The sequence below is a fragment of the Vicia villosa genome, linkage group LG7 (assembly GCF_029867415.1).
Source record: "Vicia villosa cultivar HV-30 ecotype Madison, WI linkage group LG7, Vvil1.0, whole genome shotgun sequence".
Classification (NCBI taxonomy): domain Eukaryota; kingdom Viridiplantae; phylum Streptophyta; class Magnoliopsida; order Fabales; family Fabaceae; genus Vicia; species Vicia villosa.
The window spans coordinates 32,914,871-32,975,818 of record NC_081186.1 but is presented as its reverse complement, the minus strand read 5'-3'; the positions used below and the strand labels follow the sequence as shown (position 1 = coordinate 32,975,818).

The 60,948-nt window shown below is 35.9% G+C and overlaps 4 protein-coding genes across 5 annotated transcripts; 1 reads left to right on the top strand and 3 right to left on the bottom strand.

The window, feature by feature from the left end:
- Positions 1–12,201: 12,201 nt before the first annotated feature.
- LOC131617090 (large ribosomal subunit protein eL34-like) lies at positions 12,202–14,276 on the top strand. Its single transcript, XM_058888469.1, has 4 exons — positions 12,202–12,366; positions 12,463–12,542; positions 13,720–13,829; positions 13,958–14,276. The coding sequence occupies exons 1-4, from the start codon at positions 12,288–12,290 to the stop codon at positions 14,049–14,051; spliced, it is 363 nt and encodes a 120-aa protein (XP_058744452.1). The 5' UTR covers positions 12,202–12,287; the 3' UTR covers positions 14,052–14,276.
- Positions 14,277–17,512: 3,236 nt separating this feature from the next.
- On the bottom strand, positions 17,513–19,998 carry LOC131617089 (putative NAC domain-containing protein 94). The gene is made up of 3 exons (XM_058888468.1): positions 19,582–19,998; positions 18,944–19,254; positions 17,513–18,423 (listed from the first exon to the last, which is right to left on the bottom strand). The coding sequence occupies exons 1-3, from the start codon at positions 19,760–19,762 to the stop codon at positions 17,743–17,745; spliced, it is 1,173 nt and encodes a 390-aa protein (XP_058744451.1). The 5' UTR covers positions 19,763–19,998; the 3' UTR covers positions 17,513–17,742.
- Positions 19,999–22,416: 2,418 nt separating this feature from the next.
- LOC131620430 (uncharacterized) lies at positions 22,417–32,042 on the bottom strand. Its single transcript, XM_058891503.1, has 9 exons — positions 31,698–32,042; positions 31,189–31,280; positions 30,755–30,862; positions 30,519–30,601; positions 29,842–29,975; positions 23,647–23,696; positions 23,278–23,370; positions 22,993–23,191; positions 22,417–22,803 (listed from the first exon to the last, which is right to left on the bottom strand). The coding sequence occupies exons 1-9, from the start codon at positions 31,908–31,910 to the stop codon at positions 22,762–22,764; spliced, it is 1,014 nt and encodes a 337-aa protein (XP_058747486.1). The 5' UTR covers positions 31,911–32,042; the 3' UTR covers positions 22,417–22,761.
- A 5,059-nt stretch (positions 32,043–37,101) lies between these two features.
- On the bottom strand, positions 37,102–42,349 carry LOC131617088 (centromere protein C-like). Of its 2 annotated transcripts, XM_058888466.1 has the most exons (13): positions 42,142–42,349; positions 40,880–41,088; positions 40,690–40,778; positions 40,491–40,599; positions 40,228–40,388; positions 39,199–40,079; positions 39,033–39,111; positions 38,579–38,811; positions 38,295–38,462; positions 38,013–38,180; positions 37,788–37,896; positions 37,605–37,712; positions 37,104–37,447 (listed from the first exon to the last, which is right to left on the bottom strand). In XM_058888466.1, the coding sequence occupies exons 1-13, from the start codon at positions 42,283–42,285 to the stop codon at positions 37,323–37,325; spliced, it is 2,583 nt and encodes an 860-aa protein (XP_058744449.1). In that variant the 5' UTR covers positions 42,286–42,349; the 3' UTR covers positions 37,104–37,322. The 2 variants fall into 2 exon arrangements, with proteins under 2 accessions (XP_058744450.1, XP_058744449.1); XM_058888467.1 differs by lacking the exon at positions 38,295–38,462 and having other exon boundaries at positions 37,102–37,447.
- Between the last annotated feature and the right edge of the window lie 18,599 nt (positions 42,350–60,948).

Genomic DNA, 60,948 nt, shown 5'->3' with positions numbered 1-60,948 from the left:
TTACTCCACTCTACATGAACAAAAGCCTTGAAATCTTTATGAGTAAACCATGTGTTATTGAATTTAAAGGGCTTGGGACCCCAATCAACCGTGCCGCAAATAAGACGAATCGGAGCATGATCCGAAAATTCTCTAAGGCCTATTCTTTGATCCACCACACCCCACATATCAATCAAGCTTCTGGAAACAAGGAACCTATCGAGTCTGCTCATAGCTCTCCCATTATCCTTAAACCACGTAAATCTTCCTCCCACACACGGAACATCCACCACCCCCATACGAGCAATAAAGTCTCGGAATTCCTCCATTCCCTTCACGTTGATAACAGCACCTACTCCCATTCTTTCTTCTCTCCTCACGATCTCATTAAAATCGCCTCCAAGACACCACTCTCCACTCCCACCTTTATTCCTCCTCTCCACCAAACTCTTCCATAAAATACTTCTATTCAGCACATTGCAGGAAGCGTAGATATTCACAAGGTTGACACAACAACCTCTCCAAAAGACATTTATACCTACGTAGCCAGGACCCGAAAAGCTATAATTAAGATCTAGGTAACCTTTCTTCCAAAGAATAACCAATCCTCCCGATGCCCCTTCTGAATGTCTAGCGGTCCAATCCACATCTTGCCCTCCCCAAAAAGATCTCGCAATCTCATCGCTAAAACTAGATAATTTAGTTTCTTGGATAAAACAAACGTCCACCTTAGTAGAATTAAGCAGAAAACTAACTCTTTTCCTTTTGGATAAAATCCCTCCCCCCTGATGTTATAAGAGATAAAATTCATTATAACTTCTTGAACATCTCCTTCTCTCCCTTCATGCCCAATCTGTCTCTCTTCTCCAGAGCCTCCAAGGCCTTTATGTTCGAATCGTCATCCACCCCACTCGAAACTCCTAATCTCTTGATTGATTTCCATAAATTACCCCCGACATCAGAAATCGAATTCCTCCCCGCCCTATCATTGCAGCGAATAACTTCAGAGTCAGTAAGAGAGGGGCACGGAACGGTCATACCTTTCAAACCTTGAACTCCTGCATCTTCCGAAGGATTGTCGCTGACAGAGTTACCTTTGAAGCTATCTGTCCTCCTTGGAGCGATACAGTCGAAATAGGAAGGGACAGCTTCCACCTTGTCACCTAAATCAATAACACTTCTGTATTTTTTACCTTTAATTTTCGTTGCTCTCATTTTGGGCTTATTGTGTTTCAAGTTTCTACATACAGAATCAAAGGATATTGGTTTAAAGGAAAGGCCCACTTGCTTCTCTGGCCCATTAAGAGAATTAATAGACTCTGGTTCTATTTCACTTAACACGGTCCCACCCACAAAACTGCTTTTGGAATTCTCAGTAAAAACCTCTTTACCCAGCTTATTTTTCTCGATCCTCCCACTGCCAGCTGGAGAGTCATTTAATGCATACGTGAAATGCTCATTAAATGCATGAGAAATAGGAGAAGGGTCAGAGGGCACAGATGCTCCCTCAGCATTAATAGCCTCCATCTTTTTCTCACTTGGTGAAACTCTGCACTGTTCCTGATCCACTGAACCTACGACAACAGGCTCCCTTCCACTGTCTGCCGCCCCAACATCGTTGACAAAAATGTCAGCGCCGCCTGACACCTTCACATTGGACCCCACACATTCGTCTTCATCAAACTCCTCATCGGAGCTCCGTCCATCCTGGCAAGAAGAAGATACAGATTCTTCTTCCTCCTCCCTAGCCTTCCTCATCTTAGCTATCTCAACCTGAGCATGAGTGTCTTCTTTTAAGAACAAAGAGAAAGAGACTCCTCCCACTACAATCTTAACAGCTTCGTTGATCAACACACGTTGGCTGGTTTTAAGCAAGATCCTAGCTTCATCCATAGAGACCCTCGCCAAAGTCTTCTCATCGCATTTAACAAAACCACCAAAGGCGTCCGCTAAGACCTTGAAAAGCTTAAGCCCCCACACATGGCATGGGATACCAGAAACACGAATCCACGCAAGTCTTTCCTTATCAATGTCTGAGGGTTTCCAAGGCCTAATCTCACTGAACCATTATTCCCACCACCTCCTTCTTTCTTCAATAAGAATTTCGACCTCACCGTATACTAGATCTTCCAAGATACATAGGTTTGGGCCAAGAATCGTTACTCTTATGGTGAAAATACCCTCCTCCAGAAAAATCTTCTTCATCTCCGTCGCCAAACCCGCGTTTCTCAAAACTCCGATGAACGCCCTTCCATATCTGGTTAAGTCTTCATCCTCCGCTGCAAACTCAATTGTTTTGGTCACCGCATAGGTGTCTATCACTGGAGACACCGAAGCCTTTCTGTTCAGAATAGCCTCCGCATAAAAGCGATTGTCAACCCAACCGTAACGACCACAAGAAGACTCTGCCTTCATTTTTTGACCTGCGTTCGCAACTCTACTCCTTCCCTCACTACCGTCCATTCTCGAAAACCTCATCGCCGACCTTTGAAACCTAGGTAAATTTGCAAACAACTTTTTTCCTTCAAGCACCAAATTGTCAAGCTTGATAGCCATCAGTTTCTCATCCTCCACGTTGTAGAATCTAACAAACCCAAACCTTCTCCCTCTTTTATCCCTATTAGGAGACACTACCACTTCAACGATGTCCCCCATCTCCTTGAACTCAAAGAACAGGTCCTTCGCCTTCCAGTTATTGCCAAACTCGGTGATAAAGAAGGAAGACACCACCGCTGATTCCCCCTTCTTTCTGGACGCTGCCGCTACATCCCATTTACCTCCGTCATTCTTCCCTCCATTCCTTTTGACCACCCTCCGCCATCCGTTTGTAAGCGTTTGGTCCCTAGCCATAGCTAGGGGAAGCACACAAAAGGAAACCTAGAGAGAAGGGAGAGCTTCTCTCTCTTCAATTGAATTGGTAAAAATCTCTTTACTAATTATAATTTATGAGATTATAAATTTAAATAATATTTGTGTTGTTTATTTAATATTGAATATAAAGTATTGATTATAAATTTAAATAATATTTGGGTTAAATTTTTTCTATAGTTTATTTAATTTTCTTCTTCTTCGTATTATGTAAATATACATAAATAAAAATAATATTTGTATGCAAAAAAAAATTCTTTATTGATCTAAATATTTTTACGGGTATCAGATATGTTTGTATACATTCAATTATTATTTTCCACGGGTACCAGACATTTTTCTCTATATTAAATTATTATTTTTTTCACGGGTACTAGATATTTTTCTATATATTCAATTATTACTTTTTCACGGATACCATATATTTTTCTATTAAAAAATATAAATCTGAAACAAATACCAGATATTTTTCTATACATTCAATTATTATTTTTTCACAGGTACCAGACATTTCTCTATACATTCAATTATTATTTTTTCACGGATACCGGACATTTTTCTATATATTTAATTATTATTTTTTCACGGATACCATATATTTTTCTATTAAAAAATATAAATCTGAAACAAATATGGACATTTTTCTATATATTCAATTATTATTTTTTCACAGGTACCAGAAATTTTTTTATCCATTCAATTATTATTTTTTAACAGGTTCGAGACATTTTTCTATTAAGAAAAATACATCTAAAACAAATGCGCGTCTCATACCAGAACCCGTGCGAACGCACAGGTTTGTTACAAGCTCTATCGATCTATTTTGACACCAAGTGATGTTATTTTCATATTTTATTGCATACTAATAAAATAACATATAAACCTTATTTCTTAATTACTTTTTATTTTTAATATTCAATTTTTTTAATATTAGTAATTTTATAATTTTTTTATTTTAACCCAAATTTAATCTTTTATTAATATTTTTTATTTTTCCATCATAATTTTTTTTAGCTTTTATCTTTTATTATATTTTTTTATCTTCTATTATTCACATATTTTATATTAAAATTTTTTATTGATCTAAATGTTTTTACGGGTACTAGACATTTTTTTATACATTTAATTAATTTTTTTTACGGGTACCAGACATTTTTCTATACATTCAATTATTATTTTTTCACGGGTACCAGACACTTTTCTATACATTCAATTATTATTTTTTCACGGGTACCAGACATATTTCTATATATTCAATTATTATTTTTTAACGAGTACCAGACATTTTTCTATTAAAAAATATACATCTGAAACAAATGCGCGTCCCATACCAGAACCCGTGCACACGCACGGGTTAGTTACTAGTTCTAGGCAATATACAGTTCAAAAAATAATATACTCACATCTTTCTAACCATACATATAATACCTCCATATCTATGGATCTTTCTAACCCCATATATAATACATTAACAGTAGAGAAAAATGAAAAAAAAAAAAAAAAACTTAAATTAAAAACACAAATTACAACATACCTAGAGAGATTGGTAGAGAAAATGGAAACATGGACTAACTTAAACTTTTCCCATTGCTACTGTTTTCACGTTAAAACTTAAATGGAATATTAACAAAATGTTAACATCTCATCTCTCTCATGTGATATTGCCTAGCAGCCTTCCATCAACATAAACAAATCCTTCCTTATTCAAAGTTTTCGGAAACTTTCCTTGACAACAAACAGTCATGCAAAACACCATAATATATTCAAACAAAAAACAGCAAATGAAAATAATATATTTTGCAAGATTTCAAATGATTTTCATGAACACACAAACAAAAGTCTAACAACAATAACCTATACAATATGCACAAAACAAATGAAAAAGAAGAGGATACCGAAATGGAGCTTTCTATTTCCTTAAACTTTCTGGCGAGCTACAACGTTTCTCCAACGGACTCAAGGCGGTTCACGAGTTGGAGCTATTTCGACACAAGGAAGCTTGGATGTGTGCAGATCCGGTTTTAGTGATTTTCATGCTGTTCGATGGAAAGTGGTCATGATGATGGTCGTATGTTACGAAGCTTGGGGTGTTGGAAGTTTGTGTTGAAGTGAGGCAGTGTTTGAGAGTTGTTTAAAGTTGTTGTGGGTTGCCGATTTCCCCCCTGCTGTTGATGCTGTGTACCGATTTTATAGTGGATTGAGGAGAGTTTTTGGGGGGAAAGTTTGGTGGATTTTGAACTATTGTAGATGCTGATTTGTGGCCTTTCTTACGTCAGGTTTTGGTATGAACATTTTGGTGAAAGATTGGAGCAGCAAGCTCTGTTGTCTTGTGCAGGCAGTAGCAGGGTGGTGGCAGAGCAGCAGGTTTATGTGCAAATGCAGCAGCAATTTTCGGACTGTTTGGTAACACAAAGGAATGAGGAAGATGGAGAGGGTCGCGTGGGTCAAAGAAGTTGCTATATTATTATTGTTTTTTTATATGTAAATGGGCTTCATACAAAATGGGCCTAAACTAAAAAGAAAGACATCAAAAACTCTTTTTTTGTTATATATATTTTTTGACTAAATAAAGATTTAAATAAATAAACTAAATTATCTAAAACTAATATTTTTTATATTTTTATTTAAAATGATGATGATAAAAAAAACTAAAATCTATGGAGTCTAAAATAAAAATTCGAAAACATAGTAACTCGAATAAAAATATGCAAAGATGCGAAATATAAGCTATTTTTGTTGACTTTAATAAAAAGCCTTTTTTTTTTAAAATATGCAACGATGTGATGTTTAAATGATGAATACACATGAAATAAAATGGGACAAGTAATGAATGAAATGCGTGGGGCAAAAATTGGGGTGTGACAGATGCCCCTATTTAATTATCTTTAGTCATGGTATCAATGGCGGAAGGTAATTAAATACAAAATGACCCAAATTTTTGTCCTTCTTATGCGAATGAAATGTAATGCACTGACTCCTTTTTTTTTTTTTGAATGCGATAATATATGACAGATTCTGTGGGAATAATTCTTGAAACAAGAAATTACATCAACGACATTCAGGATATGAAATCGGAGAGGAAAGATAGTCAACAAAGGTAATCAGGGTAAAGCGTGATTTAACTTCGGGAGGAGGATTAAATCATGATCGAGAATGTATTAAATGACAATCAAGGTAAAACATGATTGGAGAATATCAAAGGACAATCAAGGTAAGACATGATTGGAGAATATCGAAGGACAATCAAGGTAAAACATGATTGGAGAACATCAAAAGGGTAATCAGGGTAAAACATGATTGAAGACATCAAAGGACAATCAAGGTAAAACATGATTAGACGACATCAAAGAGAATCAAGGTAAAACATGATTGAACGACATCAAAGACAATCAAGGTAAAACATGATTGGATGACATCAAAGAGAATCAAGGTAAAACATGATAGAACGACATCAAAGACAATCAAGGTAAAACATGATTGGATGACATCAAAGAGAATCAAGGTAAAACATGATAGAAGACAACCAAGATAAAGCGTGGATGAGACATCATCGAAGGACAATCAAGGTAAAACATGATTGAAGGACATCAAGATAAAACATGATTGAAGAATATCAAGATAAAACATGATTGAAGACAACCAAGATAAAACATGACTGACTCAAGTATTAGATGGGAATCAAGATAAAACATGATTGAAGACAACCAAGATAAAACATAAATGACTCAAGTATTAGATGGGAATCAAGATAAAACATGATCGAAGACAACCAAGATAAAACATGACTGACTCAAGTATTAGATGGGAATCAAGATAAAACATGATCGAAGAAAACCAAGATAAAACATGACTGAAGAACATCAAGATAAAACATGAATGAAGACAACCAAGATAAAACATGAATGACTCAAGTATTAGATGGGAATCAAGATAAAACATGATCGAAGACAACCAAGATAAAACATGACTGACTCAAGTATTAGATGGGAATCAAGATAAAACATGATCGAAGAAAACCAAGATAAAACATGACTAAAGAACATCAAGATAAAACATGAATGAAGACAACCAAGATAAAACATGACTGAAGAACATCAAGATAAAACATGACTGAAGACAACCAAGATAAAACATGACTGAAGACAACCAAGATAAAACATGACTAACTCAAGTATTAGATGGGAATCAAGATAAAACATGATCGAAGACAACCAAGATAAAACATGACTGGAGAACATCAAGATAAAACATGAATGAAGACAACCAAGATAAAACATGACTGAAGAACATCAAGATAGTAACACGATTGTGGAAAGAATCTCAAAATCTACACTGATAGTAACACGATTGTGGAAAGAATTGAGAAAAATAAATGGAACATGAAGAGAGTGTACGATGAAGACGACAAAGACATGTTGGTGGCTAGGGTTTACGAGGATAGATCTTACAATGGCCAACTGATCAACCGGGTTGGGACTATGTTTGATCATTTCACCAATTGGGCCATCTAACATTTTAGTAGAACTAACAATACTAAGGCCTAATAGTTTTAGCCAATAAGGCTATATATGATAAAAATATGATTGTATTGAATATTGGCAATATGCCAATAAGAGCTAAAACCTTTTGGTTTGTGTTTAAAAAAAAAGAGACGAGAATAACCCATATTCACATGAACCATTTAAACAAATCGGTTCATATAAAGTTAATAACCAATTTGCCAAACTTTTGTTTTGAAAAGAAGCAATTGTGTGATGATATGTGCAACTTTTTTTTTTAAATAAGCTTACTTGCAATTTTGGTCCTTATTTTTTTATCTCCTCGTTTTAAAATTCGGGATTTTAGTCCCTTTTAAAAGGTTTTTTTTTTGGATTTTAACCCCCTTTCCAAATTGAGACAAAATTTTAATGACATGACATTGATAGTGATGGTGTGTGCTTGCCACATTGATCAAATTTAATTCCTAGTCAATTTTAATTTTTAAAAAATAGATTCAATAATATTAATAAATTATTATTATTAAAATAACATATATTAATATTGCCTAATTAAATTACTTTGAATTATTATTTTTTATATAAACTTTAAATAATTATTTAATAATTAATTTTTGAGGAATTAATGATTAATGTGTATAAAACAATATTTTGTTTGTAATGGGATTTGAACTTTTCGAGGTTGTAGACAAACCAATTTGCCAACTAGGATGCACTTATGTTTGGTTATGTACTCCCAAATTGTTTATTTATTAACTGCATCTACTTTATTTTTAAAATTAGTTACATTCTCTTTTATTTTAAACTTCCACATGTAAAATGTAGGGGTCAAGCAATGTTGTTATCTTTCTGCAATTGCACCAACACTGTTAATAATTTACACTACAAGCATTTTTTTAAAAAAATTTGATGGAAGCTGTTATGTTTGTAGAAGGTCCTATAGTGAGTGGTTTAGTTGCACTTTCAACACTAGGTATCCTCAAAGGAAAAATGAACCTATTAAGTTATCCGATTCTATTAAGAACTCTCCCATTTCCGATGTATTTTTTTACCATCTTTTGTTTTTTCATTGTGTATGTATATTGTATAGCATTGTTGTAACTTGTCACCTAAAAACTTATCTTCTCTTGCATTTGTGTGAGTATGAAGTAGTTGCTGAAGAAATTTCAGAACCCTAGTCAAAAGCCACAAAGGGATTTATCATTACAAGAAATTTGACATTTAACAATGGCAAAATATCGTTGGTAAAGGTCCAAAAACCGTTGGTAAAGGTCCAAAAACCGTTGGTAAAGATAAAAAAACTATACCAACGGACGTTTGTTTTCGTCAACTATAATTTGCTATACCAACCACATTTTTCCGTCCCAAATTTTTAGTACCGAAAATTTCAAGTTTTTCGTCAAAAGATAGAAATTACCATAATTTTGGAATTTCCGGTAATTACCAAAAATTTCTGGAAATTTTGAAATTACTAGTACAATATTAGTAAGTTTTTCCCACTTTTTCCTTGATTTTTCTCAAATAATTGAATCGATAAAAATGCTACCCGACTAAATATATACATATAATAATTATCATACATACAAGAATACAAAACAAACTAGGGTGACTTCCTAACTTCGTCTTCCTAGTGACTAAAGTGACATGCATATGCTGATTCCCATGTTTTTGCATCATTAGTACAAATTTGTCTCTAACACTCAGTGACGAGAGGCAATGGGCAATCTGGTTTCAACTTTACCAAAACCCAATGATTGTTGTTGGCTAAACCAACAAGAATGATTTTATGCCTACTCGTATACTTAGGTGGAGCTAAGGCAAGAGGAAAATATGTGATGTTAAGTCGCGTGGAAAGAGAGACTAGTACGAGGGTGTGTATAGATGCAATAAGGTAACCCATATCAAGAATCTTCATCCATTAATCATACCTTAAACACTCAAGTGGTCTACTCGTAACACATTCCTAACTGTAGGGACAATGTCATAGCATAACTTGGAAAATAATTGAGAGTGTTAATGAACTTGAGAATCTAATTGTGTTTGTATCAAAGGCCATGACTATTCACCCCATCCAAGTGAATCTGGAATAGAACAAAAACAAAAATGTCCATCATCACCAACATCAATAATGCCATCAATGTATAGATGTAAGAAAGTAGGAAATTGTGATAAGTAAAGATATCTTGAAGATTTGGTGGACAGTTAGCTACCAATCGACATACTTGACGGTTAACTTGTTGGTTTTGTGCACGATCTCTTTGTAGTCTGACTCCCATGCGAGCCCTCAGCATACTCCCAATGGCTAGGATCACGATGCATGTCACTCTCTTGACTCTTTCTACTCTTCTTAATACCCCTCTTTGGCTTGTACTTCGCTGACGGTGGACACATAGAAGTTGTCGATGAATGTATTAGTTCCCAAACCTTTTTTCTTCAACACCTTCTGGCCTATAATATCAAATGTACTGAAATATGTCTTTAACTATTCACACTCCACTTTTAAATCCCACTTTGTACCACTCTCAACACGACTGACCTCATGCTCTACAATATGCAATTTCTTCCAAAATACATGAATTGAGTCTAAATGAACATGATTACCTAATACTTGGAAATCGACAAGCTGACACGCACACGGTAATTCGTGTGTTGTTCTAATGAAGCAACCACGTCTTTTTTACTAGAACCAACAAATTTTACCCTTTCAAGTTCCCTTCCAATGAGTTGTCTTGAGACAAAACTGTGTAACCTGGAACAGAAATGAGTGTTATACTGATGCTCAATATTGACAATACTTTTTTTTGAAACGACTCTCTAATTGAACCTAGCTGGAACTTCAACATGGTGTTCACAACATCCCAACCTCGACCTAAATCTCTCAGGCTTGTAGTCAACATGTTTTTTAGTCTCCAATTAGCAGACTCAACCCTAAAAACCATAAATAGAAATATATGTTAACTTATGATTAGTTATGTAATAACATCAAATTGTCATGTTTTGTGTACATGTTTGTTGTCGTGTACCCTAAATGAGTGACTCTGTTAGTCTAAAAAGCAACAAGCCTTTCTTTATACGGTGTCAAACATGATTCATTCACATATTTAACAAATAAAGGAATATAAGCACAAGCAGTCTCAAAGTGCTTGAATTGTTCGATAAACTCAACTTCTGTATATGAATACATGATGTTGTTCCATAGATCCATGGCATGTTCTTTTCTTTCTAATTTAACATACTCTTTATATTTCATATTAAAGTTTTTTTAAATATGGAACGAACACAACATATGAGTTGCATTTGGGAACATAGATACCATGACATTCATCAATGCAAGTTCTCGGTCCGTCACCATAACCTTCGGTAGCAATTTCTCAGTAGAGAACAACACTTTGAGCTTCTCCTGTTCCCATGTAAAATTCTCCTCCCTTTCATGTTATGAATAGGCAAAGGTAACTAAAACAATCTCAAGCACTGATATTCGATACATGCACGCTCACAATGCATAAAATCAAACTCAACTCAACATCTACAACAGACATCAAAATATGCAATAAAAAATTCTTACCTATTTTTCTTGTATGTGCGATAAAAAATCAACACCAAATGAAACATATTCAAAAACTTCACAGAATTAGGATGTGTCCAAAAGATATCAACTAGAACATCTGAGTTGTCCCTATTTCTAGTCCAACACATGTATTTCTCTTTAAGAATAAGGCTCAACAACATCTGCATTTCTGTCAGTGGACCTCTCTTGCATATTTTGTATGTAGATCTAGCTTTATACACCTGGGTAACACTCCTGAGGTTTTTTGGATCTTTGTTTTTCAAAGCAACAACTATGTGCCTTGGAGCCTTGTTGTACTTCATCATGTCATTCACAAACTTTCTTTCATGATCTTTTAGACGTTCCAATATGTCATGGCCTTCCAAATCCTCAAATATTTTATGATTGTGCATCCCACACCTAACCATCACCTTCCAACTAATACCACTTGGAACAGATCTCCTTCTAAAAGGACATTTAACTTTCATACTATAAATGCCTTTTGACGAATTATTGCTTTCAGATGCATTCCTTATTGTGTAATTTCCTCCTCTCTCATAACCCATATTCAATTTATCCTTCCTCCCGGGTATTCCATTAGGAGAGTTATAACGAACAGTGACAACAATAATATCATGTCATTTACCAATAGCATTTGGTCATGCTAAAACTTCAGATTGAGACTTAAATATTTGTCAATCATTTACAACTAAATTATTAGTTTGATAAAAACAGACAAACAATTAAAAATAGCATTTGTTGCATAGAAAACATACGACATCTGTGGTGAAGAACTCCGTAAAATCTGTACAGAAATTTATAGAAGAAACTGCCGATTCTAGACCACATAAATAAAATTTACGTTGTACTAGAAATTCTGAAATTTTTGGTATATTTTGCTACTACCCGGAAATTTCAAAAATTGTCGGTATCTTTGTTTTTCTAGCACAGTACCAAATTTTCCAAAATTTCCGGTAAATTGCCTTTGAAAATTACACACAGTTTCCGGTAAGAACGTGAAACGAATACCAAAATTTTCGATTTGGATACCAGAAATTTCGTTTTGACGACATGTCCATGATAATTTTTTTTTAACAAATATAATTTTTTTTAAGATAAATATTAACAACAACAATTTTGTCAATTTGAAAAAATGAGGAGTGTCAGATTTACTTTTAGGGGTGGCAGGTTGATTTTTCAAGCATATGGGCCAATTTATTTTGGGCCCTATCAAGAAAAACAACCCTACAGTTCCTTAATCGGGTTAGGCCCGTTTTAGTTTTCCTAATTTGCATCCCAAGATTTTCTAGGGTTTTCGCTACTTGTTCACGGCATCCACATTACACATTCATTCACCATTCTTGTCCGTGTAATCACGAAAATCAAGCACCGAGAAGATGGTTCAGAGGCTCACCTACCGCCGGCGCCATAGCTACGCCACCAAGTCCAACCAACATAGGGTTGTCAAAACCCCTGGTAACTTCTCTTCCCTGTGTTGTTTAGCACTGGTAGAGTAAATCATGCAAAAAAAATTGGGTCTTTCTGTTTATTAATCGGCGTTGTTTAATGCAGGAGGAAAACTTGTTTATCAGACTACCAAGAAGAGGGCTAGTGGACCAAAATGTCCTGTTACTGGAAAGAGGATTCAAGGGGTATGTTTCTTTTTTATTTCTTATTTCTGATCCGGGGAAGCTGATTAAGTGAATAATTGGTTTTTATTAGTGATTGCAAAGTGTTTTGAGTTTTGAATTTTTGAGATGTCGGTTGTTGATATTTGACATTGTTGAATCTGAATATGCGATGAAAAGAATTGGTTTTTTGTGTGGGAATATATGTTCTTATGGTAAATAATGTTATAGTAGAGAAGAAGTGAATTGTTTGGTAACCTAGTTTTACCCCTATTCAATGAGAAATTGGTATTTTTCAGTTACTTTTACGGCCTGTTTGGATAAACAGCTAATTCGCATACATTATTTTATAACAAAAGATAAGATAAGTTTAAATTGGTTTTATAGATGTGATAAGTTGTTTTCATTAGCTCTCTTGAAGAATTTATAAATATAAGTTTAAAAAAATTTATGAAAAATATCATAAGCTGTTTTAATTAAGTCTCCCAAACAGTGTATCAAAACCTATGGAAGTATTTAAGTTCATATAAGTTCATCCAAACAGGCCCTGTCTGTATAATTTTATTTTGTGGAGCTGGTACGGATTATATGATTGGTGTCCTATACCTTATTTTGAATTTAAGCTAGAATGTTTATTCGCGCCACACTCTTTCATGGTTAATCATTTGACTTGACTGAGTTAGGAAGTGTGATAACTATATAATTCAGTTTCATGCTTGTTCTTATTATTTTGTTATTGGGTTTTAAATTTTTTATTGTGTAGATTTACATTTTGGTTGATCCTCTCTTCATGATTTGCTGATGCACTTTTGCATATATTTGTTCATCTAGGTTGCTAGAAGTGTCTAACAACCATTCATCTTATTATAGACTGGTGTCATCAAGGTTGTTAGAAGTGTCTAACAAGCATTCATCTTATTAAAGAATTGTGTTATTAAGTTAACAATATTAAAAAAATAACAGCTAAATAGGTTTTTATTTTTGTATTGGTTTGCAATGGAAATTTACTAATGAACAATTACATTCATAATAAGACAAAGATGTATGATTAAGCGAGCTAGGATGAGTGACCTTTTGAAGAGTCCTTGATGTTCTTATTACACAGTCATATGCTGCTTGCTGCCAAGGGTCCTAAAGTTTGAGAAGTAATTAATTTTCAACTTTATGTAAATTAACGGTTATTAATCCATTATAATTGCAGATTCCACATTTAAGGCCCACGGAGTACAAGAGATCAAGGTTATCTAGAAACAGGAGGACTGTGAACCGTGCTTATGGTGGAGTTTTATCTGGAGGTGCTGTTAGAGAAAGGTTTGTTCTGCTCAACTTTGTGTGATACTTTGTATAATTTAAATTATCTACATTAATGTATTATGTTGTTTATTATATATATTAGAAAATATCATTGACATTGCTTGATTTTGTCTCTGGTTGTGTAGAATTATCCGAGCTTTCTTGGTTGAGGAGCAAAAGATTGTCAAAAAGGTCTTGAAGATCCAAAAGACAAAGGAGAAACAAGCTTCAAAGGCTTGAGTTTCATGAAATTGAGATAAAGATCTTTTTGGAGGAATTTTAGGTTTGAGAGATTATAGTACAAGCACAAAATTTATTAGAGCTGCTACGTTTGTTAATTTTGTGCTCATTTGTCTTGGTTGAACTCATTCTAGTGGGACTGTTAGCTTTGTCAACTAATCCGCTATGATACAGTTTTGTTTGTCTCAATTTTCTTTTGATGGTTTATTCATGTTTTACTCAGAATTTATGTTTGCATTTATAATATTATTGAAGTTAGGTTTACTTATTTTCTGATTGCGATTTTACTGCTGAAAGTACCTCTTGGTTCCTTTTATACCAATAATATTTCAGAAGCAGAAGGTTATGGGTCCGTTTGTTTTGGCTTTTTTTAAAAGTGATTTTTATAGTGTTACCAAATTTTGTGAAAAAACTTTTTACAAAGAAACTTTTTATAAAAGCTTTAAATGAAAATTTTGTTTGAATAATTATTTTTAAAATGTGATTTTAGATATTTCATTTATTTATGGAAAAAAATTTGGATATCAAAATTTCAAAAAATCACTTAATTTTGAAGCTATTTCAAATAGATTTTTATAAAAATCATTTTTGAAATACAACTTTTTGAAAAATTTATGATTTTGACTAAGTTTTGGTCTTCAATTATGTATGTTTATGTTATAGGATGTCAAATTAAGTGTTCCATTTTAGAAAAAACGAATATAAAAACACTTGTAATATTTTGAAAAACGGTTTTAGAAAATCTATTTTCAAAATTACAAAGAAAAAATCTATTTTTTTAAAGCTGAAACTAGGGGTGTGCATGGTTGGTTATTTTCAAAAACCAAACCATAACCATTTTAAAACCATTTACATGGTTTGGATTTATAACCATAACCACATTTTAATCAAAACCGGTTATAAAACCGGTTATAAATTTGGTTATGATTATATAACCGGTTTTTAAAAAAATCCAGTTTAAAAAATTATTTTTTTCAAAAATATTTTTTTTCAAAAAAAAAATTAATATTTTGAGAATTAAAATATTTGGATTTGGACAATAACCGGATTATAACCGAATCCAAAATAATTTAACCGGTTAATAACCATTTAATTATATCCGGATTATATGAATGGATAACCAAACCATTAATAACTAAACCGGTTAATAACCATTCAATTATATCCGGATATTTAAAAGTGGTTTAGGTTTGGTTATGGATTTGGACATCAAAACCGGATATTTTGCACACCCCTAGCTGAAACAAACTGGCCCTATATTCTTCTGAGATGCATTGCTAGTTTGGACTGTCCTATTAGAGAATAGTTCATGTGTGAATGAGGCATTGCACTTGCATATTTCAAATAATAATGGAGTTTGACGAAATTACGACACCTTTCTGATTTTGTTGAATTAGACTTAGTGTTAGTATCCACATCTCTTTGAATTAGGGTAGGGGTATGCCTCACAGGGAGGAGTTTCCAAGGCTTTTTAAGGTTCCGTAGTAGAATGTTTGCAGGTTGTGATAGCACGACTCTTAGAATCCTGCTAGCTTTGTGCATTCGGTGTTTGCAGAGTCTTCTCAAGTTGGTTGCAGACTTGTGTCGGAGGCCACTCTTATTTTGTAAAAAAATTGGGTGTGTCTCTAATCGCTGTTTGGAGATGCATTATTGGACAAAATTTTTAATAAAATGGGGTGGATCTTAAAATAACGCATACTATGTGATTTTGGTGCATTTTTGGATTTTTGAGGGTGTGAAATGCATAGATAAGGGTGGAAAGAGCAACTCCCTTATGTTTTTTTACTAGTGTTTGAAAGAGTTGTCCCCCAGGTATTGGCCAATGCTCGTCCCGCCAAAGTCCGCTGCATTTATTTGTTCAGCCTGTCCCTTCTTAAGCTCACCTCTTTTTTGTTAATTCTAGTTAGTTTAATTTTTTATGGTTTTATTTTATAATTTATCTGTGAGTATATGTAACATTTTAAAGTAAAATTTATTAAAAAGATGTTTTATAAAAAAGTGTTTAAAAAATAAGTGGAAATTTTAATTGAAAGGTAAAAAAAAAGTCTATTAATCTATTTAAAAATAATAAATAATAAATAAATAAATAAATAAATGAGCGAGCAACCCCGCCGTCCGCCATTTTGGCGGGGCGAATTTAATTTTTGTGTCCATTAATACTTGACGGACTTGCCCGCTCCACTCATTTTTCGGCGGACTTAAGCAGGGGCGAAGCGGGACGGACGGTCAATTTTGTCACTCATATTTTATTTTGTCCGCTACTTTATGATAAGATTCAAATATGACCGCCTTTGTAAGAGAATGGTACCAACACCTTTTGCTTGTTGTGTGCTATATACAATTGGAGTCAAACTCATCATTTGTTTGCAATTCATGATATTGATTTTAGTGTGGTACTCCCTCCGTTCCTAATTATAAGACGCTTTGGAGAAAAAATTTATCCCAAATTATAAGTCACTTTATAGTTTAAATGCAACATTAATATAATTTTTCCCAATATACCCTCTATCACTTATTACTCTTCCTTTTTTACACTCTTTTAATTTCACTTTCCAATATAATTATTGAAGGGCACTTTTGTAAAGTTATACATCATTTCACTTCTCATAAAATAATAAAATAATAATTGGATTTCTTAATTCGTGTGAAATACCAAAAACGTCTTATAATTTAGGATGAAGGTAGTATAATATGGAGTATTTAGGTAGTTAAGGTGAGAGATGGTCATGCCTTCGAGTATCTTTGTACTGATCGATGCGCTTTTTTTTTCTTTCAGTTTAGGTGGATAGATTTTTTTTGATTTGGTTTGACTTTGATTTGACATTTGGTTGCATGTCTCCTATGAAAAATTAGATAACAACCTTATCATACGCTAGAAGGGTGGCTCAACTAGTTTGAGTTAATTGAACTTAGGGTTAAGGGAATTTGAGTTTAGGGTTCAATCTTTGATAAAGATGCCTATGCATGGCCCAATAGTAGTTTCAAATGGTCAGTTTGTGCTTGGTTTGATCAAGGAGGGGTCTATTGTTCTCCTTTGGCGGGTTTGGCTTCTAGCTTTCTCTGCTCGGGTGGACTTTTTATAGTAGTAGTGGTTTTGGCAGGTTATGGGAGGCCTTGTGTTATTGGCATGTCTTCTTCGTTTGATCTTGTGTTGCTTAGCATGTGTTTTTGCCTTCTTTTCTCCATATCTAATTACAATTCAACATACTCCTAATATTACATGTAACTTTCTTTAGTTTTTTTATTTTCTTAAATTAATCATTTATAAATATCAACAACTTATTTATATTTATACTTAAATATGAATAAATACTTCTGATAAAATTTAAACTCTAAATCAACAATTTACACTCATTTAACTAACACATAGCATTTGAACTATCTCATTCACTTCCCGTTTGGTGATATTTTTCCATAAAAAACATTTCCTTTCGAGTTACACAAAGTTCTAAATGTTAAAACAAAAGCTACTACAAGCACATGAATAATACAAAGGTCTAAGTTGAAAAAAATGTTAGACTTACTACTCTAGTTCTAGCTCCAACCAAAAGTGACTCCCTAATTAACAACTCAATTGGTAAACTAAACTAAAGAACATTAAAGAACAGCTAAAATACCATCATTACTTCCTGATTTACTAACAACTAATCTAGCTCAAATATCAGTGATCACTTGTTAAATAAACTTCACACTAAGTGTAACACTTGGTAGTAGAATAGCTAGAGGGTTCATCCGAAGAACAAGAAGCAACGTCCCAAACAAGACTTGACTTCCATGCTTCACCAATATTGAAAGGCACACTAAATGGGAATCCAATGGATCTCACTCTCTCCAACTCTTGCTCATTCACATTAGGAATACTATTAGCCATCAATGGATATCCATTATTGTAATGGTCAACATAGTTTGAGGTCGTTCCTTCACATGACATACCCAATAGCAAGGAAGAAACATCCATTGAAGTTTTGTTACAAGATGTTTCAATAGGAGAAGAGAATACTAAGCCGGTGCTAAGGTTAAGGTCTTGATCGTTCGAAATCGGTAAACGGTATAAGGGTTTGTAAATCAATGGATCAATGATTGGATTATTGTTATGATAAGATGGAACATCTAAAGGACATAGTGTTGTGCCACTAGAAGAGGTCAAGTTTTGTGTTGTGTTGTTGTTGTTATTAGTAGTACAAAATTGGTTTGCATAGGTGGGTTTCTTTGTTAACATCATGTTTGATGAACAAAATTGGTTGTGGTTTCCATCATTTGTTAGAACATTGGAAGTTGATGTTTCAAGTAAAGGAGGGACCCATGAGTGAGAGAGTGCTCTTTGAGCTGTTGCATTGGTTTTCTTGAATATTCTGCAGATTGCCCAAGATTCCTACAAGTTCAAAAACATTTAATATTAATTAGTAAATCAAAGACTTCATAATGAAGTTATATTTAACCTACTCTCAATTATCAGTCAAATGTCATAATTATATAATTATACAGAACCTTCTCATAATTATATAATTATACAGAACCTTCTCAAATTTTTGGAGACTATGCGTAGATCACTCGCAGTTTAACCAATATAACAGAGGTTCTATTTAATTACAATTTAACTGTGACAAACATTTTATAAACTTTTATTTAACCACATTTTATATACAACGCTCATACACTACAACCTAACGAGACGTCTTTTCTAAAGGACAAAGCTGTGAGGATGCTCACACCTAAAGAAGACAGTAACTCGTAGCTGCAATAACGTGTATCTGAGGTCGACCAGAAGAATAATGAAGTTATATATTTATTGGTAAGAGATAAACACAACTAATATCCATTCTTACATGATTTTATCAACTATACCAACAAGTTCCAAGTAAAAAAAAATAGATTTAGCAAGCTATACTTACACTAGCAGGAATGGTTTTGTCTCCATACTTCTTTGGAGATGATGATGATGATGAGTCAATGAGAGAAGGTAGTCTAAACTCATGCATCATCCAATCAGTTTTGGCTCCTTTAGCAGCTCTACCTTTGTAGAAAACCAATGACTTCTTCAAACCAATACACTTAGAACCCTCTGAGGAATAAATAGGTCTATCTGTTCCAGTAGCTTTCCAAAACCCACCTCTTGTTACCCTATTAGGTCTTGCACTGTTCCTGTACTTTCTGTCTCTTGGACAGTAAAAATACCACTCTTTCTCTCCTGTACTTGCCAACTCTACACACATAATATAACAAGCATATAATTAACTTGGTAAGTAGTTTTCAAAAACCCTTACACAAAACATGATGATCAACATATGTAACTATGTAACTAACACAGCTAGCTACGTTTCAGAGCCGTCTTTGAGAGCATGCAAAACAGACTAAAAAGTGACTAAAAAGTAGGTTAAAGCATAACAAAATAGAGTTCTGGTTGGTTGTTTTTCTACCGTTAAACTATAGTAAACCTACATAGGGTCTCTGAAAACCTAAGACGGCCAAATTAGGGTTAATAATATATATAGTTTATATGAACCAAACAAAGCACTGTTATGAGTCTTACTTGGAAGATCCCAAGGATCAAATTTATAAATATCAAGCTGCTTGATGAGCTCAATAGCAAGAGGGCGTTGTTGAATCTTTCTCTTGAGGTAAAATCCAACAAGTTCTTCATCAGTTGGATGAAACCTAAACCCTGGAAGCATAACCTCATCAAGTTTCTCACAACCATTTCTCTCTTCCATTTCTTGAAACTTTTCTTCTAGAGTCAAAGAGATTATAAGGTTTAAAGGTTTGAATGAAAAGCCCTAGAAGAAATGAATATGTTTGAGTTGTTGTTTGTTGATGAGGAGAAAAAAATGAAAGAGAAAGTTGGTGAGAGTGAAGTTCAGTTAATGTGTGAAGTGATTATATGCTACCTTAGAAGGGATCTGAATCCGAAGGTTTAGCCGTCTTTGAAGGATTGTGTGTTTTGCGAGGATCACGTAGGTTTGGTTTTGCTCATATACAAGAAAATTAAGGACAAGGCTCTTAAAAAGAGAACATATACCAAGAAAGTCATTAAAGCTTTTAATTAAGTGAAGAGATTAATGGAGATTTATTTCTTTTCTCTTCCAATTTAATTAGAAGCATGGGTTTGAAGTTTAAACTCATTTGCACCGTGTCCATTGTGCTCCTCCCCGACCGAAGAGATTAATTTCTACAGTTGCAGCGTTTAATTATGAAACACAAAATTCATATAATGGGGCAGAACATGACACAGATACTACGATATTAATAATGTCAAAAGCATAGGACACGGACATTAGACACTATTACATATGAAATAATATTTGAATTTTATTTATCCATCTATTAGTAAAATCTATTAGTAAAAGAGTTAAAAATATTTTAATCATTTAATTCTATATTAATAACATTGATAACATGTTTAATCATTTTATATGCGTGTGTGAGATTTGTGAAAAAAATATATAAAAGTTTGTTGAAATAAAGAAAAAAAAATTATTTGAACACATGTCTCAAATGTCTAACATATATATGAGTGTTGGACACTAATTCAAAATATCGAAAAAAAAGAAGAAAAAAAAACATTTTAAGAGACCATGTCGGAATTTTCTTAACACTTACTTAGCTTTTTTAATACGAATACTATATAAGTGTCGGACACCGCGTCGACGCCTATTTTTAAGAGTGCTTCATATTCTAATAATCAAACAATTTTTTCAGTGACATGTGAATAACACAAAAGTAGAATCTCAATACAACAAAAAAGGAGCTTTCTAGGGATTAAGATCATATAACTCAATTACCATTTAACCATATTAATCTCATGAAAATCTTAGCCTAAATGCACTACAATCCAAGACAAAAGAAAGTTCCAAGAAAATAATACTATATTTATAAGCATTGTGTTTGAAACTCAGAAATATATTTGAAAACGTGTAGGTGGACCTGAACCGAATTCCAAAATATAGCTCAAATACATAATTTCAGCTGCAACTTTCTAGTTAAGCAATTATATTAAATTAATTGATTCTGTTCTCAGAATCCGAAAATCCCGTTTCTATTCCATTCCTCAAAGCTTCTATTCCACTGGTTTGTCAGAAAGAAAGAGTTTAATAATAAGAGTTACGTTAATGTCAATGTTTAGATAACAACAAACGGACGTGTGATGAAAGTCTAATACGGTTAAGGGAACCGTCTTTACTGTTTCAGAATTGATTATTTTGTGATTATTTAACAAAAACTAATTGTTTATTGTTAGTTGAATATATAATGTCAGAATTAGCTTCAAATTTGTGCAACAACATACACTTACTATGGGTGTTGACTAGTTCTTTGAACTTTCTTCTTTCTAAAGAGTACTAAACTGTGCCCACTTGTTAGCTACAAGAATATGATATTATGCATGTTGTAAACTATTTTTATTATAGTTTTTAAATAATATTATGCATGGTGCCTCATAGTATCTGATTTACTAGATTGCTTGATTTAGTTTGTAGTTAAGTTCTAACATAGTGGTTGTAGTTTTCTTTTAATCGCAGTTGTGAGGATGTAATCGTAGTCCTCTTCCTACTAAGTCTAGCATCAATTATCATTGGAGTGTAAATAATGCAATCATTACGTCGTAAAATAGCAAAATAAAATAAAAAAATGTTGCAAATTATTTCTTAGCTTACAAATGGTCTAAATCTTGTTATAGCATGCCAAATCAATTATCTCAACGATAATCTTAGTCTATGTTTGGTTTCATGTTTAAGGCATCCAAAATTGATTCTGGATACCTATAATTAATTTTGACGTGTTTAATTGATCTCAAACAGAATTGATTATGCTTTCAAGAATTGATTCTACTTAAAATTAGGATTTATAGTTTTTAATCAAACGTCATTTTTACACTGAAATTTATTGTTCAACTCAATTTTGCAAGAATTTCTTCAAACATAAATTACTTTACCTTTAACTCACTTTTATCAAAAATCAATTTTACATAATCAATTCACTCAAAATCAATTTTTTTTTACCACAGAACCAAACAGACGCTTAAATTTCTTCAATTAACTTCAACACATATTTAATCTCATCTTATGCTAATCTATGGATTATGATAACCCATACTCTTTAATTTAACGCCATTTTTAGTTTGCCATGTCATAGTTCTTGATTTGAAAATTTCTTTTTTAAAGGGTACTTCAGGATATTCCTATGACATTATAAACTCTAAACTCTAAAAAAATTACAAGATAGGATTCCATAAGTTATCACTTTTAGTGAAACCAAACAACAATAGATCTAAGTTTCTCTCTTGTATAAAACCACTTAAATAATCAACACACACACATTGAAGTTCTAACTTTCAAACTTTAATGTTAGTAATAAACATGAAGAAACTGCCTTTAAAAGCAAGCCTGGTCAATATCATTATAAATTATATTATTTGAATCACATGGATGCCAACTGCCACCCAAATTACTTCCCTGATATATTACACAATTTCTCAAAAAAATCACTTTTTTTTCTTAAAGTTATAAGCTCAAATTCTCACCACTGAATTACATCTATTTAGTATTTACTACCATGACCAAATAATCATTTTCTACTTCACTGTTTCAAACATCAATTTGTCCAAAATTTTACAACAGCGAAAGGGAGCATAGAAATACAAACAAAATAAAATGGATCTGTTTTCTATAGATACATGTCGATTCTCCGCATCATAACAAAGGAGAGAAATTTCCTTTCAAGTCATCTGTAATAATTCTTTGATATCATATCCTTGCAACTGTATATACAAGCAGGGGAACCGATCTTAGAATTAAGTAAAATCATTGATTTATCAGAAAGCACAGACTCACATATGAAGCACTAACACAAACACCATCCACGTGTCAGTGCCGTGTTGGACAGTTACACACTTTCAATCTAATGTGTCGGTGGTACCTAGGCACACGCATAATGTTAAACAATATACCTGGAGAAAAGTGAGAAATAATATAACTCCCGAATTCCAGAACGCGTGGATAGTGATGGGAGTGAGAAGGTTGCGAGTTTGAGCATAAGAAATCCCAAGAGCACTTCCTAGAACAAACAACTGAGGGAATTCACCAGGAGTGAGATGAGCAAGGGCAAACACTGCAGCACTAAGGATGATAGCAACTGGTGTAGGAACCCTGCAAGAGATTAATCGTAAATTAGAAAATTTGTACATGTAGGTAACATTTAATAATTCAGAAAACACGTCTCAAACATTCAATACCACTTAGTAAGGGAAGTCATGAAAAATCCTCGGAATACCGTCTCCTCAAGAAGTGGAGCAAAAACACCTGTGATGCCTACCAAACAAGCAGTGCTACGAAAAAACAATAAACACAATCAATCACTTAAGAATATGGGATATGGAACCTAGCTGGAAATTTGAGAACTCTTCTTTCTCCATTGATAGAAGAACCGTGATTTAAAATTTCAGTCTGTAACTATATAGTCACAATTATTATTTTTAAATGCTCGTGCAGCAATCACGTAAGCGATGTTTTATTGCAACTATCTGCAATTTCTTTAGTCAGAGTATAGCTGCAAATAAAGCCACACAATTTATACAATAAGGAACCTAGATACCTTAAAATACCTGACACTTGAAGATCCAATCAACGGAAGCAAGCGAACAAGAGCATCGGTCTGAAAAGCAGTTTATAGAAAGCTAGTAAGAGGTCTCTGATAGAGCAGAATTATAATGTTTAGTAGTATTGAAATATTTAATAGAAAGATAACACCAGAGCAAAGCTCCTCAGTGACAAATTCACTGCCAAACCCTAAAGGTGATCCAAAAAATAGTTGTGCCGTCAAATTCCCCTTACAATCCTATTTATTAGGGAATATGCTAACTAACTGCCAGCTAGGCAGTGATACCTATTTATTTCACGTTTTCTTTCTTTTTCTTTCTTACATAAACTCTCCATGCTTTGGGCCTAGCATTATTCACGCCCACTAACACCTCCCCTTCATTATCAATGGGCTCCGCCTCCTTCCTATCATCACCCCCTCCTTCAACACTAGCCTTGTCCTCAAGGCTAAGATCTGGAAATTGACTCTTCAACAGGAGCTCTTCTTCCCAAGTAGCGTCACCAACATCCATACCTTCCCACTGGATAAGCCATTCCCTCTTGTGTTGACCCTGCTCCCATCTATCCCTCCAAGACAGCACCCTAGCCGGAATGATGGCTCTCTTGTCTGTTTCTAAACTAGCTGGTAACTCTGGAATAGCAGTGTAATTACCGACTGCTTTCTTCAGCTGAGAGACATGGAAGATAGGATGAATCTTGGAAGATACCGGTAATTGCAGTTTGTATGCAACCTGTCCAATTTTCTGAATAATTTGGAACGGCCCGAAAAAACGAGGAGAAAGCTTTTGGTGGATTCTACGAACCACAGAATGCTGCCGGTGAGGACGCAACTTCAAAAATACCCAGTCCCCAATATCAAAATGAACTTCCCTCCTTTTTTTGTCAGCAAAATGCTTCATTTGTTCTTGAGCATTTTGTAAATTGAACTTCAGCTGACGTAATGCTTCGTCCCTGTCTCGCAACTCCTGTGCAACAGCTTCGACACGAGTCTCACCCTCCAAATAATGCACCAACACCGGAGGTTTCCGACCGTATACCACTTCAAAGGGTGTGAAACCTGTTGACACATGAAAAGTGGTATTGTACCACAGTTCTGCCCAAGGTATCCAGTGTGCCCAAGACTTGGGTTGGTCTGAAATAAAGCAACGTAAATACGCCTCTAGGCATCTATTTACCACTTCTGTCTGCCCATCTGTTTGAGGATGGTAAGCTGATGACATTTTCAGCACCGTACCCAACAACTTAAACAGTTCTTTCCAAAATATACTAACAAACAAGGGATCACGATCGCTAAGGATTGATTCAGGAATACCATGGAGTCGCACCACCTCTTTCACAAAAATTGCAGCAATCGAACGAGCCGTAAACGGATGTTTAAGAGGAATAAAATGACTATATTTTGATAGACGATCAACTACCACCAAAATAGCTTCGAAGCCATTACTCTTCGGTAAGTTCATAATAAAATCCATGGATATTTCACTCCATACTAACACTGGAATGGGCAAGGGTTGTAACAAGCCACTAGGCGTGGTTGCTGCATATTTCTGCCTTTGACACGTGTCACACGCCTTCACAAAATCCTGCACGCGTTTCATCATTCCTGGCCAATACAGGGTCCCTGCCATCCTTCTATAGGTGCGTAGATATCCGGAATGTCCCCCACTTGGGGAGGAATGAAAGTCTTTCAGCAAATCCTCAATGATTGGAGACTGTGCTGGAATCACAAGTCTGTTTTTGTAGAACAGAATTCCCCCTTTGAGAGTAAAACCTAGCTTAGCATTAGGATCTGATTGAATGGCCTCTACAATCCGCTTGAGCACTGGGTCATTCAGCACCTCTTGCTGCAACTGCCCTCCTTGTTTCCATATCGGATAAGACACGAGGTTGTTTACTTCTACATCTTCATGTTGTCTTGATAAGGCATCGGCAACCTTATTCTCCACCCCTACTTTATAAAAAACCTCAAAGTCGAAGCCTAATAATTTAGCAATCCATTCTTGCTGATTAACCGTAGTAATACGTTGCTGCAGCAAATGTCTTAGACTCTTCTGATCTGAATAAACAACAAACTTCCTACCCAATAGGTAATGTCTCCAATGTTGAATAGCTAAAACTAGTGCCATTAATTCTTTATCATAAGCTGACTTAGATAATTTAGAGGGAGTAAAAGCCTTGCTAAAATAAGCGATAGGGTGTTTCAACTGCATTAACACCGCACCAACCCCTTTTCCTGAGGCATCACATTCAATTTCGAAGGGCAAGTTGAAATTCGGTAGAGCCAAAACAGGAGCAGAGGTCACAGCATGTTTTAACTTCTCAAATGCTTCCTCGGCCCTTGCATTCCAATGAAATCCATCCTTTTTTGTCAACTCTGTTAAGGGTCTCGCAATGTTGCCATAGTTTGCAATGAATTTTCGATAGTAACCGGTCAACCCCAAAAAACCCCGCACTCCTTTCACAGTTGTTGGTACAGGCCAATTCAGCACACTAGTAACCTTGGTAGGATCCACAGTCACCCCTTCTTTAGAAATGACATGGCCTAGATATGCCACCTGTTGTTGACCAAAAGCACACTTGCTTTTATTAGCCACAAACTGATTTTGATGCAGCAGCTGTAATACCACCTCTAAATGCTTCAAATGTGTGCTCCAGCTATCACTATACACTAAGATATCGTCGAAGAACACAAGAACGAATTTTCTTAGATACGGTTTAAAAACTTCATTCATGACAGATTGAAATGTTGCAGGGGCATTGACAATAGCATGGCTAGTATTTCTAGTAGGAGGAAGGCCACTAATGTCACAAAAAACTCCAGGAAATTTGTCCAGTACCCCTTGTAGTTCACTATGTGGCACAGGAACATAACTTTGGGTCTGAACATCACTAATTGTTAAGTTTGACCAGCATCTTGTCTCACTTGCACTGGCAGAGTGTAGCACGCTTTGGAAGGTGGCCACTTGCTCTTCCCCTGATTGGCCAATCAGTTTCACTTGCTGTTCTTGATAAGTAAACACCATGGACATTTCCTTCCAATCCATCGTCACCTTGCCAAGAGTTTCGAGCCAAACTACACCCATGATTAAATCCACGCCCCCTAACTCCAATATATAAGCATCAAAAGTAGTCAGCATCTCTCCTAACTGAATAGAAATTCCATTACATCTTCCCATTGTCAAAATACGATGGCCGTCGCCCAATTTGACCCCTAAAGGGTTGGAAGGAACCAAAGGTAACCCCAAAGCTGCCCAATTTGACCCCTAAAGGGTTGGAAGGAACCAAAGGTAACCCCAAAGCTGCCACCACCTTAGGAGATATGAAATTGTGAGTTGCACCACTGTCGATTAGAACCAAAATCGTAGCACCCTGTAAACAACCCTCCAACTTCATAGTACGCACCTGTTTTTGAGATGCAGAGACGCCAAACACTCCCATGGGTTTGCATTCCAGAACCTCATCCTCTTTTTCATCTTCCAAATCAGCATCTAACACGACAATCTCCCCCTCCTCATTAACGCTTTCATCATCTCCCAAAATGATAACCCGGAGTTGTTTCGAAGCACATTGATGAAGAGGATCCCACCGTTCGTTGCAGCGAAAACACAACCCTTTTGCACGCCGTTCACTGACCTCCGCCGCTGGTAAATGACGGACACCACGAGGGTTACGGCGAGTACTATCCCCAGAAAGACTGCGAGATGCATTAGAGGACAGAGAGGGTTTGTTTGACCCGGTTGAGATAGTAGACCCAGAAACCGCACGAGATTGACTCGAATTAAGCCCAGATGGGTTAGAGTTAAGAGACCCGGTACCAACCCCTTCACGTGGGGTCCAAATTTGTTTAGAAGGACGGGCCCAAGGAGAATAGCCCGATTTAAAACGTGACCCCGAGCCATGACCCGACACCTCAGCAAATTCACGCTCGACGTCACGTGCCAGTTGCATTGCAAGATAACGATTTCGAGGTTGGAAGGTACGAACGCGAGAACGAATATCGTGGCGTAAACCACCGATAAAGTAGCCCAGAAATTGTTGTTCAGGCAACCGGCCACACTGAGAAGAGTACAATTCAAATTCGGCAACATAATCCTCAACAGATCCCGTTTGCTTCAACTCCTTGAGCTCTTCAAACGGATTTTCCAAACGACCACCTCCGAAACGAACCATCATTGCCGCCGTTAAATTCTCCCACGACAGATCCTCCGTCGAATCACGCCAAAGATTAAACCAATGGATCGTTGGGCCTTCCATGCTAAGTTTCGTCAATTGAATACGAACCTCTGGTGAAATGTTTTGAACCTCGAAATAAGTTTCAGCACGCGTAATCCATGCGACTGGATCCTCACCAGTGAAAGCAGGTAATTCCACCTTCTTCGCTGCTAAACGAAATTCATCCAACGGCGACGTCACCGTTGTGCCGCTACCGAGAGGGGTTTCTCGATTCGCTAAAGCACGCTGAATTTCCTCTGCAATCACAGCACGCAAACCAGAGACACCGTGCTCAATATTGCTCATACGTTCCTCCAAAGCAGTGAGTCTTTCAGCCATTCTGGTGTTCATGAACTAGGTAGGTCGGACCAATTGATAGAGCAGAATTATAATGTTTAGTAGTATTGAAATATTTAATAGAAAGATAACACCAGAGCAAAGCTCCTCAGTGACAAATTCACTGCCAAACCCTAAAGGTGATCCAAAAAATAGTTGTGCCGTCAAATTCCCCTTACAATCCTATTTATTAGGGAATATGCTAACTAACTGCCAGCTAGGCAGTGATACCTATTTATTTCACGTTTTCTTTCTTTTTCTTTCTTACATAAACTCTCCATGCTTTGGGCCTAGCATTATTCACGCCCACTAACACCTCCCCTTCATTATCAATGGGCTCCGCCTCCTTCCTATCAGTCTCCACGAGGTTGAAAACTCAAAAACAAATCCTTTATGTAAAGTAATCTTGAATAGAACGTAAGTAATAACCCTTGTTAAGACAGAGTATTATACAAAAGAATAATTAGGATAATTGATTCATACTTATCATGCGATAAAGCTAATTAGCAAGCATGACTCATAACATGACTCAACCTATAAAACCAGCTTGAAATGTGAGGACTGCTCAACTATTATAAGCGCTAAAAAGTCCATATCTCTAAACAAGACGGAATGGAGCTCATCCCATTACACCCAACACATCGAATGATCTGGAGACTGCAATGAAGTCAGTCTAAATTTGTCCCAATTAAGACGGCTAGGGGATGACCGAAATTACAGCAGAATTCCCACACAGCTAGGCCCATTCCCAATGGTCCTGGAGCGTGGATAGGCAACCCAACAAAGGATCTGTCATAGGATCAGGAACCATTATAGATTTTATAGGCCTAACTCCATCCTACAAAACCAACTGTTAAGAGTCCCAAATCGGACAATATATGGCCTGAACATGTGTTTATAAGTGGGGGCAATCCTCACCTTACAAACCTGTTTTGTAGGATTGGATTAGGCCCGCCCAACCACATTTCTTAACACCAACTAACTTAACCCTGCAAAACCAACTTGTAGAGCAATGAATCTCACCACTTATAACCACTATTTAGGGCATATCACTATCCAATATAGGACTCTCAACCCACACTCGGACACCTCATACTCATGACTAGACATTTGGAACGTAACCAGGGTGACTCGATATTTAGGGCATATCACTATCCAATATAGGACCGTCAAGACACACTCACACACTCCTCATACTCATGATTGGACATTTGGAACGTAACCAGGGTGACTCGATAAAAGGGTTAACTAAGCGATCTAGGATAAGCTTTTTGACCATCTTAGATTTTGGGTCTAACTCAATTCCACAAAATCAACTAGTAATGTGAAGAGTATCAAGCCTTATAAGAACTAAAGAGGCTATATTTTTGGGAAAAGTGGGACTAAACTCACGTCACAATACCTAGGACAATGAAGGTGCTTGAGGCTACATGGAAGGCAGCCTAAATTTACTTGCAAATAGGGGGTGGTTAGGAGTGGACGGCAATTATGATAGAATTTCCAACAAAAGTAAATATGAAATCTATACTGATCTTTGAGAAATGGTGAACCTAAATTTTCTCCTCGCAGACTATGATGAAAACATTTCAACTTATAGAAAATAAGAACAACATTAACATCTGCCTGTGAATGATCAAAAATAAATTATTAACCTCTCTTTGTGGGGTTTCTCCACTAAAGAAGGACACAGCAACTCCTGTCAGTCCAATGGAAACTAGAGCACCAACAAGTCCAACTCCAGCCCACAAAAGCCAACCCTTTTGAAGATTAAACGGTTCCCTCAAATCTGCAACAAATTTTTTTACCATTGAATGGAAATAAGCATCAGCACATAAAAAATTCCAATTCTTCTAGATATAAGCCAGTTGCAAACCGAACACTAAGGTTATGTTTGGGAGTTTGAAGGGGAGGGGAGGGCTTCCGAAAACGAATTTTTAAAAAAATATAGAGAAATATTTGACATTTTTTGAAAAAATGATTTTATTTAGAATGATAAAAGAGTCATAATCATTACAAAATTTTTAATTTTCAAAATAGTATAACAACCTAAAAGATTTTTGGAAAATTTATATAAGCCCTTCAAAACCCTCCAAAACCCTCCTTCAATACAATTTTTGAGTTCCCCCATTTTATGGGGTTTTTAGTGTTATGAATAAAACCAAACCCTCCAAAACCCTCCTACTCAAAATCCTTTTATTCTTTTCACCCAATTCTTCTTATTTTTTAAAGCCCTCCCCTCCCCTTCCCTCCAAACTCCCAAACATAGCCTAAACCAACAAGGGTATGACGCTAATCGCTAATACTTGAAAAGTTCTAAAATCATAATTACCATATTTGAAGAAGTCTTCAGGGAGTGGCTGGTAAGTGCTGAAAACACTATATATGATTCCGAGTACAGCAGCAGTAGTGATGCTGCCAAATAATAATAACAAAATGTTAACTTCGCATATTCTTATCAAGTCAATGACCAAATGAAGAGAAACCATAAAAGTGCAAGTTGTTTCACGGTTTTCCAACCAACTTCAAGAATTACAATAGTCGAGTAGAATGAATTGGCATACATACCCCTGATCTAAAAAGAGTAACTCTGCCTTTTCATCTAAACTTAGTACATCTGGTCGAATCCCTAGATATGGTAGAGCTGTTGCCTCAACCAAACCTGTCAACACAAAACTGCCTGGGAATAAACTAACGGCTCAAGTTTATAAACATAGAAGTTAAATATAAGACGCAATAACCATGTGGGGTAACACAAAAAATGATGGTATGAGTAATAAGTTTTTAAATGACATTTTCCCAAGCACACTACTCTCAGCCGCAAATCGCATAAACTAGTGGTTTGTTCAAATTCTGCTATGCTATAGCGCCACTATTGCCGCTATTTAACAACATTTTGAACTAAATAGCCGCTATTTGATATTACTGCTCAAGTATATTTCCATTATTACATATCCAACATGAAACTATTTATGAATATATAAGAGCTATTTAAAACACACCCCAATCCACAAGCAAAAGAGGTTAATGAAACTGTTTGCCACTCCCAAGGCACCTCCCATCGCCTAAGAAGAGGCGATTCCGATCGAGAATCCTGAAATAAGAACAATGCAATTTCAAATTATCAATACACTCATATACTCATGCAAACAAAACTCAAGAGCAAAAAAACCTCTATCTATAGTCTATAGGTGTTACAAAGCACAAACACCGGAAACACCACACTAACACATCGATATCGATAATAATTTGAAAACATGAATAAATTAAACATAATTACTAAGTGTTGTGGTTAGTTTAGACATAGACACTGACACACCTTTTTCACATAGGATTTACTGAATTAGACTCAAATTCAGTCATGAAAATGGAATTATATTATCATAGTATGTTTTGATTTCATCCTATCCCTTTTCATGAATCCAAACATACAATACTCATGGAAACTCAAGGGCATTAACAAAAACTGAAAAACAAGAAATAAAAAAGTGGGTTTTGAAAAAGGAGCAACCTTGTTCTGAAGTTTAGTGTCAGAATCGTCTCTGGCATTGAAGAAGCAAACAGATGAAAGACCCCTTTGAGAATTGAAACGGCAATGGCGAGGAAGAAATGCAGGGGTTTGATTTGAGAAGGTTGTTGAGAAAGGAAGTTTATGGGTGCGAGGTAGAAGTGATGGTGAATAAAGAGAAGAAGCGACTAGAATTGAGTTTGAAATTGAAACCATTTTGTAGAATGGAGAGTTTGGAAAGTGGAATAAGAATTTGATTTGAATGGAATGGAATGGTACTACTCTTGTTGTTTCTGTGCACACCACCAACACCAAGAGATGGCATGTGATAAGGCTAGTTAGGAGCTATACTTGGATTTGGATCAAATTCCATTTCATCTCTAAATTTATTTTTTATTTTATTTTTAAACTAAATAAATAAATAATTATATTTAAAAATAATGATAGCATATGAGACTCTTCAAAGCTCATACGTTCAGAATATTTGCATTCTCTAATGCGTCCACTTCTCGTCTAGCCACCAGATTGTCAAACAATGATACTATATTCACCTCACTCTCTAATGCGTCCACTTTTCGTCTAGCCACCAGATTATCAGTCAATGACACTATGTTCACTTGGATCTATGTAAATGAATAACGAGAAAAAATGAGCGAGAGTTATTTTAGAATTCGAAAGCTTGAATTCATAAATGTCGGTTGCAAAGGAAAAGACAACTAAGTTGATGATTCAGTATCCGAGAGCGTATTGCTAAACAACCAAGTTACGGTGTTAGTGATAAGACATCTCGATCTTGGTTGAGAAATTCGCATTCAAGGCATCCACGTGACAAGGTGTCTCTCCATCGATTGAGAAAAATCGTATAACTATGCCAAAAATACGAGATCTCAAATGAATAATTTCAGCAAGCACAAGCAGGTGAGTTATTCATCCGAGAGAGTACACACGCTACGAAAGTAAGGACTGTACAATTTTATCTAATTTTCTATAACTCGCTCTGTTTTCTTGTATTTGATTTTGGAAAGTCAATTGGGTATGTCTAGATAGATTAACATGTACCCTATGTTCTGCTTTATTATTTTTTTAATTTAATTCTTTACATTGAATGTCCAACTTTTCGATAGCTTAATCAAATATGGCATTGCTGTGGTTCGATATCTATTGTACTAGTTCGCATTGTCGTGCGCTTGCGGCTTGCATCAATCCGGCATTTTGATCGCCTCATAGGGTGGCAAGGATCTCTCTTAAGAAATCCAACATTTTGACCATCTCATAGGGAGGCAAGGATCTCTCTTAGGGAATTAAGCATTTTGATCGCCTCGTAAGGCAATAAGGGTCTCTTTTAAGCAAGCTAATGTCAGTAGAGGCTTTCTCCCGGTTGCTTTATTCTTGAACCACTTTTTTAGCATTCGCGCCTAAAGGGCGGGCCTTTTTCAGTTGAGGCTCTCTACATAACACTTCCTAGAAATTTCTTGATCTCCTTGGATAACTCCTACTCTCCTATTGGAGAGTGGGTACTTCATGCATAAATACAAAGTGGACAATATGGTGTCCAACTTATTAAAATTTGGTTGCTCTATAATCATATTATAAGAAGAGAAGGCATCAATAACCAAATACTTGATCTTAATTTCTTTGGCTTGATCCTATTCTCAAAATGTGGTCTTTAGTGTGATGTAGCTTTTCACTTGCACCTGCTCCCTAGAGAATCCAACTAGCAAGCCCTTGAAGGGTTTTAGGGTGGTTGTCGGCTTAGTCCTTCTCAGAGAAAGTGATTATGGCTTCTGGCGCCTTCGGCTCGCCTTCACCTTCAACATTAGGGAGGTCTTCAATATTTAGAATTTGACGATTTTACCTTCTACGGGTATAGCTAATTTCCCTACCTTCGGGGATTCCTCTTGCAATAGTGTTAAGCGTGTGACGCACGACTCTACTGCCCTCGCCTTTGGATTTCTCCTTTTCTTTATTGGGCCTGAGGCTTCCTGCGACATCTCGCCCTCGCAAGTTAGACTTCTTGAGGTGTTCCTCTTATATTAGCCTCTCGATGTATTTCTTGAGTTGGTAATAATCCTCAGTGTGATGTCCCTTAAATATATGGAACTTGCACCATCTACCTAGTTCGTGACCCATTATGTCAGCTTTCAGAGTTAGGGGCATAGGGATATTGTAAAAGTAAAGAACCTCGCACCAGATTTGCTCACAGGAAGTGTTTAGAGACGTGAAGCTCTATGTCGTTTTTCCTATTTTTTAACGTGGTTTTGTCCTTGATGGGAGAGGTATAATTACTCTTCCTATGGTAGTGCGAACCTTCACGTTACGAACACGCTCATTGACGTCTCGCGCCTTCTTCTTAGCTTTTCTCTCCTCGCCTTTTATGTAACACTTTACCCTGGTGGTCACTTCCGATAAAGGAAGTGTTAGCTTTTGGGAGAGAGACCCGTTGAAGTATCCCGACTTGAGTCCATTTTGGAACACCCCCGCAAATATTTCTTGGTTTGAGGGAATAACCGTGATGGTGACTTCATTGAACCGGTTAAGATAGTCCTTCAACGATTCTAAAGGACCATGTTGTATGTTGAATTGGCATGGACATCTTCCTATGAGGGTCGGCGATGGACCGATGTAGAGTTTCTTCACCATCTACTGTTACATGGCGATGGAAGCTCGGGATAGACCCGTAACCATCGCAAGGCAGGGTCCCTGAAAGTTCCAGATAGAAATTTTCACTTTATGGTGTCAAGCGCACCGATGATGGTCATCTGAGTGTTAATGGAGGCGACGTGTTCATAAGGATCACGGCCCCACATCAAACTTGGCCAGAGATGGGGATTTGAATCCTTCAAGGGTAAGGGTTTCCTATATTTTGTTTGAGAGTGTTTGGGGGTCTAACACTTCCATCTCCTCTGGGCGATTGGACTATTGGCGATCCTGTCTGATATTGCGGATGTTGTCCTCTAGTGTTTGGTTATGACGTCGTAGTTCATCTATGGACGGTCGCATCTTCGTGAAGGCGTTGGCATCACTGCTACCACTGGTATCTTCCTGCGTAGGGGATGTGGCTCTCTTGTTGACCATGTCTGAGAATGGATAGGTATAGGAGTGGAGGGTAATAGTGAGTATGATGGTTGAGATGAAGAAGGTGTGCCTCATGTTAGTTTTACCAGGCCCCATGGTGGACGTCATTGTACTGGTCAAAAAGTACAGGTGTACGTGATATCCCTATAAGGGTAGGGGATACTCAAGGACCTTAGTAGGTTTATAACAGTTTAAGGTGGCAAGAGTTTGCCCGCGCCATCGAGACACCATGTATGGTGGTTTTAGAAGACCTACTAATGTGAGGTGACAGGCTCCGTATGTAACCGTAGTGTTTAAGGTATTTTGTGTAAGTTATGATTTGTTCCCTTCTCTCGTTATAGAGAGATATTTATATAGGTTCTATGGACCTAAGACTTAGAAAACTCTAAGAGGTAGTAATCGCTCCCCCTTGACTAAAGAAGGTTGTTGACTACCTATTTTGGACTGGGCCTGTGGCTGGCCCAACGTAGAGCACAACCTAATTCGCGCCTACGTCGAGGACGGCCCAAAGTGTTGGCCCAATCCATTAGGGCCAGTAAAGGGCGCTTTCTCCATGTGCTACTCACCCGAGGACATGTCAGCAACTGCTCCCCACTCTTCGCATGGATGAAGAAATCGTCTTGCCCTCCATAACAGGAAAGTCCATGCACAACACGGAAATTGCGAAGCAGTTAACCCAGGATGATGAGCACATGTTGCACATCACTACTCACGTGGAAATCGTGCCGTCAATGTTACAACCAATTAATAATCCTTTGATTGGTTTAATATATTAGATTAAAAATCATCTCATCTCCCATTTTAAAACTCCTTTTACAAGTACAATAAATTATTATAATTCATAATTTCATACGATTAAAAATATATATTTTATGAGCTTATAACTTTATAAGAAAAATATATTCTTTTAACTCAGTATATAATTATAAATCATTTCAACTTCTAATGTTATTAAATATTAAATCATTTAGTTAATTTGTTCACTATCAACTATTTTATGAACTACCAACAAAATTACTTCATTCAAAATATTGTATTTGAAATGTGCGCGATTATTAAAAAACTATTAGATGTATTGATTTTAATAAAAATTTTATATTTCTACTAAAATATCTTTACTAATGGTAGTTAGTAAAGTAATTAAATGAAATAAAAATTAATAAATAAACAAATAATAATAAGAAATAATAATAAATTTTATAGTATATTAGTATTATAGAGAAAATGTTATTTTGAGATTGAAAAAGTATAAACAAAACATTTTTTATCGATAAAATCAATTATATATTTATTAACAACAAATACATGCAAACTATCTATATTGTTCTTCACTTTAAAATTATTTTTATTTATAAAAAATTAAAATAGTAAAAAATTTAATTTTTCATTTAATAAAACAAAAAACACAGATGAATAAAAATAAATATTTTACATTTTCATAATTATTAATTTTATTTGATCTATCAACAATGTAAATAAAGAAATAAAAAATATATAAGGAAATTAAAAAAATAAAAGAACAAATATGAATGCAAACAAATGAAACAACTAAGTTAAAAAAAATCTCAAAATGTAAATATAAATAAATCTAACTTATGTTATTTTTTAAAAGTTTGTTATTGTTTTTACTATATTTATAAAATGGAGACATATTTTCTTTTTATTTTTTTGAAATTGTTATAATATACAAACAGATAAAATAATTGTATAGAAATTTTTTTAAATTACCAATAAAATAGTTTTTTTTATAATTGTATGTATATTACAAATTATTTTTCATCTTACAGTCACATTTATGCATATACATTAATATTATTTAAAAAATTAATTGATCTATTTTTAAATTTTAATAAAATTAAACATTTACTTTTATCAAATTAATAAGCTATAAGCTCATAAAATATAGTATAATTAATAATTAATAAGTTATAATTAATTATTATTATAATCGATAAGTTATAAGCTCATAATATATATATATATATATATATATATATTATAATTATTATAAATTTTAATAAATTAACAATTTATTTTTATCAAATTAAATAATACTCAATAATTAACCGTTATTTTTATTTAAGACATAAAATTCTTATTTTCAAATGTTTGAAATTTTTATTTTTTTTCTTATTTCCATTTCACAGACACCTTTTTTATTTTTTATAGTTATTTAATACAATTGAATTTACATTATCATTATTTATTTTACAATTAAATAATTTATTTCAAATTTATATAAATATCTAAATAAAATTTATACCATATTAAATAAATTTCCCTGTACATGGCTATTTTGCTAGTAGTTTATTAAATTAAATGGAAGCTACGCATTTAACTGAGATGAGATAGATCTCTTTTAATTCAACCAAAGATCTTGAATTCAAATAGAATCCTCCTACAAGATTAGATAGAGACAAGGTATCTCAATACATCCATTATCCAACAGGGGAAATAATACTTATAAAACCACATAATGACAATTCTGTTTATCATAACCATCAGTACTGAAAATTTAATTACACACACCATCACATCTGGAGACAAGTAATCTCAATATCGTGAAGCAAGCTCAAAAAGCTTTTTGTGCTTTTCTGAGACAAATGACTTCGCCTTCATAATCGGTTTGCCATCAGCTCCCGGAGACAAGCACTTCACTCCAATGACAGTAGTCAAACCTGCACAAATAATTTTTTTAATCATACAGTAAACAATGTAATTTCACAATCAAAAGTATCTTAATCAGCTATTATGTGTTGATAATTTTTAAACAGCATAGCTTCTGTTACTATTAGGCCAAATTTCTACATAAAAAAGTACTATTATTGTACTCACTCTCATGTACACGACCATACACCATTCTTTCCCCTTTCCAAAATTCCAAAGGCCTTGTCTTGAACCTACTGCTTCTCCTTACTCCAGAATCCCAGGAGGTACCAGCATCTGGAAAAATAGGATCACAATATAACTTGGCAACAAACCAAATTCTCGAAACTTATGAGATAAATAGGTACAAACCTGCAAGGCTCATCCTCGGCCGAAGTCTCTTACCCATGGGTGCTTTTTGTGCACATGTTTCAACTCTCTTTTGTCCACTAACAGGTGCCACAGAACCAACTGTCTTTCTCTGTACCAGAAGACAGAGATTTAATTCTAAAGTGCCATTATTTGATAAACAATCGAGTTGTTAAGATACTCATGGTTTATAGATTGAGGTATAAAAGAAACAGCAAAGCTAGGAACCTGTAAACACTGTTCTGGACCATCATCTGATTTTCTAGACCTATTGTCCGCAGAATTGTCTTCATGACCTATTGCCAACCGAAGTCTCTTGCCCTTGGGCGCTTTTTGTGCACGCGTTTTAACTCTCTTTTGTCCACTAACAGGTGCCACAGAACCAACTGTCTTTTTCTGTACCAGAAGACAGATTTAATTCTAAAGTGCCATTATTTGATAAACAATCGAGTTGTTAAGATACTCATAGTTTATAGATTGAGGTATAAAAGAAACAGCAAAGCTAGGAACCTGTAAACACTGTTCTGGACCCTCATCTGATTTTCTGGACCTATTGTCCGCAGAATTGTCTTCATGACCTATTGCCAGCCGAAGTCTCTTGCCCTTGGGCGTTTTTTGTGCACGCGTTTTAACTCTCTTTTGTCCACCAACAGGTGCCACAGAACCAACTGTCTTTTTCTGTACCAGAAGACAGAGATTTAATTCTAAAGTGCCATTATTTGATAAACGATTGAGTTGTTAAGATACTCATAGTTTATAGATTGGGGTATAAAAGAAACAGCAAGGCTAGGAACCTGTGAACACTGTTCTGGACCATCATCTGATCTTCTAGACCTATTGTCCGCAGAATTGTCTTCATGCGCATCTGGATTTGAATGATCAGCTATGTCTTCATGTGAATCTGGATTTGATTGATCAACTATGTCTTCGTGCGCATCTGGATTTGATTGATCAGCTATGTCTTCACGCGCATCTGGATTCGACTGATCAACTATGTCTTCATGCACATCTGGACTTGATTTATCAGCTAATGCATATCATAAGTGAGTTAGTGACATCAAAGGTACAGGAACACTGATTTAAAATCAAATTCTTCAATTTCAGATCAAAGGGAAACCGATGTGCAGAGGTCATTGCATTGTTATAAATGGTTCACCAAAAAAGGACAAAAGATAACATTGATCTTTTTGAAAAATAAAGTTAGAGTAAGGTCTTTTCTTATAAAATGTTGTGAAAATATATACATACCTAGTGGATTCACCAAGTTGAAATTTGAATCATCTGTTGGTATAGAATCTGAAGTTTCCTGCATATTTTCTGCCAGCATCTATCAAAATACAATTCATTCAGATTTCAGTTAAACCTTCAACAACAATTTAATATTATTAAACTAAAATATTCAGAGCTAACATACTTCGTCCTCAAATTGATCAGGTTCATTTGGCTCGACATTTTGCCTTCCCTCTGTGTCATCCATAACCCTTTTCCCCACATCACTGCCTCCAATATCTAGATCCATGTCAACAGGAGGTTCATTCGAGTCAACTTTAGCATTAAAACCAGGTTCCCTTGAATTATCCACCGTGGATTTTTTAGGAGTGCTGATGCAAGTTCTGGTAGGACCGCCAACTGAACAAGTCTCACTAACTGCAACTTCATTTTCAGTTAAAGATGCTTTCAGTTGTTCCGATAACTTCCTAGAATTGTGTTCCTTGGGTCGTGCAGAAATGTCCAGAATTTTATTTGTCTCATCAGCTGCAATAGCACCTTCAATTATAGGTGCACCCAGCTCATCTGACGGCTTACTAGAACCAACAATATTTACTTCTTGGTTTAGCATATGAGTTGGTGAATTTTCTTTTGTAGATTCATGATCAATTTCATGAGCTGAAAATGGATCCACTGATGGCTTTGATGGTTTTGACTGTGAAATGTGCTTCTGCAATGTTGAAAACAAAACGGATGGAGATCTTGGTGGTGTGGGTGAAGCTAATTGCTTCTCAGGGTATCCTACATCCTGCCTAATAGGCGTCTTAATGTCTATTCCTCTTAACAAACTACTTATGTCAGAAGAAGCTTTAGTTGGCTTTGACAAATTTCCATACGAAGATTTCAGATCCATCGGTTGGCTATCTGGGAAATCTGGAACAGATGATTTCTGAAAAACAACGGGTTTGATCTGTAACCTCTTCTGCAAACGACTCATTGCTCCAAACCCTTCTAGTTCTTCAGAATCAAGAGTAAGCAATCCTTTCAAAATGTCATTGACCTTTTTCTCTTTAACAGCTGATGAACCTGCCACAATCAAGGTCATTTAAATAATGCAAAATAAGAGAGACAAAAAAGGTATTAATACAAAGAAAGAACTGTAGGAGAATGGCAAATAAGATCCGCACAGGGATTATGAAGTCTTGCTATACTGCAAAGAGCTGTTTTCACTCACCAGTTACTTCATTATCCAATGACACAAAAGAAGCTTTGCCTTTCTCAGTGTTATCACCAACAGGATCTAGATTGTCAGATTCAAATGCTTCTTGGGAGGATAGGGCATCAGCATTATTGTCCAAAGTTTCTTGTGAAAAACTAGGTCTGAATTTTATTGGCCTTACCATATAACAATAAAACACATCAAACAACCAAAAGAGAATGACAAAGGACATAAAAACACAATGGAGTCTGACGGTTAAGGAAGTATTTGGCCAGTACCTCCGATTAAACCCTGGAAGTCCCGGTCGACGTTCCCGTGGTTTAGTTGAACCCATAGTTGACTCAGATGGCACAATACCCAACTGCTTTTGTATTTCTTTTCTTGCATCTATAAAATAAAAAATGCAGAAGATAAGATAACATCAAGCAAAAAAAATACATCCATGGTGCAATCAGTTAAAAAAAACACATCGCATACTTTCTAACCGTTCATGGGCCATGAACAATTCGTTAGGGTCTTTGATGTTTTTAAAGTCCAGAACCGGTAATAAATCCTCAACAGAGGGCCTGTCAAATATCAAACACATGAGAAACATCTACACAAATAAAAAAACTAAAAATCAGCACCAAGACTAATAAAAAGACCACAAACACCCAATAATCATTACTTTTTGGTCTCCTTAAGCGAAAAAAGTGGACGGACACGATTGAGACCTAAACCTGGTCCCCTGTTTTTCCGACGAAATTCTTCATCCTCTTCAGCAGCAAAAACATCATCATCTCCAACATCTTTTGTTGAATTTTCCGTGTTGAATCCCAAATTACATTCTAATACAGACTTGCCTTGCTCTACAAGCTTAGCAGAATTTCCCAAATCCTATACAAACATAACAAACACAGCTCAGAGTTACTATCAACATTACAGTCTACTGCTTTAATGCTAAATTAACTAATGCAAAATTAAAACAAAATTAAACTCCAATTTCTTGTATCGAAAAATTAAGTGCTCATTCGTCACACCTCGCAACTCATTGTTCTTAGTGAATTTGAATCATTAACAGAAGAGGTTTGTGAATTTGAATCATTAACAGAAGAGGTTTGTGAATTTGAATCATTACCATAACAATTACAAAACTGAATTTGAATCATCATATTTTACTACTTCAATGCTAGATTAATTAATGTCTTAATGCTAAATAAAACCAAAATAAACTCCAATTTCTTGTAACAAAAAATTAGGTGCTAATACGTCACACCTCGTAACTCATTGTTCTTAGGTTTGTGAATCTGAATCATTACCATAACAATTACAAAACTGAATTTGAATCATTACAGTTTACTACTTTAATGCTAGATTAATTAATGCTAAACTAAAACTAAAATAAACTCCAATTTCTTGTACAGAGAAACCATTTCCATAACTCTAAAAATAACAAAATAAAGACAAAAATTATCCACCTCTCCGCTTAGTTTTCTTTTACATTATTACATTTTGTGAAAGTGCAAACCACAACTTATGTTCTTCAACCTATGTAACACAGACACCTCTAATAAAAGGTGTGTACTCGTCCAAAACCGACACCGACACCTCTGATTACGTCTAATTCATTCATTTTCCAAATTATTACCAATGTCAACGTGTTAGTGTCGGTGTCGTGTTTCCGGTGACTGTGCTTCATAGACTTCAACTAGAGATGAACGACATTCATTCAGGTTATTTCCACAACCCTAACGATTAGGAAACTAAAATCAACTTCAAATTCTCACTAACCTAACAACAACGAAACTAAAATGAACATCAAATTCACATTAACCTAACACAAATGAAACTAAAACGAACTCGAAACTACTGTAACTATAAACCCTAGCGACGTTCGAAACTGAAATCGAAAACGAGAGAGAAGCAAAAAAGAGCTGAGAGAGGAGTTACCATGGATCTGAGAACTTCGTCAATGGCGTCGAGGTCGTCGTAGGGTTTTGAAGATGAGAGTGAAAATGCGGAGCGGAAAAGAGAAAGACCTGAGTAGTTGGCGATAGGATCCTCTACTTGGCGGTGGTGATTTTCGTTCACCATTTAGTCATTGCTTGGAAAGTATCTGATTTGTTTCCGCGGTAGCAGCTTTCGACTAAATTTGAATTGTTGAGTTTCGGAAATTATTTATTTGTTTGTTTTAAATTATTTATTTTCACTGCAATTGGAAAAGAATTTAATTTGTGAGTTTAATTGTCACGTCAAAAATAAACTGCTTTGTTAGCGTCAAAAAAAAATTAACCATAACTTTTATTTTTATTCTATTTTCAAATTGTTGATTATGAGCCATCACTATTTTTACTCCACGATGTAGATTATCTATAATATAAGAAAGTTAATAGTTATGGAAAAGTCTACAATACTCTAATTTAATTTTTTGTCATCACTTAAAATTGTCTTTATCATCATTTAAAATTGTCTTTATTTGGTCTTAACACAATAAAGTTTATAATTATATTATGAAAATAATATAACCTTCATATTTTATTAAATTTATCAAATCTCTCTTCATTTTCTATTATTTTCTCTTTCATCATTTTCTCACTTTTTTCTTCCAAAAAAAATTATTATTGATTTATATATTTTTATATACGAAAAATAGTATCTATGATCTAAATATTTTTTATTCAAAAATGGTATACGGGAAAAATTTATTCAAAAAATCTATTATTGATTTAAATATTTTTATATACGAAAATTTAATATTGGTCAAAATATTTTTAAGAATGATACCTAAACAAATATAATATTTGTATAAGGAAAAAAAAAATCTATTATTTACGAAAAATGGTATTATGATCCAAATATTTTTTATTCAAAAATGGTATATGGGAAAAGATCTACTATTGATCTAAATATTTTTATATACGAAATTTATTATTGATCCAAATGTTTTTGTAAATGATACCTAAACAAAAATGAAGTTTGTATACAGGGAAAAAATCTATTATTCATCTAAATATTTTTATATACGAAAAATGTTATTTATGATCCAAATATTTTTTATTCAAAAATGACATAGGAAGAAATATTTTTTATCCCATATTTTTTAGACAACAAAATTCAGAAGAGTTTATAGATGAATGTTACTCTAAGGAGAAATACAAACTTTGTTATGGGTTTATTGTGAGCCCTATTAATGGACAGGAAATGTGGCCTGAGGTTGAGAGTGAAGAACTTCTGCCTCCAAACTACAAAAAAGGGTTTGGCAGGTCAAGAAAGTTGAGGATTAGGGAAGCTGGTGAGGAGGGGGCTAGAAGGAGGTTGTCTGGTGTATCCTATAAGTGCACTAAGTGTGATAAAATAGGACACAATGTGAAGTCATGCAAGAGCAAAAAACAGCATCCTACCCCATTAATTCTTGACTTAGCCAAATGAGATGGCGACACCTCATAAAATTATGAGGGAGACGCCAATTGGTTTGGCTCCTACATGCATTTGTGTCATTTTATAGAAGACGCGAATGCATGTAGGAGCCAAACCAATTGGCGCCTCCCTTATAATTTTATGAGGTGTCGCCATCTCATTTGGCTAAGTCAAAAAGTCATGCATGGAAGAGTCATCTCATTTGGCGCCTCCCTTATACTTTTAAGAGGAGGAGTCATCTCATTTGACGCCTCCTTTATAAATTTTTCAGAAACATGATTATTTGCGTAATTTTTATTGAAACGTGGTTATTTGTGTATTTTTTCTATACTTGGTTATTCAAAAAAAAAATCTTAAAACTACATATATTACTTCCTTCTGGGGTTTTTTACTGTCATACCCCAAAATTTGCTCAATCATTTGCGGTAAAGTAATTTATCAAGGGAACTAAATTAAGGGTCATGGGATTTAACATTCTTATTGTTAAACTCATTCTCCTATAAATTGGAGTAGAGGTGCGGATAACAGGTATTTTGGGACCCAAGTATTCGGACCCAATTAGGACAAGGGTTTTATCATTTTTGGGGTTATAGTTCTTTTACTAACATTTGTTTTTATTAATTTTATTATTACTAATTATTAGTATTAATATTATTAATTTTACTAATTAATTATTGTTAATATTATTAGTAGAATTGTCATTAGGGATTATTAGTGTTATTATTAGGATGAGTACTAATTTAAATATTATTATAATTAGGATTTTTTATAGTTTTTTTATAATTAAATTAATTGGGCAATAGGCCCATTAGGTGTAGAAAACCCTAGTTTTGACTAATATAAATAACACACTTTCTGTGCAGACAAGGAGAGGCCACCAATTCTAACCCGTATACATAGTATCTGCCTCCTTTTCCCGTACGAGCTTTTGGTTGTCACAATTTCATAAAATCAAACCCTGCTTCAATTGTATCATCATGTTGCTACCATAAGCCAAGTTAACAACAACAACTTGTAAATATTTTTCACAATAACTTTCACAAACCAATCCTTATTCACAGCATTTTCTCACGTGAAAAAGACCATTTGTTCTTAACTTTCTAACTTTTTATATTTTTTTACATCCATTACCCATTACAAAAGATCTAACCACACAACCTGTAACCAAACACAAGCTTTGTCTAAAATGCCACGTGAATCATCTCCAAACACGGCTCACAATCAATCTGCAAACTCATGAAAAAAATTAGCTTCAAGCTTGACAATTCACCAACAATAATCATTATTATAATGGTGGCAAGCCATCAAAGTACCAAATTGAATTTTCCTCTATAACTATGTTGCTTGTTTTGGTTTGTTACAGGAAAATAAAGATGGCATTTCAATGAGGTACAATCAAGAACAATGCAAAGTGAAAATGGTTTGTTGCTGTGGTTTGCGATTTATACAAAAGAAGGAAACCGACTCCACGGATCTCCGCCGCACGCATCTCGCATCACCGCCGAACCCACACCGCCGGATCCACACCACCGCCCATTTGCGATTCCGATTCGCACACTCACGATCCTGATTCCGTCCACTAATCTGCATCAAACACTTTTAATTCTATTGCAATTCATAAATTATCCTGATTGATAATAATTTCTGTGTTTTTTTGAGGAAAGATCCATAAGAAAGATGAAGATGGAGCGCAGAGCTCTTTGGGTTCTTTTGCTTGGATTCTCGGGTTTTGTTTTATTTAAATTGTATTGGCATTATAAACTTAACAAGTTGTAATCTTAGCAGGAATGGCAAAGGACTCCCTTGTGAACCATGGAGAACCTGGGTTCAATACCCGGTGGAGACGCTTGTTTTTAACAATTCTTACTTGCAGGTTCCCATGTGGCCAATCCATGCGCTCCTACCGTGAGTCCTCACTGATCATCCGTTGGATCAATGCTAGGCCATATCCAACGTTCCCAGGAGATGCAGGTGTATCATGAACTTCAAGGAGCACCACACAGGATTGCTATCCAGGTTTCTATGTATTTATTTAATTATTATTATTAGATTAAATTGTTATTTTAATTCAATAACTTATTTAATTAGGTTAGGATAAAATTTGGATTAGACTAATATTAGGATTTAGGATTTTTTTCTCCGATTATTTCGATTATATCGATCTAATCTATTTAATTAATATTAATATTAAATCACAAAAACCCTATAAAGGTTATAAGTATTAGGGTTGGTCCAATCCCATTGCCCTTTGGCAAAAATATTAAAACTCGATTAATTCTTGACTAATTTTCTCCTCGACCCGACTAAAGCTATTAGTCGCATTAGACGAGAGATAAAAAGAATAAAACATTAACGATTAATTCTCTCCTCGACCCGACTAAATCTATTAGTCGCATTAGACGAGAGATAAAAAATATATGAAAACTAAAATACATTCAATTTGCTGCCCGCGACGATCAATCTATCGATCTGAGTAACCAGCAATGCCCCTTAATCTGTTAGCTATACTGATCGAATCTATCGATCACCGCATCTAACAGTAACAAATTAAATCAGGGTTGTACGCCCAAAACATCTAAAAAACACTAAACCACGACACTACGGATTTTTATCCTAGGCAATTCAAAATGCCTTTCAGATCAAATTCAGACTACGATAGGCCATTCAAAAAGCCTTCAAACACTTTCATAATCAATTCAAAGGCGTACAATCCTGTGCCCGAACTACGTTGACTCTGATTCTCCCTAAGGAGATACGTAGGCACTTGGATAACCAAGGCGAGTCCCCCTCCCTAAAATCTCAATTTTTCCCCTATTCAATTCCATAGCTATTAACCTTAACTTTTAGCCATAAAACTTGATCCTTAGATTCAAAGCCAATAGGAAAGGGTTGAGGGTGCCTAACACCTTCCCTCAACCTGATTATAATAACTTACCCAGATCTTTATACTGCGTAGGGTTTCCTATTCGCCCTTCAGAATAGGTGGCGACTCTAAAACTTATTTTTAGGGCAGGTTGCTACAGCTGGCGACTCTGCTGGGGACATTCATCAATGGTGAATTATTATGCTCCTAAGGCTTGGCAGGGTTCAGGTTTGGCAAATTATTTAGGTTTGTGGCTAGCTATTAGGGTTTGGCTAGTTTGCCTAAATTAGGGTTTGGTTTAGGATTTAGGTTTTCCTTTTTTTATTAAATATTTAAATTTTCATTTATTTATTTATTCATCTGCGATTTATTCATTTACGTCCAATTTAATTAAATATTTTTATATTTGTTATTTTATTGTATTCTGTTGGGATATTATAAATTGCTGTTAAGCCTAAGTGTGGGAATTATAATAATGACCAGAGGGGAATTACATCGCCTACGAGTCTTATTATAATTCCACTCAGAGTGGGTTGAATATCCGGAAATGTCTGATACGAGGCTTGACCTTGTTGAGGGCTGGACTTGGTATTTGGCTGATCTCTCTGGGAACCTACCCCAAAAACTCGAACCTCATGGATAAAATGAGTTGTTCTAAAATCCAAAGAGACAAAAAGTCTCGGCGGCTATGAACGATCCCATGAGACCTTCTAGAACATACCAATGGGAAGGGTAGGCACCCTAAGCCGTTACGTCGAACCTATGAACCTAGGGCTTATGTGCTTACGTGCTTATTATATATGTGCAATTTATATACTACGAATGCCTTGCATTCTAATTTTTGCAGGTATCCCTACGCGTTCCCTGGCGTACAGGGACTCTATTTCTAAGACCATGTCCTCCCACGAAGGACACCTTCATTTATGCACGTTGATTGGCCTCTCGATGGCCATGAGACCTAGTGACTGTCATGAACGGTCACTCCGCGCCCGCATCTACGCACTCCCTAACCTGTGGGGAGTTTCCTTTTATATCTCTGTATTCTTACAACTACGTGTCCTTCCCACGAAGGATATCTTCATTTACGCACGTCAATTGGCCTCTCGATGGCCATGCGATCTAGTGACTACTTTGAACAGTCACCTCGTGCCTACATCTACGCGTTCCCTAGCCTGTAGGGATTCTAATTCCAAAATCGCATCCTTCGTACGAAGGACATCTCCGTTAGCATACATCAATTGGCCTCTCGATGGCCATGCGATCTAGTGACTGTCTGGAACAGTCACCATTGCTTACTCCTACGTATTCCCTAGCCTATAGGGATTTTCTTTTACATCCATGTGTTTTCACAATGACGCGTCCTTCCTCGAAGGACAACTTCATTAGCATGCGTTCGATTGGCCTCTCGATGGCTATGCGATCTAGTGACTATCCTGAACGGTCACTCCATGCTTTGTTTCTGCGCACCCTCTAACTTATAGGGTTTGGATTTCCATCTGTACATCTTTCATCCCTAGCCTGTAGGGATTTCATTTCATCCAATATCGTCCTTATATAGGTTGTGTTCCGCATAGAGAACCTTCCCACTAAGGACAACTTCATTGGTACACGTTGCTTGGCCTCTCGATGACCATGAGACTTGGTGATTGTCTTGAACGGCCACCAGCCGCTACCTTCTACATATTCCCTAATCTAAGGGATTTCCATTGACGTGTCATAACATCTATCCTGCAAAGATTCCACAAGGGTCTAATGTCGCCTCTAAGGCTATCCCTAGGATTATACGTCACACGTCTGCATTGCATACAAGTAGTTATAATACAAGGAGTCTTTCGCATACGCATGCATTTGCATTTTCATGCATTCATACATTTACATTTGCATCTTCGCCCGCGTCCATACTTACCGTGCTAGCCGGTTTCTCGAAATTCCCGAAGAAGACCAAAGAGGATCATAAACTATGGAGAAAGGAGGAATAAGCCTTACTAAGAAAAAGGGATGCCTCTCACCGTGTCATACCACATGTCCATGCCTCGTCATAACAGGATTGTAAATACAATAAAGGTTATCATCGAGCAAGGATTAGTTCAACAAAAGAGTTCCCTCATAGATGCACTCAAGGGGTATCTAGTCATAAAGGGGTTCGTCTTAGAACATATCAAATTTACAAGGATGCTCTATGATAACCTGGGGGTAAGGATTAGTCCAACTGGGGCAATATCCTGAACAAAGATTCATAACTACGATGGAGAAAAGGTGACGTGTGTTAACTCCCCACCAAGGGGCAAAAGGGGTCATAGATTTCCTCTATCAATCTACAAACACTGGAGGTTACGAATGGTTTGACGTGCCCAAGGAAAATTCGAGGTTGCCCTCACTTATACAAGTCTAAAGAACTAAGGAGTGAAACAAGGTCAGTGGGTCTACAAAGGAGATTATCCCTAGGATCAATAGGTGTTTACCATGCTCACAATTTCAACCCTTACGACCGCTAAGTGTTACTCAGGATAGAAGTTGTACCTTCGGATTAGTAATTCTAATGGGATGACCATGCAGGTTTTGGAGTCAATTCACTCGCTTACTTCTATTCCATTTTCAATTTCAAATTTAGGGTTATTAACAAACTGGAGGGAGAATGACGAATACAAATAACTAAATCCCGCTAAACATATGCTTTCAAGGTAAGACCGAACCGACGATGTACAGGCGTTGTTTCAATCCCTAAACAATGGAGATATAAGGATGTTAATCCCTCGTTACCCCCTCGAGCCAGGAGTTGGAGTTTGTTGCTACTTTTCAATTAAACCTTGATTTTAACCAGGGGCAGGGTAGATTTCAATTAATTCAATGGTGTATTTTGGTTGTCAAGAGAATCAGTCAATCTGAACAAAGGTTCAAACATATGGATCAAGCAAAGCAAAGGTTCAAGCATATCTTCTTCCTCGTATGCGTCCAAGATTGAGGAAACAATGGAGGTAACATTCATAACATCTTCTTCCTTGATATATCATTCAAGATCGAGGACGTATCAAAGTCGAAGCTTGCAAATCAAAGTCAACATGGCAGTCACAATGTTCAAAATCCAAGGATCAAACCTCCAAAGGAGCCTTCAAAAGAAAAATGCACGCTAAGTCAAAACAAAAAAAATTATTACAAAAGAAAACAAAAATGACTTAGGCATCCCGATGGATCAAACTCAAAGGAGTTGGTTCATGCAAAATTAAGGGATAAAAACAAAACAAAGGCGAAATACAAAGGATAATCTTGTGACTGCTAGATCGCCGAAGCTTCTCATCAATGCTTGGATCTCTACAATATTTTTTCATCAGTGCTTGGATATCTACTAAGGCTTTTGCTCAACATCAAAACTGAAACGATTCTCTTACAAACAAAGCACAATCATTGGATTAAGCGAATTCTTAGGATTTGGAGAACATCAAGGAGAAAGGGGTGGGTTAAATAAATTTTTTGAGCCTTATATCCATTGTTTCTTAAAACATGAACCAGACCAAGTTACAACAGTTAAAAGCCCTAATTGAGGCAAGGTTAACCATGAAGGCATATTAAGCAGGATTTTGTTATACTGACTCCTGAAGTTTGTTAAAACTATTTCTAACCGCTACGCTTTTTCAAGCAGCCATTTCTAATCATCCAGTCCTAATTCATAACGGACTTTGATTTCGAACTTGCATACACATCGCATTGGAGTTACTTCCCGAAGGGCACAACGTCATCTGCGAGTACACGCTTAGCATCGAGGAGACCTCGAAATTGGTTTAATCAAAGGCGGTCTTTCTAATAAAGACCCTGGAATGGGGGGAATCACATCTAGGGGGTTCCCCTTAACAGGGGCAAAAACTCGAGGATCGCAGGGGCATACGAGCAAAAATCCTATTAACTGGGGGCATTCTTCCAAAGGATCAATCGACTTGGGGCACACCTCGAAGCAATCTCAAACAGGGGCATGTCAAACATGGGAAAAATTCAAATTCAAAAGGAGAGAACACTATGGATGGTCCTCCATATCCTGGAGATCAAGGGCATACCTTCCAATCTAAATGGCGAAGCATATGACCAGATTATTTCTCGGGGCACTTCCTTCATAGCTTGGAGATCATAGGCACCTTTTTTTCCACTAAACATTGGGGCATGGGATATCAAATCCATAAGGTGTGGAGAACCACAAAGGTTAAAGGTGTGGAGAACCTCGAAAAGGTTAAAGGTGTGAATTGCAAAAGGTGAAAGACATGGAGAACCTCAAAAGGTTAAAGGCGTGGAGTAATTCAAAAGCCAAACTGGGGCAAGGCACACAACAAAAGAAAAAGGTGTCCCCACACTTTACAGATCTTTCTCCTAACTACGATCTTCAAAAACAGGTATCGGGGAATCGCGCTAGCATCACACCCCATCTTATCAAACAAACCTGCAACTCCAGCGAACTATATACGCTTTGGTTATTAATAACCTACCATTGAAGCATCATACAAATACATACAAATCATGCATTACATACATTGGTTGATACATTACACCGTAACTCTCTTATGTAGTCTTCTTTAAGACAAATCTCACGATCCTTTCTAGGAGTTTCCTCAAGCAGTCTTATTCAAGACGAATTGTCATCCTTTTCAGGAATCTCTTCAGGTAGTCTTTTTCAAGACATTCTTTTCTAAAAACCTTTCTAGGTAGTCTTCTCTAAGACAATCATCGTCATTTCGAAAAAAAACCTTTTTAGGTAGTCCTCTTCAGGACATTCTTTTTCTAAGTACCTTTTCAGGTAGTCTTCTTCAAGACATTCCTTTTCTAAGTACCTTTTCAGGTAGTCTTCTTCGAGACATTCTTGTTCTAAGTACCTTTTCAGGTAGTCTTTTTCAAAACAATTTGGCATCCTTTTCAGGAACCTTTCCAGGTGGTCTTCTTTAAGACAAATTTCTACCTTTGCTAAGAACCTTTTCAGGTAGTCGTCTTTAAAGACATTCTTCATTCCTTGCTAAGAACTTTGTCAGGTGGTCTTCTTTAAGACAAATTTCTATCTACTCTCAGAACCTTTTCAGGTAGTCCTTCTTAAGACATCTTTTAGCCTTTTCAGGTAGTCATCTTTAAAGGCATTCCTCATTCTTTGCTAAGAACCTCTTCAGGTAGTCTTCGTCAAGACAAATTTTCATATCCATTCCAGAAACCTTTCCAGGTAGTCTTATAGAAGACATTATTTCGTTCCACTCATTACATGCATGAGCATAAGCATTATCCCATACATCAAAACATCTGAGTCATTACCCTGGTGCTACACCACATTGTCCACCTGCTTTCCGGTAACCTTACCGATGCCTGTAACCTTACTGAGATTTATTTTCCAATCACCTGATTGATGTTTTCCGGTAACCTCACCGATGATAGCAACCTTGCTGTTCATTTCACGCATCAGCATACATACATACGCATTAGCATACGCATATCATCCGGGGCATTCACATACTACATATCACAAAAAGCCCAATTTTTATTGGCAATCCAAGTCATTACAAAGTCTAGTTCTCGTCCTGGCAAATCATTACAAAGTCCAGTTCTCGTCCTGGCAAATCATTACAAAGTCCAGTTCTCGTCCTGGAAAACCATCAAATCCAATTCTCGTTTGGTAGTTAGTTCCCGTCTGACTGTTACATCAAAATTCAAATCATACTACAAAAGCATAGTCTCCAACCCTCGTGTTGTGATATGTGTATTTCCCGACCCACGTGTCGTGAGTTTCCAACCCTCGTGTTGTGAAAGGTGTATTTTCTCCGACCCTCGAGTCGTGAGTCTCCAAACAGGTGAATCTTTTTTTCATGCAGGTAAGTTTGCTAGAACTATAGCAAATGATTACTCTTATGCAGGTACGCTTGTCAGAACCATGGCAGGTAATTCCTTTGGTGCAGGTGAAATTTGTCCGAACCAGGGCAAATGATCCAAATGGTGCAGGTAAAGTTTGCAATAACCCTCGCAAATAACCCTATTGGTGCAGGTAAATTTTGCGATAACCCTCGCAAATAACCCTATTGGTGCAGGTAAATTTTGCGATAACCCTCGCAAATAACCCTATTGGTGCAGGTAAATTTTGCGATAACCCTCTCAAATAACCCTATTGGTGCAGGTAAATTTTGCGATAACCCTCGCAAATAACCCTATTGGTGCAGGTAAATTTTGCGATAACCCTCGCAAATAACCCTATTGGTGCAGGTAAATTTTGCGATAACCCTCGCAAATAACCCTATTGGTACAGGTAAATTTTGCGATAACCCTCGCAAATAACCCTATTGGTGCAGGTAAATTTTGCGATAACCCTCGCGAATAACCCTATTGGTACAGGTAAATTTTGCGATAACCCTCGCAAATAACCCTATTGGTGCAGGTAAATTTTGCGATAACCCTCGCAAATAACCCTATTGGTACAGGTAAATTTTGCGATAACCCTCGCAAATAACCCTATTGGTGCAGGTAAATTTTGCGATAACCCTCGCAAATAACCCTATGTGTGCAGGTAAATTTTGCGATTGGTGCAGGTGAATTCGCGATAACCCTCGCGAAGAATCCTATTGGTGCAGGTGAATTCGCGATAACCCTCGCAAATGATCCTAATGGTGCAGGTGAGTTCGCGATAACCCTCGCAAATGATCCTAATGGTGCAGGTGAGTTTGCGATAACCCTCGCAAATGACCCTATTGGTGCAGGTGAGCTTGTTAGAATCATAACAAGTGATCCCTCTTACAAGTCCTTGCTATGTAAGACTCAGGCTTTAGCAGGACGGTTCTTTTCTCTCACGCTCTACATCAAGATTTTCGAAGGTTTCTTCAATTGGGTTTATCACGTGAGTCCATCAGCAGTGATATTCTCCAAAACATCATCAATAACACGCAAAGGTTTTATCTTTCTTTTCAGAATTACTAACATATTTCAATTAACGTAACTAACAATCATACATCATTCAATTAACACACCTTATTCATACATATTTCATATACATACACCGCTCTCATTTATTTTGAGAGACTCATTGCATCATACATTGCATGCATCATAATATTGCATAAATTTCAGGTTGCCTTTTTAGGCCGTGCTACAAAAAAAAAACAGTGGTCTCTTTCCAAAGCGTTTGCTCCACACTCTGAAAATGGTATTTACCTTGGGTGGCATCTGTAAGCCCATCTCCCACTTAACTTCTTCCCAACAAATGCAAATTTCAGGGCATTCTCAGTGTCCAATCATCTTCTACCTTTAGATCACGATAGGCAGACGTGCCTGTCTAACTTTTCAGGTTTAAGAAGATTGAACAGGGGCAGCTGTCATACCCCAAAATTTGCCCAATCATTTGCGGTAAAGTAATTTATCAAGGGAACTAAATTAAGGGTCATGGGATTTAACATTCTTATTGTTAAACTCATTCTCCTATAAATTGGAGTAGAGGTGCGGATAACAGGTATTTTGGGACCCAAGTATTCGGACCCAATTAGGACAAGGGTTTTATCATTTTTGGGGTTATAGTTCTTTTACTAACATTTGTTTTTATTAATTTTATTATTACTAATTATTAGTATTAATATTATTAATTTTACTAATTAATTATTGTTAATATTATTAGTAGAATTGTCATTAGGGATTATTAGTGTTATTATTAGGATGAGTACTAATTTAAATATTATTATAATTAGGATTTTTTATAGTTTTTTTATAATTAAATTAATTGGGCAATAGGCCCATTAGGTGTAGAAAACCCTAGTTTTGACTAATATAAATAACACATTTTCTGTGCAGACAAGGAGAGGCCACCAATTCTAACCCGTATACATAGTATCTGCCTCCTTTTCCCGTACGAGCTTTTGGTTGTCACAATTTCATAAACTCAAACCCTGCTTCAATTGTATCATCATGTTGCTACCATAAGCCAAGTTAACAACAACAACTTGTAAATATTTTTCACAATAACTTTCACAAACCAATCCTTATTCACAGCATTTTCTCACGTGAAAAAGACCATTTGTTCTTAACTTTCTAACTTTTTATATTTTTTTACATCCATTACCCATTACAAAAGATCTAACCACACAACCTGTAACCAAACACAAGCTTTGTCTAAAACGCCACGTGAATCATCTCCAAACACGGCTCACAATCAATCTGCAAACTCATGAAAAAAATTAGCTTCAAGCTTGACAATTCACCAACAATAATCATTATTATAATGGTGGCAAGCCATCAAAGTACCAAATTGAATTTTCCTCTATAACTATGTTGCTTGTTTTGGTTTGTTACAGGAAAATAAAGATGGCATTTCAATGAGGTACAATCAAGAACAATGCAAAGTGAAAATGGTTTGTTGCTGTGGTTTGCGATTTATACAAAAGAAGGAAACCGACTCCACGGATCTCCGCCGCACGCATCTCGCATCACCGCCGAACCCACACCGCCGGATCCACACCACCGCCCATTTGCGATTCCGATTCGCACACTCACGATCCTGATTCCGTCCACTAATCTGCATCAAACACTTTTAATTCTATTGCAATTCATAAATTATCCTGATTGATAATAATTTCTGTGTTTTTTTGAGGAAAGATCCATAAGAAAGATGAAGATGGAGCGCAGAGCTCTTTGGGTTCTTTTGCTTGGATTCTCGGGTTTTGTTTTATTTAAATTGTATTGGCATTATAAACTTAACAAGTTGTAATCGTAGCAGGAATGGCAAAGGACTCCCTTGTGAACCATGGAGAACCTGGGTTCAATACCCGGTGGAGACGCTTGTTTTTAACAATTCTTACTTGCAGGTTCCCATGTGGCCAATCCATGCGCTCCTACCGTGAGTCCTCACTGATCATCCGTTGGATCAATGCTAGGCCATATCCAACGTTCCCAGGAGATGCAGGTGTATCATGAACTTCAAGGAGCACCACACAGGATTGCTATCCAGGTTTCTATGTATTTATTTAATTATTATTATTAGATTAAATTGTCAATTTGCTGCCCGCGACGATCAATCTATCGATCTGAGTAACCAGCAATGCCCCTTAATCTGTTAGCTATACTGATCGAATCTATCGATCACCGCATCTAACAGTAACAAATTAAATCAGGGTTGTACGCCCAAAACATCTAAAAAACACTAAACCATGACACTACGGATTTTTATCCTAGGCAATTCAAAATGCCTTTCAGATCAAATTCAGACTACGATAGGCCATTCAAAAAGCCTTCAAACACTTTCATAATCAATTCAAAGGCGTACAATCCTGTGCCCGAACTACGTTGACTCTGATTCTCCCTAAGGAGATACGTAGGCACTTGGATAACCAAGGCGAGTCCCCCTCCCTAAAATCTCAATTTTCCCCCTATTCAATTCCATAGCTATTAACCTTAACTTTTAGCCATAAAACTTGATCCTTAGATTCAAAGCCAATAGGAAAGGGTTGAGGGTGCCTAACACCTTCCCTCAACCTGATTATAATAACTTACCCAGATCTTTATACTGCGTAGGGTTTCCTATTCGCCCTTCAGAATAGGTGGCGACTCTAAAACTTATTTTTAGGGCAGGTTGCTACATTTACCAACGAAGACAACTTCATTAAAATAAAGAGAGACACAAAATAAAAGAAGGGTGTCAAAACCAAAATCAAAACTCCACAAAAAGAGACTAATCTAAGGTTGAGAAAATTAAATTTGTTGAGCAAAAAGTCTTCTCAAGCATCTTTGTTAACAAGATTATGTCATGTATAATTTCTATTTCTAAGGCTTAAATTAGCGAGAGAATCGACATAAGAATTTCTCACTCTGAAGATATAAGATAACATGAAGCCACGATTTTCTGTAGAGGTATAAACAGTTCAACCAACGACTTCTAATAGGCCAAGGGACAAGGTTTGGATTGTGGATCACCCTAACCATAGTTAAAGAGTCAGACTCAATCCAAAGGTTGTCCTAGTTCTTGCTAAAAGCTTTCTCGATAGCCAAAATGACTCCCATAGATTATGTCAGGAGAGTGTTACCCTTGCCAATGAAATAAGAAAAAGAACCAACATGATCACCATTGGAGTTATGAAACATTATGCCACAAGCGCACAACGACGGGGTACCAATAACAACATCATTTGAATTGTCTTTAATTCAACCACGAAGAGGGAGCGACCAAAGAACATCAATGTTGTTCCTAATCTTCGGTTGATTAATCTTGATGTTGAGGTTCTTGAGAATAGAAAAGTCATACATGCTAATGGAGCCACTCACATCATAATTGTTGCCAATAATAGACATCAAGGTTGAGATGTTTTTAGTGCAAGATTTCCAGCCAACATTTGTGCCATCAAACCTAGCTTTGTTTCTAGTTTGTCAGATTTCATAAAAGACGCATTGAAAACCTTCCATAATGACAGTCTTACACTAAGCAGACGAATCTTTATTCAAGATTTTCCAACAATGATCATACTGGAAATAGAGTGATTAAAGGTGAAGCTAAAGGCAAACCAGTTCCAGATGTGCTTCATAAATGAGCAGTTGAAAAAGAGGTGACATGTGTGGATTCTTCTTTTACCATGCATAGAAAGCATTGAGAAGGAAAATATACTCCTCTTCTCCTCAAAACATCATCCATAGGTAAGGCCTTATGAACGATTTTCCATAGGACAAGGGACCTAGAGGGAGGGATAGAATTGTGCCATAAATTTTTTTCCAACTGACAGCTTGTTCTTGCCCATGGAAGAATTTGTAAGCAAACTTTAAGGTCAATGTATCGGTTTTGAAATGCTTCCAAATAAGAGAATCTTTGTTGTCCATTATAGGAATATTCAGTTGGATATTTTAGTGAGCAAGTCAAGACAAGCCAAAAGCAAATTCTGAGGAATAGACCACTAGTTGTTAGCAATAAAGCAACTCACAGTAACATGCAAGTTTTTGAGATATATTTGGGGAATATTATAGATGCTGGTAAGAGGGGGACCACACCATTCATCAAGACAGAAGTTGATCCCTTTACCATTACCAATGAGCCTAATAGAGTTATTTTTAACAGTGGAAACCTTACCTTTCAAGCCACTCCAAATAGATGAATAAATGTTGTTGGATATTATTCTAGCATGCCTAAGAACACGAGCCCGGAGAAGAGTTGCCCAAATACTGTCTTCATTGTAAACGTCCCAACATTTCTTAAGATTCGAGGCCTTATTAAGATTGCTAAGAGACCTAAGACCAAGACCCCCCTCCTTGAAGGTTTTGCAGCATTTGTGCCAGGAAACAGTGATATATTTTCTTTTGTCAACGTCTCCACTCCATAAGAAGTTTCTAAACCATCTTTCCAACTCCTTAATCAGCTTGATATGCCAATCATAAATTTGTATAGAGTACATAATCATGCTATAGGCCACTGATTTAATAAGCTGAAGCCTACCAGTCATAAAGAGCAAAGAAGCCTTCCAAGTAGCCCGCTTCAGCTTAACTCTATTAGAAATATATTATAAGTACTTAGCTTTAGGTTTATATCTAAAGATAGAAACTCCAACATATATGAAAGGAGGATGAGCAATGGTGAACCCCAACATGGAAGCCAAAAGTTTATGTATATTGATGTTCATTGCCCTAGTGATAACACGAAAATGTATCACATATTTGCCTTGATTTACATAGACTATTTCCCTATTTTATTTTAATTAAGTTGCTTTATCTTGGTATTATGCTGGTATTTTAATGTGTTTCAGGAATTTAATGTTTACAAGGCTCACTTGAGAAAAGAAGTAAAAATGAGAAGAAATGAAGTAAAAAAGATAGGAAGTATAGAAGAAAATAAGGGGGTGAAGAAAGAAGCATATGTACAAAGCCCAAAGGCCCAATTGGCCCGCGACGAGGGGCACTCTCCAGCCCCTACCAGTGGGCACACTCCTCCCCCTTCCGGTCAGCACACTTCCCCTCCTGCCGGTCGGCACCCTTTACTGTTTTAGTGTGTGACGTTAGTCACACACAGACGCGCTCGTCACGTCCTAACTTCCTCCTATTTTCCAGCCTTCCTCATTTCTCTCCAGAACCAAGTATGAGACGGATCCACCTAAATTTCCTCCATTATTTTCTCAACCCAGATGCGGAAGCATCAATATAAATACGGAGCATTCCATCAGTAGCGAGATATCTCTTATCTTTTCGGCAGAGCTTTTTCTTGTTAGTTCTTAGGCAGTTTTTTACCATGTAAAAGTGGTAGTTTCTCACGTCGAGTAACTACCACACCATTAGATTTAGGTTCTGTTTCCTTTCATTACGCGAAGATTATTTCAGAAGTTAATTCCAGTACCTTTTATTTCATCAACTACAGGTTTTATTTTATGCTTTCTTATTTATTCTTATTTATCGTCTCTAATTTAATTGCCATGTCTTTCTTAATTTCAATCCACACGTTTAATTTGTTTACGCTTAATTTCATGTCCGCCTAAATTGTTTTGAGTCCGGTGTGTGAGGACCGTCGTCTCCGACGAGACTCGGTAATTGTGTTGGTTTAAATTATTATTAATTTATATTTTGGCTTATGTTTTTAATATTAATTTAGGTAACCTTGTCACGAGAGTGAAAGGTTACCTATCACGATTTCGTCACGAGAGTGAGAAATCTATTAAGGTTCGAATCGGCACTGCAAGAGCGTGGGGATCGAAACAGATAGTAAAAACTAGGCATTAATCTTAAACACAGCGAGAGCGCTTTAGGATTAATTAGAACTTGTTTAGTTTTCAAAACGCGTTCCTTGATTTAAGTGGGCGAGCGAGAGCAATATCCTACGGTTGAAGAGTGTGACTTTATTCAAGACCACGAGAGTGTGAGGTTTAGTCTTTAAGCTAATATTTTCTACCAAATATGTTTTTAACATTTTTATAAGCCAACGAATTACAGAGTTCCCGTAGTACGCGGAATCACATTCCGGTCTCTCTTTCTTATATTCATCTTAATCTTAGTTTTATTTCAGTTTTAGTAGTTAGTTTCTCCTTAATCAAATCGTTCATTAGCCTTAGCTTTACAAAGCAACAATAGATTACAGTAGGTTGACATTGGTCTATGTGGTTCGACAATCTTTTATATTACTTCGATATATCCGTGCACTTGCGGACGCATCACCCAGCATAGATGAGAGACTTAGAAGGGTTGCAGAATTGACCAGGGCATTGAGCATATCTAGTAAAAAAATAATGGAAGTCTCTAATAGACTTGGCGTCACCTTTGCAAAAAAACCATACTATCGTTAGCAAAAAAGTATATGAAGGAACTTTGCAATTTCTGGTTCCATGAATCAAGCTGACAAAACCAAAGTTAACTAAGTTAGTTATGCCCCCACTCAAAACATCTACAGCAATTCAAAACAGCAGGGGTGAGAGAGAATTCCCTTGCCTCACCCCATTGGAACAATTAAAAAGACTAATTTGCTTTCCATTTAAGCCTATAGAAAGAAAAGCGGATTGGAGAATAGTTAAGATCCAACTACAAAACTTCGCATCAAAGCCAAACTTATCCATAACCTTTAAAAGAAAAGGCTAGTGCAAATTGTCAAAGGCTTTGGGGATGTCAATCTTAAGGGCCACATTACCGACATATGTTTTTTTGTTAAGGAGATTAATAGCTTCAGAAGCAAGGCATATGCAACTAGAGATTTTTCTACCATGGGTGAAACCATTTTGCTCCTTGTAGATAATATTAGGGAGAATGCTAGCTAATCTGTCAGCCAGGATTTTGGTAATGATTTTATGCTTGAAATTTGCTAGGCCAATGGGTCTGTAATGCTCCACTTTGTTACCCCCTTGACCTTAGGAATAAGAACAATGGTGTTAGAGTTGTAATATGGAAAAATCCAGTCATCTTTGAAGAATCGAGTCACAGCCTTAGAGACATCATGACCAATAATGTCCCAGTAAGTTTAGTAGAAGATAGCTCCAAACCCATCTGGACCAGGGGCACCGGCTTTATTATATGAAAAATTTTATTTTTTAAATTTATCTAATGACCAATTTATCTAAACTATATATATTATTTATTAAATTAATTTAAAAACTAATTTTTTTATAATAGGGTTTAGAGAAAGTGTATATTTAAATTATATGATAATTTTTGTTGTGCGGTAGCTAAATGGCTCATGAATACGGATTCAATTCAAATGCCTAATTTAAAGTTTTGTCTATTTAAAGATGATGAACAGATAAACTTTTGTCAAGAGGCCGCACACGAGAACCCGACACTACCTTCATCACAGTCATTGGAATCAATTCAACAACCTCTTATATCCCACACCGCATTCACCAGGAGAAATTTGAACCATCATCCATGTATAAGCATATTTACACGCTATAACAGTAACACCCCATAATTTCATAAATTAATTAATTGGAATTTAAATTAATTATTTGAAATTAATTAATTAATTGGATTATTGGGGAAATTTGTGAAAGAAATTAAATGGGCTTTGTATAGTGGTTAGTAAAAGGGAGGTGCTA

Excerpts from the sequence above, each read along its gene's own strand:
- LOC131617090 (XM_058888469.1), top strand. The coding sequence starts at position 12,288 with ATGGTTCAGAGGCTCACCTACCGCCGGCGCCATAGCTACGCCACCAAG. Across the intron at positions 12,367-12,462 it reads TAGGGTTGTCAAAACCCCTG|GAGGAAAACTTGTTTATCAG; the intron begins GTAACTTCTCTT and ends TGTTTAATGCAG. Across the intron at positions 12,543-13,719 it reads CTGGAAAGAGGATTCAAGGG|ATTCCACATTTAAGGCCCAC; the intron begins GTATGTTTCTTT and ends TTATAATTGCAG.
- LOC131617089 (XM_058888468.1), bottom strand. The coding sequence starts at position 19,762 with ATGGAAGAGAGAAATGGTTGTGAGAAACTTGATGAGGTTATGCTTCCA. Across the intron at positions 19,255-19,581 it reads TGATCCTTGGGATCTTCCAA|AGTTGGCAAGTACAGGAGAG; the intron begins GTAAGACTCATA and ends TTATGTGTGTAG. Across the intron at positions 18,424-18,943 it reads ACAAAACCATTCCTGCTAGT|GAATCTTGGGCAATCTGCAG; the intron begins GTAAGTATAGCT and ends TTGAACTTGTAG.
- LOC131620430 (XM_058891503.1), bottom strand. The coding sequence starts at position 31,910 with ATGGTTTCAATTTCAAACTCAATTCTAGTCGCTTCTTCTCTTTATTCA. Across the intron at positions 29,976-30,518 it reads TGAAGACTTCTTCAAATATG|ATTTGAGGGAACCGTTTAAT; the intron begins GTAATTATGATT and ends AATTTGTTGCAG. Across the intron at positions 23,697-29,841 it reads GAGAAACCCCACAAAGAGAG|ACCGATGCTCTTGTTCGCTT; the intron begins GTTAATAATTTA and ends ACTGCTTTTCAG.
- LOC131617088 (XM_058888466.1), bottom strand. The coding sequence starts at position 42,285 with ATGGTGAACGAAAATCACCACCGCCAAGTAGAGGATCCTATCGCCAAC. Across the intron at positions 41,089-42,141 it reads ACGAAGTTCTCAGATCCATG|GATTTGGGAAATTCTGCTAA; the intron begins GTAACTCCTCTC and ends ATGTTTGTATAG. Across the intron at positions 40,389-40,490 it reads CTTCCAGGGTTTAATCGGAG|GCCAATAAAATTCAGACCTA; the intron begins GTACTGGCCAAA and ends TTATATGGTAAG.